This window comes from Physella acuta, unplaced genomic scaffold (genome assembly GCF_028476545.2).
Source record: "Physella acuta isolate Inbredline_101_S28 unplaced genomic scaffold, ASM2847654v3 ptg000048l, whole genome shotgun sequence".
Classification (NCBI taxonomy): Eukaryota; Metazoa; Mollusca; class Gastropoda; family Physidae; genus Physella; species Physella acuta.
The window spans coordinates 412891-473838 of NW_026731568.1; the positions used below are offsets into that span (position 1 = coordinate 412891).

Below are 60948 nucleotides of genomic sequence, written 5' to 3' on the forward strand. Positions count from 1 at the left end.
TGAATTTACGTATGTAGCGTTACAAAAATACAAGCCAGCATCTGTACATTTAGCATCATAGACCACCATTTCTATTTTCATTGTATTCCTGTTGGCTGGTGTATCTGATGTTCCTATCTGGCTTCCAGTAAAACTAAAAGCCCAATTTCTGGCGGGTAATGTAAGGGGTGGAAACTGTAGAAAAAAAATTAAATATATCATAAGCATTAAAAGGAACACACCCATATATATATATATATATATATATATATATATATATATATATATATATATATATATATATTGTAATAATGTAACACCAGATTTAATTTTTATATCCTATAATGCATGTTTACATATGATAATAAGAAGGGAGAGGCTCCGGTAAAAAAGAAACTTTGTTAATACTCGTTAAAAAAAACAATTATTTTTTACAGCTTTATTAAGATACAACCGCATATGCATTTCCACATTAAAAAAATTAGAGGAAAAATCTTGGTAACTATGACAACGGCCGCCATCTTGAAAAATTAACCCCTTCGTAGGTTTTCCACCATTTATAACTATTATATTTTAAGCCCAATAAACAATGAATTCTTAATCTTCCATATGTTGGGGTACTCAGCTAAAGATTTTAAGTGCATATCTTCAAATTTATTTTTTTATTAATTTTCAAACTGTGGGTACATTAAAAACACTCATTTTAATGCCCCAAAATTCCCCAAAATTTTTGAACGGACACACATTTTGAATATTTATAATAAATTAGTTTCAAGATATGCACTTAAAATTTAGAAATAACTGTTTTCTAAAGAGTATTTAAAAAGTTTTTTTTACCAGAGCCTCCCCCCATAATTATGTAATAATGCAACACCAAATTTATTTTAATATCATATTATGCATGTTTACAATTAATGATAATAATAGAGTCTAGCTCTCACAGTAGAATTATAAGGAGGTGGAAACAGCCTGTATCTCGCATATATTGTCGGCACTGCTGTCCCGGCTGTCCATCCTATGACTAAAGACACAACACTTGTGGCAGATGTTGGAACACCAGCACGTGACGCGTCACATGTCACAGTAAAAAATACTCCATCTTCAATGAGTCTTGTGTTTACTATTTCTTGACCTAATGCTGTAAGAGATTAACAGCGCGAAGTTGTCGCACATTATAAATTTAGTGCTGTAAAGTTAACACGTCATGTATATAAAATTTAAATTAAAAATAAAATAGTTTCTGGAAGAAAAAAAAATTATTTTATAAATATATCTTTAAAAAAAATCATTTCATGTATAAACATTTCAGTGATTTAAAAATGTATTTTTCAATTTTGTAAAATGTTGAGTTGTATTTTAAAAGTTTTATAACTTTGACTTTAAAACAACATTTAACTCCTCGGTATACTAAGCGAGAATGCAACTGTGTCGGGACATATATCCGAAAGTTGGTTTTAACCAGTGGCGTAGCCCGGGGGGGGGGGGCGTTAGGGGAGGGGTTATAAACATCCCCCCCCTATGTACCCCCAATATGACTACCTTTTTATGTTAAGCTACAGCTATCGACTTGTGTCGATATTATTTAGGGCTTAAACACTAAACACTTAAGCCTGGCAGCCTCTAGAACAACAATGTATATCATTGTGATGAGAATTGCCTGTAGAATTTAGTAACGCTTTTTATTATCGTGCCAAAGTAATGTATAATAAGCTGGAACGCAGTAGGCCAAGGGAAAGTTGGCCAAGGTTAGATCAGTTAAGGAGTGTCGAATGAGGATAGGTGGGCTACGTGGGTAGGCCGTTGTTGTCTAATATGCTTGTAGTGCAACCCGAGAGCGTCTAGAAAAAAAAGGAATTGATTATTATTCGCATCGAGGTTCTATAATGTGTATGATTTTTCTACCTACTTTAAAACATTGGAAATTCATTTCACTAATGGCGGATGAAACAGGGAAACTGAAAACTATTTAATTTTTAAAAAGATAAGAAAACTGAAAATGATAAAGATGGCAGAGGACACAATGTTATCAGAAAAAAAATTGTACCTATTAACATTTCCTTGAACTCATCATTAAGTCAACAAATTCTAGCAAATCGTTTAAGGTTAGCGCCCGTAATAGAAACTATAATTTTTTGCGGCCGACAGGGTCTTGCACTTAGGAGGCACAGGGATTTCGGAAATTTTCAGTTTGAGGATCCTGATGGAAAAATGATGGAAATTTTCGAGCTCTTTTGAGATACAAAGCCATGAGTGGAGATGACACACTTAAACATCATCTAGAAAATTCTTTAAAAAATGCAAGATATTAAGCCCCACCATTCAGAATGAAGTGATAAATGTGTGCAATAAATTAATTATTCAAAAGATTGTTGCGAAAATTTTCTGTTAAATTGTTTTCTGTCTTAGCCGATGAAACTAGTGATATAGTTGGTATGGAGCAATTTTCGTTATGTGTTCGCTAATATGATAACGACATAAAGAAAATAAGGGAGGATTTCCTACAGTTTGTATGTGTAACTGATCTAACAGGCAAAGGACTTGCAAATGTTTTAATGGACACTAGCAAATTTACACATAGACGGTAATTTTATGATTGGTCAAGGATATGATGGAGCCGCTGCAATGAGTGATGGACTACATGGGGTGCAACAATATGTTGCTGAGAAATTTGATTTGGCTATTTACGTGCATTGCGCATCTTACAGTCTAAATTAAGCACTTTCTGACGCCTGCGAACTACCAGCTGTGAGAAACAGTATAGGAATCCTTAATAGCACATACAACTTTTTTAGCACACCAAAATGACAATCTTTGCTTGCAAATTAGATAGAGAAATTATCACCTAAAGCATCAGCATCTCGACTTAAACGATTGTGCGCAACAAGATGGATTGAACGTCATGATTCTGTCAACATTTTTATACAACTTCAAAAAGCAACTGTTGATGCACTGGAAATTATGTCATCCTGGCACGATACAACAACTTCTTCAACAGCGGTTCAACTTTTAGGAGCAATTAGGAGTCTTGAGTTTCAAGTTTCTCTTAGAGTTATCTCAAAAATCTTTGCAATAACACTTCCTGTCAGCAGAATACTCCAAACAGAAAACTTTGATCTATCTGCGGCTCTAAAATTTACAGAAGATTCAAGTAGCCTACTGGTGAATATGCGGAAGGATGCTGAATCAGAATTTGCTACCGTATTAATGAAGTCAAAGACATTTGTGAGGACTTCGACATAGATATACTTATTCCACGTCGAGCTGGAAAACAAATTCAACGCTGCAATGTGATAGCAAATACGCCTGAAGAGTATTACAGAATAGCTGTATTTATTCCTTTCCTTGATTCGGTTATATGTCAAATAGGAGACAGATTGCTAAAACATAATTCTGTTTTGGGGGGTTTTATGTGTCTTTTGCCCAGAGACTCGGGTTTTACCAAAGAACAAGAAAAGAATGTCATAACACTTATGCAAAAATATGAACGTTTGATTAACAGCAGTGTCATCGATGAAAGCATTGGAGAACTGAAACTGGTGGCGCCACATTATTACAAGTGGAAATGTAGCGCAAAACTCTCATCAAGCTTTTTTGTGTGACGTAAAAATATTTCCAACAGTACACAAACTACTGCAATTATTTGTAACATTGCCTGTAACAACTGCCGTTAGCGAACGCTCTTTTTCCACTCTGAGACTACATGCTTCCAGTGGCGTAGCGAGGTCGGGTGTCACCCGGTGCGGCACTTAATGGTGTCACCCCCCCTGAAGGGTAGCGACCCTTCCCGGGGACAAATTTTCGATTTGCACCCCCCCCCCCTCAAACTTTCGATTTGCATCCCCCCTCAAGTTTTTCTCTATATATTTTGCTATTTTTTGCCTTGGTGTCACCCCCCTAAATGGTGTCACCCGGTCCGTTCCGCACCCCCGCCCCCCCTCGCTACGCCCCTGCATGCTTCTAAGGCTGACGTTCCATTGTCCTAATTTATTCTCCCGGCAGAAGCTTCACCTTCAGGACCTTAACACCTGCTTCACCCTGGCAGTCCTGCGAAGGGGAGGGGGATGCGGGCGCCCTAGCGCATAGCTAGGTGGGACGGGGATGCATTCGTATCAGGTTACGGCTGTCTCAGTTCAGGTGTAGGACAGGAGGGGGGTGGGGGAGGGGGACTCAGTTATAACAGACGGACACAAGTTAAAGTTTATATTTTGTATATGAATCTCATTTCGTCTGAGCCGTGGTGAAGGGTGCTTGGCTTGTGTGGTGGTACCCCAGAGATAGGCATGAAAGAAACTAAGCTTAACAACACATTCTTAAAATAATTTCTATGTTAGTATTTCTCTGTTTAACAATAAATATATTGTTGAAGTAGTGGGCCCGTTACTGTAAGACAGTTATTATTACAAGTTTTAATTTTTTTTTTTTTTTTTTTTTTTTTTTTTTTTTTTTAGATTTGTTCATTTGTGATTTATTTTCACAACTAGTGATGTACTGTACATTTTAAAATGGTAAATTGTGGAAATAAAGGGAGCAGGGCATTACAGCCCAGTCAATTACTTATTGACCCTAAACCCAATGGGAATAAGGTAGGCATAAGTTAGTAAAATTTCAGGATGGAGTAAGCTTATTCTGCACATTGCTGGTTTTTGTTTAGTATTCGACATATGAAATACAATGTATTTAGTCAGAGGCATTTTCAATTTTAAGCACAATGTATTTATAACTTGAAAATGTTGCATATTTTTTAAACTCAAATATATTTCTTATGTTTTCTGTTGTATCATTTGTTCTTCATTTTATTACACGTAAAATAGCTAATTCTACAAATTTAGACCACAAAGAAATGGAAATACCATCCAACACCTGATAACATTTTCTATCAGCAACTGTATAGGTCCTGATGTGTATTATAACAGTTTAGATCAACTATATTTCCATGGTATACTAGGAGAGCTAAGAAAAAATCTTAACATGTGTAGGACATCAAAATGATGCTTTGAGGTAATCAATATATTTTTAGTAGGGGCTTTCCATAAATAATTAGCAGATTTTATGCCTATTCCCCTCCCCCAATCTTTATAAAATATCCAGGCATTTTCTTACTACCCAATAGGCTTGAAAAGTCTATGTAATCATACTAATTTTTAAAAAAATATTTTAGAAAATATGGCAAGCGATAAAATTTTAAAAATTAAATCTAAAATTTAAACTGTTGGTGAACCATTGATTACAACCTTTTTAAGTTTTTGTATTGAATATAAGTTGTTGAAAAGCCATTAAGAATTAATTTGTCAATTAAAATATTTTTTAAAAACGCAGTCAACATCATGTTTAAGTCAGCCGAATGACCAGGAGCGTAAAACAATAAGTCAGAATGATTATTTTCCCCATGATAAAATACACAATAGTGGTCTATGCTATAAAGCATAGTTTTGTATTTATATAAAACAATATAACATCTCCTATCACCACAATACCATTACTCTACTAATCCAAATTAAAAAAAAAGTGTTTGCTAAATTACAATAATATAACTAGTAATTATTTATTTGTCTATTTCTAGCCTTTAATAAAAACAGGTAGTCATTTTCCACTTATTACACAAATGTTATTAAATATTCAATTTTGGTTGAAAAATATGCTTTCTAGCAGCAAAAATTTGGAATCAGCTTTTCAAGTCTCTATTGTCATATACTATGATATAGTTCACAATGCCTTATACAAAGTTACAATTTATTTACCCAACCCAATCCATAGTTAAATCAATTATGTAGGTCCAGAAAAAAATCTATTAGCTGTATTTAATTAAGTATGATAATTTTCTAATCAGTCAGTAAGAATTGCCTGTTCAATATTATTTATCATGAATGATAAAGATGTTGTCTTTCAAATTGTGAGTTACTACAGTGTCCCTAAGTCAACACTGTTATTAACAACTTACATTATAACCTTCTAAATGTATATTTATCATTATATTACTGCTAACCACTCAACAAAAATGAATGCATTTGCTTTAACAATAAAATATAAAAACAACAATAAAATGAGGAAATATTTATTAAAATCTAAGATTGTCCATGCAGAATACAGATTAAAAAGTTAATAAAAATTGTCCTTAGCATATTTTTATAGAACAAATCACACTTAAAGCAAAATGGTGAAGTTTATTTTTGCCAAGATTAATTGGAATTAAATCTCTCTGAAAGATGGAAAACATCAACGATAAGTTGTAAATATTATAAACATTTTTTCAGACAACCAAGCATGCTCACAAGTTAGCTACAATATTTGGTTTAATGCAGTTTAAATAAAGCTAAAAGTTTATGTACACAGTATAAGTAGAGATTAAAAGAAAATAAAACATTAAAGCGACTTAGAGGCTTGACTTAGAGAATACATCACAAGTATCTTGATAGCTTTGAGATAAGAATTTTGTCATCTTTTTTAAAAAAATATATAATTGATTATGAGATGTTCACAGACTTATACTCAGAAAGATTAAAGAATACACAATTTTTAAACAAAATGTTTCAAAAAGAAACAATTAACTAAATATAGTTTGTAAACTGGAGCAATAAAAAAAACGTATTAAAAAATTTTAAAAATCACTTTTAAGGATTAAGTACATTCATCTCTTTAAAATCATGAGTTTTCCATTCCTACTTATCAAAGGGAAAATTCAACCTTTAGATTCAACTGGAAGCTTGACAAACATGTGATGAATCCTCTGTTGCTACTATTAGCTTTGTTCATCTTGTTGTATGACTATGAGAAGAAACTCCCTATCAGGCGCGCACATGATCTCATTCCTACGGGAACGAATGCGCAAGAACTTGAGGTCATTAGAAGGGTCAATATCTCTTACAGTGTCCCTTTTCAAAAACAGTAATTTATAACATACAAATATACCTATATCTCAAAATATAAAATACAAAGTTCAAATATAAAACTGTAGGCTATACATGTTATGACGTATTTGTATATTGGAAATGTTATAGTTTTTACTTAAAAGTTATTTGAAAAATATTTATGGAACACCCAGGAAAAATAATTATTGACCCCAAAATGGGAACCTCTCTAACAACAGTCATTCTTTCTCAGTCAGGCACAGTAGCGAAGTAAAGCTGTTAAAATTTTGTATGCACACACACACACACACACACACATATATATATATATATATATATATATATATATATATATATATATATATATATAAATATATATATATATATATATATATATATATATATATAATTATAACAAATTCTGAAGACGCAATAACAAGCAGACTATTTTTGTGGTTATTAATAATTAAACCCTGCCTGACGGTAGAAAAAGTCATACGCGGTAAAAATGTTTTGGTGGCATAGTCCAACATGTTAAAGGTTAAAGGTTACAAGTGAAGGGGTCTTACACTGCGATAATTTTAGGATACAGCATACTATTAAAACGTGTGATAATAACTGTCTTACATTAATGGGCCCACTATTTCAACAAATCTATTTATTGTAAAATAGAGAAATACTAACATAGAAATAATTGTAACAATGTGTTATTAAGCTTAATAGGTAAGTGGTACTAGTTTCTTTCATGCATCTCTCTGGGGTACCACCACACAAGCCAAGCACCCTTCACCACGGCTCAGACAAAATGAGATTCATATACAAAATATAAACTTTAACTTGTGTCCGTCTGTTATAACTGAGTCCCCCTCCCCACCCCCCTCCTGTCCTACACCTGAACTGAGACAGCCGTAACCTGATACGAATGCATCCCCGTCCCACCTAGCTATGCACAGTGCGCAGGCTAAGGCGCCTGCCCCCCCCCCCCCCCCCCACTCGCAGGACTGCCAGGGTGAAGCAGGTGTTGAGGTCCTGAAGGTGAAGCTTGTGCAGTGTGAATAAATTAGGACAGTTGAACGTTAGCCTTAGAAGCATGGAGCATGTAGTCCTGTTTTGTTTTGTAAAGTGTGGTAGAGCTGGCCCCTATGGCTGGCCGTTATTGATGTTCAAGATTATTTCCTATTTCATCCAAGACTAAAGTATCAACTGTTAACATTAAGGAGCTAAAATTGCGTTTGTTTTTTCTTGAACCTCTCACTGCAGTGATCAGTACCAACCATACTGATGACGTCGTAACACCGTCCCCTCCCCGTGGAAATTTAAGTACACCACACAGTCACCCCCTCCCCCCACCCACCCCCGAACGTTTCAAGTGCCTCCCTCGGAAAAAAAATGTCTCAAAGAAACACTGAGTGGTGTGTTAAGAGGTTATGATAGGGAGCTCTTGTGTAAAGAAGGAGTGGAATACGGTTGGGTAGACATGTGGCTGCTCATGTAAGAATTGGCTAAGCTTGCCATCTGTCTGTATGAATCTCGACATAAATAAGCTACTATGATAAATCAACGGGTTTTCAATAATACAATTTGCAGCTAGTTTATCTAAAATGTCGAATATATGAAAATTTGTAGACATTTCAAATTTGCAATAATTTGTTTGATAGAGATTTAAAATGTAACACTAATATTAATTTAAAAAATCAATAGGTACAATATTTAAACACAATAATGATAATGGTTCATGATTAAGTAATACTTTCAGGATGTGTTTTATTCTTCTTTACCTATCCATAACATTAACTGTATGTGTAATCATATCCAAAATATAGTTTAAAAAACACAGAGTTATCGTTCATCCTGTTGGTTCTCGCTCACCTTAAATAAATTGCTGGTAGAATAAATAAGTATCAAGAGAATTATTTTTTGCTAATTAACAAAAATGATTAGGTCTATAACATCAATATAATGTATATCAATGTTTTATAACACTACACTTATCTAAACGTTTTCAAAACCTCTTACCAGTATGGAATTTCCACATCAAGAAACAGCTTAATGCTAAATGAAATAACATGACTATGTAAGTTAATAAATTATTACAATTATGAACACACTGTGGTTTATTTAAACAAACAACCCTTAATACACTGATGGAATTGTCCGTATATTGAAATACATGAGCCAGCTGCTAGCTGATTTAGAAACGGACTAGAAATGTAAGTGGTAGCATATTCAATGACAGGCTTAGGTCGCGTCTACATAAACAGCACCGCGGCGCAAGCGAGGTTTAAATACACTTGACAAGCGTTATTAAAAGGATGGCAAAAAGCTGCAGACATACTATAAATAACCTCTCTCCCAGAACTAAAGGCGTAGCTGGGGGGCGTTGAGGGGGCTCCGGGCGCTGACACTATGGGGCGCCAAAAGGAGTAGAAAAAAAATAATTAAAAAATAATTTTAAGCTGTAGTTTTGAATTATAACCAGTCAAAGTTAAGAAATGTAACTGCTACAAGTTTTTACATACTGATTTAACTGTTTTTCTACCTTGAATTAAACAAATACCCTTAAGAAAAAGCAAACGTAAAAAAAACGCTGTCCAAGTTTCATGCCTATTATCTTCAAAACGTGTTTGACATAAGGCTTTATATATTTCACGAATCTCAATTTCTATGGCTTTAAATGTTGTTAAGAGTTAAAACTGCGTTGGGACAAGGCTGTATACAAAGGTATTTTGTGTCCGACTTGGATCTAAATAATCCATCCATCAATGGTAAAGTTCATGGGCTTCTGAACTTTTTCTTTATGGCTCAAGGCAGATCTAATTCAAATCAAACTAATGTAGGGATAGTGGGAAATGTGTATTTTGTAGATTGTGGGGTAAACGTCTCTAGGTTGTGTATTGGTGAGAATATGTGGTGTTTATTTATCTGAGATAATTTTTGAGCACTCTAATCGCTATTGCCGTAATATACATTTACGCTTAATTGAATTTTTTTATTTTGTTGCACATTAATTCTTTCAGGCGAACGGACTGGAGTAAACAGCGTTATCATTCATCTGTGCACAAACCATAGGAAAAACCAGTTAACATAATTGAGGTCTATTCTAAGCATATGTATCCAGGAAGTAAATAGCTTGAACAAAAACGTCTAGAACTATAAATATTTTTGTTCGTGTGTTAGCTTGTTCATCTACAAAGAGTTTTAAAATACATAAATCCCGGACACAGTTCATGGGTCACGATTTTAAACCTACACGTTTTTTTTTTAATTTGTTCCTGTAAATGTGTTTTTGTTTCCTAAACTATTCCCAGTTTTTATTCATAAAACCCTACGTTGTGTTATGTCAAGCGGGAGTCAATAATCGAGTCACTAAAACTGCTATGTCTTATACAGTGGTCAAGGGTAGGGTTATGGTAGGTATATTAGCTTTTACAACAATTCAATTTCGACTTTTTCGCAAAGGTGTCGAAAGTCTCATAAAATATGAGCACTTTCAGATAGGTCTACTAAAATGTCCGAAAGATGTTTCATTATCTTACGTAAATGCTATTTCCAACATTGATGATTAAACCTAATGAGCCGATTACCCGGATATACAATATCGCGGAAATAAATATATTAAATTGTTTTAATAAAGCGGGAGTTGTCTCCCGTAATCTTTCTAGAAAATTCTTATATAGATGTAAGTAGCAAGACACTTCCGAAGCAATTGTGCAATAAATCGTGCAAAAAAATAAAATCGAGATTTTTTGCAAATCTCGACGTTTTACAGCTCCTGGGGTCGGAAAAACATAGTTTTGCAATCTTGTACGTATGTCTGTGTGTGTGGATGTGTATGTGGATGTGTAGATGTGTGGATGTGTGTGTGTGTGTGTGTGTGTGTGTCTGTAAACACGATAACTTGAGTACCGTTAAAGCTAGGTTGATGAAATTTCATATATAAGTATTATTATCAAAATCGTAGATCTGTATCATTTTTTGAGCAATTTCCGATAAACGAAAGTGGAACTTTTTCTACTTTGTATGTTATAAAAGCCTATAACATAACTACTATTTCAGATAGATAAATGAAATTTCACACGTAAATAAAAGATCTAATTTTCCGCCTTCTTTCAAATTTTGAGTAATTTCTGTTTGAACGAAAGTAGTAATTTTTGCTATTTCAGATTTCTCCAAAAAGCACAAGTAAATTTATAAAGTACTAATAATATTTCGCACTATTAATCACATTTTATTTGGGGTTCACTTGGTGTACAATTCTTTTTTTTCTTTTTAAAAAGTTTAAGTATTTAAAATGGATGAAAATTCATGTCTATATCCCGAGTTACCATCCCCTGTTTTTTTATATAAGAATATTCGAGAAAGTTTAGGGGAGATCACTCCCGGTTTATTTATTAATAACATATTTCACGAAACAACTCCTTCATACTTATCAGAACTATTTTCTTTTTACACAAAATTTAATTGTCGTCTTGGTTTACCCATCGAGTATACATTTTCTAAAAACATAGCTTCGTCTACTCTGGTTCTAATTTATGAAACAATCTTTCTAATAAAATAAAACTACCTATAGCAGAAACTATATTAAAATTAAACTTAAATAAAAACAATTTCGTGAACTCCTTAACGTACTCATTGCAACATTTTGTATTCACCTATTGTATTTTCATTCTATCCCATTGTGTATTATAACTTTAAAATATTTATTTTTTCCAAAAATGTTAAATGCTCTGTTACTACTATGTCTTTACTTCTTAACCGCTTAAAGGCAAGTTTTCAATAACAAATTATGAAATAAAATGTGTAGCCTACAAATCCAAGTGCACAAAGCTTAATTTGCTATACAAATTCAGACTTAATTTGAAAAACGGTGCCTCTTTGAACGGTTACTTTGATGGTTGTCTAGAGAGGAACTATGTAGTAACCCATATTTTGCTATAATGGTATTTTTATGTTTGTTTGCCTTCTGGTCTGTCGGCCTTTTGAGTGTCTGTCTTTTAGCTGTCGGCTTTATAGTCTGTCCATTTGACCTTTTTTATGTCAGTTATTGTCCACATCAGACTTTTGGGTGTTAGCCTTTTGTCCTACACCATTATTCAACTCGACGTTAAATAAAATAATAAAATTAATGAAGTTATATTTGCAGTCTTTATTACTTTCTCGTATATAGAGTTTAGAGGAAGTATTGCAATCGTGCACAAAAATCACATGAAATTTTGACATATTTCACCTGTTTTAATCCTTAGTACTTCATCATATACGGAGTATAGGGGATTTATTTTAATTGGGCAGAAATTCTAAATCCAGATTTTTAAAAGTCTCGGTATTATTACATATCATCGAGTCGGAAAAACTGGACTTTGCAATTTCGTCTATGTGTCAGTGTGTGTGGGTTGTTACGGGTCATCTTAACATATGGCTATCTGTGAACACGATAATTTGAGTTCCGTTACAGTTATGTTGACGAAATTAATATGTAGGTATTTTATCGATTTTGTCGTTCTGTATCAACTTTTGAACGATGTCCTTGGTTCTATTAAATTTTAAAAGATTTGTGGTGAACGAAAGTATTACTTTACGCTATTTCCGATTTCTGAAAAAAAAGATTACTTTTACCGGACCAATTTCTTCAAAACATTTCATGTAGGTCAAGACTGTTGATAATGCCCTGTGACACAAAATGTGACTATGAAAGTTAAGGGGAGATTACTCCCGTTTATTTTTGTATCGAGTCTGTTGCGTGTACAATTAGCTCAGGAGCTAAATAGCTAGGATATATCAGAGAGTAATAAAGTAGTGATCTGTGGGTCACTCTAATTAAATCATTGTCAATTGTAAAATAAAATTTGAATAGAATCACCCACCACTGTAAACTTGAAATAAATTGAATAGAATATGATTCCGAGTGCATTTTTCTTCTTAAAAATTCGATCATAAATTATAAGTAAAACAAAAACGTGTATGATAGTTTTAGTTATGTAAATTGCCTTGATAGCGGTTTGCAGGCTCACAATGTCTGTGTTTTTACAAGCTTTTATTTAACTCACTTCCTTTGTCGTCAGTCGTCAGTCGTTCTGTCTAGATCGAAACGCCTGAGTGAAAATTCGGACACTTCTTCTTGACCGATATTGTTCACAGTTGGCACGTGGGTCAAGACATGAAGACAATGCAATCTGAAATTAAATTTGACTTTATTGGATGCCTAATTAATTTTTTATGAATTAATTAAAATTTTGACCGAATTAGTGTCATGCCTATCCAACCACACCACATACGTCATCACGTTCAATCAGGTTTAATAGCTGCGCTATCACGTTCAATAGACTCACAATGGTTTTTAGTCATGTAACTCTATTGTAAATAAAACATGTAAAGTACTGAAAACAAAATTCATAAAAAACGTTTTAATAACAAGCTTTTATGTAATAATGCACTAAAAAGGAGAAAATAAATTATACACTACTATTTAAATAACTATAAAGAAAAGCGTGGGTGTCTTCCTTAACATTAGTAAAGGTATTCAATAGATACTAAAGTGACCTACGCTTTTCTTTATAGTTATTTAAATAGTAGTCTATAATCTATTTTCTACTTTTTAGTGCATTATTACATAAAAGCTTGTTATTAAAACATTTTTCTATGAATTTTTTTTTAATAAATTTTTTACAAGCTTTTATTTAACTCACTTTTTACAAGCTTTTATGTAACTCGCTTCCTCTGTCTGTCTAGATCGAAACGCTGGAGTGAAAATTCGGACAGTTCTACTTGACCGATACGATTCACATTTGACACGTGGGTCAAGACATGAAGACAATGCAATCTGAAATTAAATTTGACTTAATTGGATGCCTAATTATTTTTTATGAATTAATTTAAATTTGGACCGAATTAATAGGCATTTCTATCCAACCACACCACACGCGTCATCATGTACAATAGCGCGTCATCACGTTCAATCGGTGCGCAATGGTTTTTAGTCATGAAACTCTATTGTAAATAAAAACATGTAAAGTACTAAAAAAATGTAATAAAAAACGTTTTAATAACAAGCTTTTATGTACTAATGCACTAAAAAGTAGAAAATAAATTATACACTACTATTAAAATAACTATAAAGTAACTATAAAGAAAAGCGTGGGTCTCTTCCTAAACATTAGTAAAGGTATCCAATAGATACTAAAGTGACCCACGCTTTTTTATAGTTATTTAAATAGTAGTCAATAATTTATTTTCTACTTTTTAGTGCATTAGTACATAAAAGCTTGTTATTAAAACATTTTTTATGATTTTTTTTTATTTTACGGTTTGTGGCACTTCTTGTCAGTCAGTTTTGACAGAAACGTTCTTCGTCTAAAACCATACAAGAATATCTAATTTTTAAATCGTATTAGGTAAGTTACTAACATTAAATTAAAATATTACTAATTTTTTTAAAGCATTTAAAAACTTATTAGTGTGAAGATTTTTTTTATTCTTCGTTTATTAAAATTATGTAGCACTAAAAGAGAAACAAAGACAGCTCGGACCAGGGGAAGAATGGATCTCCCGATGGAGAATTTTTGAAGCCGGGTGGTGAAAGCCAATATGTATTGGAAACTACCAGGTCGGCCACCATTACGTGATCTGGAAAAAGATATCAAGAAGATTGGATACACCTGGGAACAGTTGGAGAGACTAGCCCTGGACAGAGACGCTGGAAAGCTCTTTTCAGCGGCCTATGTACCAGTAGGGATGACAGACAAACCTTACCTAACTAACCTCAGTGAGGATATTATCTAATGATCTTCCACTGATGTGTAGTTTATTAACGGTCTGAGACAACAAGAAACAACGACGCTTGTTTCTGGATCAACTTATTTATTGCATACAGAGAGATGCAATCTCCTGTTCAATTGCAAGTACATAGATAGATAGCTCTAAAATAATGTAAAAAAAATAGATTACATTTTTGAATATACAAGCACGTGTAGTCTATATCAAATACAAGGGTTCCGAGAAAGCTTCGCAGCTACTTTTGACACACAATAAATGTAAGCCTATATTGTGTTTCTTCCATGAACTGTGCGAACATCTATTGACACCCAGGACCTGGATAGCCACATAAGATTTTACTTCCTGAAAACATAAAAAAAATCTTGAAACAGGCAGCAATGCGGTAAAAACTTTAATTATGTTTCTGATTTTGCCACGGTGTAGGTTACACGTTATGCTCCAGTGACCACTTTCATGAACGGTGGTTGCGGTATCATACAATTGGGCTTGCCTGAAAGAATCTTTGAATGAATGAAAACATCTGCCTCAGCACTGCAGGAAGTCTTATAGAACTCAGTGGATTAAAATTATGGTGGTGGTAGGTGGGATGCGTGAATAGGAGATTCTGTGGGCTGGATAAATGGGCCCTTCAACATGAGGCTATGTGGGCGGAATGAATGGACCCTTAATAGGAGGCTATGTGGGCTGAATGGGCCCTCAATAGGAGGCTTTGTGGGCTGAATGGGCCCTCAATAGGACGTAATAAGACCCGTGCACTGCAGATTAGTCCATGTATGTTAGGAAAAAATGTATTTGTTTTACCTTGCATTGTGTTCCTGTTGAGTGGTCTGTCTGAGGTGCCTTGCAGACTTCTTGTGAACTCAAATGTCCAGTTCCTTGATGGCGGCTGATTCTGGTCAGTTAATACATGTAAGGTAGATTAAATGTGATGACTAATATCGAGTAGAGACCAGTAAAAGGAAATGCAATAAAAACATACGTGTCAATATCCTGCACTTGAGAGAACCCTCAGTGCACACACACACACGCATACATACACAAGAACTCACAACCACACGCACACGTCACCACATACACACTCACAGGAAAATTACAGTGGGCGCACACACACACGCACTAACACACACACACACCCGCGAAACACACACACTGACCGTAAAGTTGTACGGCGGTAAAATGCCGTATCCAGAATATTCTGTGGGCGGTGACCTCCCGTCCGTCCAACCCAAGGTCAGGCTAGAAACGGTTGAAGCTATTTCTGGAACCCCGGCAGGTGATGCGTCACATGACACGGTGAAATGTCCACCAACAGCAACCAGTTGTGGAGTGACAATCACGTGACTGACACCTTGGCCATCAACTGGCAAAAATAAAAACCTGACACAAATACTACAGTAACCGAGAAGCTTCTGCTAAATAAGTAGAAAGTAAATTATCTGAACTTAAGTTAAGCCGTTTTCAACAAAACATAATTTATTTAAATATATATATATAGATTGTTTTCTGTAGATTTTAAATACTACATGGAATTACACCGTACTTAATTGAAACGCCCAAATGAAGAATACAGTTAACACTGGAACACTAGGCATGTTTCTGCATGCAGTTTCCACCATTAGCACCTCTACACTTCTACACTAAAACAAAACGTTTGTCTCCCCTTTGTCAGGCCACCCAATTGGGTGTATAGTTCTGAGAATAAAAATTTCGTTTTATTCTTATCACCGGATGTTGAAGGCCGATAAGAAGTGGATAACTGGATAGCGTATGATTTACTGCGGGCATTCAAAGGCCCGGAACTTATATGTTGGGTACAGAGTTTCTTTCAGGTATATCTTTGGTGGGGTTAGAGCAGTGTCACTCCCCCCCCCCCTCTACCGGAACACGACCACCGCCCCAGCGCCTAAATTAACAGAAAATATATAATTGATATGGAGAATACATGATTAACAAGTGTCCACCCTTCCCTCCCCCTCCCCTCCTTGGTCTGAGAAAAATATTTGATAGCAACACGTGTACCTCTCACAAACCGGTGGTGGAGACGGGAGTTTGTGTGGTTTTTATTTTCTTAAAGTGAAACTTTTGTTCTCGTTTTTTTTAGTTTGGTGATTCCCCAAGTTTACGACATTACAAGATGTCTGATTTGTGCTGAGAGATCGCTATTCTTAAAACTAAAAAACTTCAATGAGAAAGTCTGCTTTTTCCAGTTGATTTAAGAGCTTATCAAAGTTTTGGCACAAAATCTTTTGGCACAGGATGACATCATCGGAGATGGATGTGACACCAAATTGTCTTTAAATTTAGTTAAGCATGCATGTAGCTGTTGGAGTAGGGGGAGTGGCACCATGGGTTACCGCTCCGGGTGTCAACCGGCATAGTGACGTCATTATAGCTGATGTGCATTTGACTTAGATAGAAGCTCTTCATAGTCTGTTAGCAAACAAATTGACAATTTTTTTTTTAAAGTTTACAATAAATTATACTCAAAACAAAACAACGTAATATACATTTGTAAAGAGAAACAGCTTACTTGTTAAATTATTTAAGAAATTAGGCATTTAATTACCTTGGCATCAAATTATTCATTAACTTCTTTCTTTACTTTACAAATCCGTGTAATTAGCTTTATAACTTATGTTTTTTATTTTTTTTTTATTTTATGAATGAACAATCTCATCAACAAAATATACTTTAAAGATATTCAAACAAAATTGTTAGAGAACTATTGTATTTGGTAGCCAACTAAAACTGCCAAACTGCATCTTAAAAATCATAAATTGAACTGTCCTGGTTGATAGTTTTTACAAAAAAAAAGGTTTATGAAACTCTTATTATGGAAAGGGGAATAACTCATAATCAACAAATTGTATGTTCTAAATGGGTTATGGTTTATAACTTACCTCCCCCCCACCAACCCCCACTCTCCCTTACACACACACACACACACACACATATATACACACACTTGAGTCTAAAAACCCTCGGGGATTTAAAGGGCGAGTCAATGCTTAATTAAGTTTTAAAAAGTTTAAAATATTATTTCTTTTCCCTGATCATGTTTTGATACTATAATGTTGATAGGAATTGGTTGTAAGCCCACGTGGTTGTTAACAATAGCTTTTGGAAATTAACATCACAGTTAAATACAAGGTTATTTTATCACTGTCTGGCTTGGGTTCACAGAAAGTGGAAGCTTATCTCATTGTCATTTCTTTCTCATTGACCATCTCTCTGTCCATATGTAGGTCTGTCTGTCTGTTCTTCCGTATCGACGCGTTTTTTAATGAGAAGTTACTCACGTTAGAGATGCTTTCATCAGTCTGTCAGGCAAAACCACATATCGACAGAATATATTTAAATAAAACAACAGGGGCTGTGAACTCGGGATATAGACATGATTTTTAATCCATTTTAAATACTTAAACTTTTTAAATTAGAATAACATCTCGTGGAAAAAGAATTGCACACCAAGTGAACGCCAAATAAAATGTGCATAATAGTGCGCATTATTATTAGTACTTTATAAATTTACGTTAGTTTTTTGAGAAATAGGAAATAGCGTAAATTACTACTTCCGGTCAACGTAAATTATTCAAAATTTGACAAAAGGTAGAGAATTAGATATTTTACTTACATGTGGAAGTTCATTTATCTATCTGAAATAGTACTCAAGTTATAGGCTTTTGAAAAATTCAAAGTAGAAAAAGTACCACCTTTTGTTGATACGGATTTACGATTTTGATAAAATACTTATGTATGAAATTTCATCAACTTAGCTGTAACGGTACTCAAATTATCGTGTTTACATACACACACAGACACACATACACACACAGACATACGGACAAGATTGCAAAAATAGGTTTTTCCGACTCAGGGAAGACAAAGCCTCCATTTCTGTCTCCTGAACTCTGCTCTCATTAGGTTTAACCTCGACAGTCAAAGCTTTAGAGCAGCAGGCAACTTCCTGATCTTCAGATTGTTTTTTTTTTTTGTTGCCTTTTTCTGGATGCCTTAACAGCTTTCTCTGCTGCCTCTGCCTCCAATCTGTCTACACATTCTTGTGCAGTAAGGCTCTCCCCATACGCTCTTTTGATAGCCTTACCAAGGCCAGCATTAGTGTTTTTGTCCCTGACCAGTAGGGGCGAAAGCTTTTTAATAAAGAAATCCTATTTGAATTCCTTATTGGCTGCTGGTGTTTCAGCAGGTGGCAGTTCAGGCTGTGGTGATAGCTCTGGAGTAAGTGGCCGATCACTGTTATCATTTGAGTCAGGCTGTTTTTCTGGCACATAGAGTCTGTCCAAAAATTCAGCTGATTCATATATTGAAGAGGGAATTTGCCTAGGGTCAAAAGGCGTGATGCCACACTTTCGAAAGTCAGCCTGGATATTTTGGGCAGACAAGCTTTCGTCTTCCCAAAGCTGCTTCAGAAACATTGGAAAAAGTTCTTTAGTTAGAGCCATCCCCAAGTTCTGCCGTGCAAATTTTATGATAATTTTTTTCCCATGATGTCTTGGCAGGCCCATAGACACCAACATCTAGTGGTTGCAACACATGTGTGGAGTTAGATGGCAATTTGAGAAGAATGACACCATTGTCTACAGCACATCTGATGGTGGCAATGCTCAAATGGCCATTCATAATAAGCACACCTGGTCGTCCCTCTGGCAGTGTAGCCACAAAAAAAATTTCAAACCAGTCATGGAAGCTGGTGGTGTCCATCCACCCCTTGTCGCTGACATTATATTTGGCACCAGTTGGTCCATTCAGTGTCCAGTTAACCCTAAGTTTTTAGCTGCGTACAGAACATATGGTGGCAGCATCAGTCCATCTGATCTGGCACTTTCCTGTACAGTAATGGAGTTCTTACCGGAAACACCAATGAGCCGAAACAGGTGACTTATCCCTTTTTCACATACGACCTTAATACGTTTAGGGTCCAGTGGAAACCCACTTTCGTCAACATTGTAAATCCTCTCAGGCTTGTCAAAGAGGTTATTCACTGCAAGTGTATCGTGCAAAAGCTTGAACCATTCTTCATAAATGGTTTTGTTTGCTGATGATTTTGCACGCGATTTTTTCAGCTGTTCAGGTATGCGGCATGTTAGCAGTGGATGCCTTTTGAAGAAGCCAGACAGCCATTCATATCCTGGTAGGTCAGCAGTGAAAGGGTTTTCACGCCCAAGGCATTGAACGAATTCACCTACTATCTCCTGGGTCTCACAACGCTAGAGGCCGAATCCCCATCTTCCCAGGATTGTTAAGTATTAAGTAGCTGACCAATTCAGTTTCTTCATCGACTGTTAGTGCTGTATTTCTGCTAGCTCCCATCTTACTGTAGCGTCCTCTGGCTTGGTCCCTAATGGTTGCTCTTTTTAGGCCATAGTGGTTTGCAGCTTTCATGTAGCCCTTTTCACCACTGATAACCTTTTCAACCGCAGCTTTCAATGTATCCTTGTCATAGGCTGAAGTTTTTCTTTTATAATTGCGGACCATTCTGAAATGAGAACAAAATGAGAACAACATTAAATGTTAGAAAGTATAATTACTAATGTGTGTATGGGGGATGTTTAGCTAAAAAAAATATTGCATTAATTATAATAAATATTATAGGTATAGGTACAGTAAAAATAACAATATATACAGAAATAAAAGAAGTCTGTGGCAATTTTACTTAATTTTAAAAGCAAAGTTTTTAAAAAAATAAATAGTACTAGATCTAGTACTATTTAAGTACTTTTTAAAAATTAAATCATGAGTTGTGAATTACAGAATTAGCCACAACAAGTTTAAATGGTTTAAAACAATAGCTAAACCCTCTCAAGAGTATAAATAGCAACATAGGACATTCGAAACTATAGTGTATGGAATTGCCCCACAACATGGGTGTGGAATTGCCCCACACATACTATTGAGAAAGATATGCTTTCCTGTTCTAAATTAACGGCTAAATCTAGCATCATTAATTGTTACCATTATCAAAAATGATTAAGCTTTCATAAAATCAATAAATAATTGACAACAATTAAAAATAAGACAAAATAAACTGTTTTTAAAAAGTGCAGGGGTTGTACTTACGTAAGGATGTTTTCAGATTGATGCAGATAACATTAAAATTCTTGCTCTGATTGGAGATCAACGCTTCTCTAACAATAGCAGAAAGTACAGGAAATAACCTCTTAGAAACAGGAAATAGTAACTTTTAATTAAACTTTACTCCTTTTAAAAATAGAGAGTATTTAGTATATAGTGTGTGGAATGGCCCCATGTGTGGAATTACCCCACCTTACCTACTTTGTATATACGAGAAAGTAAAAAACAAGGTAATTAAAACGTCTAGTGACAATTTTAGCGCAATTTCCTTATGTTATCTAAAAATAGCTCGTCGTAGCGTAAATCAAGAGCAGGGTTAGTAAAACCATTGGTTAGTTATTAAAACCTTTTTTTATTAATTTTTTTTCAGTATTTTACATGTTTTATTTACAATAGTGTTACATGACTAAAAACCATTGCGCGCCTAGCTACTGAACGTGATGACGCAGCCATTGAACGTGATGGCGCAGGTATTGAACGTGATGACGCGTGTGGTGTGGTTGGATAAACATGACTACTAATTCGGTCCAAATTTTAATTAATTAAAAAAAAATTTGTGACCGAAAGAAAGGATATTTTTGAAAACTTTCTTCTGCAATATTGTTCTACATTATGGCAAGAATCGATTGGTAAATGTTTCAAGTCGCTAAGTGGTCTGGTTGCCGATATATGGGCCAAAAGCTGCATTTTTTCGAGGCTTTTTGGCTTTTCCGGGAAATCCATGAAAGGAACCCGGAATTTTTATGGCCTATGTTCATCCTCGTAACTTGCTTAACATAATTGCTTTTGGAACTAGTTGCGATAGATTAGAATCACTGACGAGAAGCCACATTGGTTGTTAACAGTAGTTTATTCACACCATGAGGAGAGAGAGAGCGGAAGTGACGAGACACTTATATACATAACATGTAAGGGACATCACTCAAGATAACAATATAAATATAATACTAATACAGAAGAGTGAGTTCCCTTGACCTCACAATTATCTCAATCTATTACATCCCTTTACCCTTAGAACACAATAACACATCTCTCAATAGAACAATTGATAGTATCCTAAAATCACCAATTATATTGTAACATGAACACTATGGTAGATTACATCCTTACAAACAATGCACAATATGTTACAACCAATTAAAATACAAACAATGATGTCAAAGTCCTTTTGACCTTTAAAATCATAGGTCTAACTTATTTGGGACTTTGATTGTCCTGTTTGACCTTCTCAGTGGCTTTTGATTTGGTGACTCAATATTCTGACCATTTGGATTCTCTATCTCAGGAGGTCTAGGATTTAAGTCATTAACTCCAGAATTTACATTTTCTGACTCCATACTACTTGGTTCACTCATATCAACAGAACTTGGTTGTGGAACAAACTGAGTTGGTGTGAACTGATCAGATTTGGTGGGATTGACAGACTCACACTTATTATCTGCACAAGTTATTTTTAACTGGTCTGCATGTCTACGGACAATAAGTCCATCATTTGTTTTTACTTTATAAGACACAGGTCCTATACATTGAACAATTTGACCTGGTATCCATTTTTCCTTTCTCCCATAATTTCTTAGATACACATTCTCATTAACACCAAATTCTCTTTCAATGGATGTCTTGTCATGATTTAATGGAACTATTTTTGAATTGGCATCTGGAAGTATTATGCTGTTATTCAGATCCTTGACTGACATAGATTTCTTTGATTGATCAATTTTCTCAGGTAATCTGATAGTGCTTTCCTGGTAACCCAAAAACACTGTTTAAAAGTAATATCCTGGACCATATCACTTTGCAACTGTGATCCAGTATTTGAAGTGGGTGTATTAAATGGCAAAAATCTTTTTTCTTTTGATGTAACCCTTTTAGTTTCTGTAAGTGCTAATGATGTTAGCAAAGTTGTTTGATGATCACATTCCTTCTTTTTTAAAGCATTTGAAATTGCCATATCACCATAATCATTTATTAAGTTACTAATACTTTGTTTAGGCAACTCTGACTGATAATGGACTGCATCTTCTCCATCTTTTAGACTTAATTCCATTTTTCTTATTTTATATGGCCTTAAGTCATCATTCACAGACTCTTCAGGCCAACCATTCTTACAGTACTCATATACTTTTATTAAGCACTCATCTTTTTGTGTTTCTCTCTTAATATCATTCACATTTATATTGGCGTTATCCATGATAGTGAAAAGAACAAATACTTCTTCTGGTACATAGCTAAGGCTTTGGTTTTTTAAAGGTAATCTACTAAGACTATCTGCACTATTCTCAGATCCCAGTTTGTATTTCAATTCATAATTGTATGCAGTTAGTGTGATAGCCCATCTTTGAATTCTTGGTGAGGCATGCTCAGGTAGGGTTTTGTTTTCTCCAAATAAACCTAGCAATGGTTTATGATCTGTAAAGATGGTGAACTTCCTACCAAACAGAAACTTATGAATTTCTTAACACCAAAAATGATGCCTAAGCCTTCCCTATCTAACTGAGAATAATTTTTCTCAGCCTGGTTCAAAGATCTACTGGCAAAAGCAATGGGTCTGTCACCCTTCTCATTCATGTGGGACAAGACTGCTCCTACACCATCTGGTGAAGCATCACATGTTAATATAAGTCTTTTCCCTGGGTCATAGTGAGTTAGTAAGGTGTCAGCAGACAAAGCTTCTTTTGCTGTATTAAAAGCAGTATCTTGTTGTTTACCCCAGTGCCAAGTTGCATTTTTCTGTAGCAGCTTGTACAGTGGTGATAGTTTACCAGACAGATTCCTTATGAACTTTGCATAGTAATTTATCAAGCCCAAAAAAGCTCTTAGTTGTTGGGTATTTTCAGGTTTGGGTGCTTCTTTAATGGCTTTTGTTTTCTCAGGTTGAGGTCTGATGCCTTGTTTGCTCAATATATAACCAAGAAAACTAATTTCTGTCAACATGAATTGACATTTATCTTTGTTTATCTTTAAACCTTTTTCACCAACAATTTTCAAGACTTTATCTAGTGTTTTAAGATGTTCAGTGTCATTCTTACCAGTTATGTACACATTGTCAAAGTAAACACAAACATTTGGAATATCCTTAAAAATACTGTCCATGACAGCTTGGAAAATTCCAGGACTAGATGATATGCCAAAACATAGTCTTTCATATTGGTAGAGTCCTTTATGTGTGTTTATTGTCGTATAGACTTTTGAATCTGGATGCAGTTCTAGTTGAGTGTAAGCATGACTAAAGTCTAATTCAGTGAATTGTCTCCTCCTGCCAAATTCAAAGAAATTTCCTCAATGTTAGGAATAGGGTACCTATTTAGCTCTATTTGCTTATTCAGTGTAGTTTTATAGTCTCCACAAATTCTTACAGAACCATCCTTCTTTAACACTGGCACAATGGGCGTTGCCCAATCGGAATAGTCTACCTTCTTTATGATGCCATTAGATTCCAATCTACTTAGCTCATTTTCAATTTTATTCCTCATTGCATAAGGTGGAACTCTAGCTTTGCAGTATCTTGGATTTGTGTCTTTAATGCTTATCTTCACTGTTCTATCATTTAGTAATCCAGGATTACCAAAAACACATTTATTTTCAGATATAACTTTATCTAGTGAAGTAAGACTAGATTCTTTTACATTCTTCAATGAACATATACTCTCCCAATTTAACTTAAGATCACTTAACCAGTTCCTACCTAGTAATGGTGGTCCATTTCCTTCAACCACAAGAAGAGGAAGTTTAACACTTTGACCATTATAGCTTACATGAACCATACACTCTCCTATTATTGGAACATTGTCACCAGTGTATGTTGTTAGACACTTGTGACATGGTTGTAGAGGCACTGATCCTCCTGTGACAGCGTCAAAATCTTTCTTTGTTATGACTGTTAGAGATGCTCCAGTGTCAAGTTGGAAGCTGATGCTCTTACCGTTGATATTAACTAGTACATTGATGGGAGCATGACTTATTGATTTCACAGAGAACAGGTTGAAATCCGGCTGCGAATCAGTTTGAGCATTTTCACAGGTAGAGTGGTTTATTGGTTGGGTTAGGTAGTCTTGGTGAGAGTTAACATAGTGCTGCCTTTGGTTGCGGTACTGTCTTGACTGGCTAGATTTAGCAACAGACGAAGACTTTGCAAAGCAGGCCTTGGCAATGTGACCTTGCTTACTGCACTTATAACAAGTTGCAGACTTGAACTTGCACCGATGAGATGCATGGGGACCTTTGCATCGATGACATTTTTGATAATTATTACTAGATTTAGATCTAGGATTTGAAAGAGCAGGCTGTTTAGCATAAGTTGGAATGCTCTGATAGGGTTGATGTTTATTGACTAACCTGCTGTTTACTGCATGGATCTCTGAAGGCGTTAGAGATTTCGCCGCCTCGGATGACTGCTGGAATGAAGTTGCTAGTTGTATTGCTTTTTCCAATGTTAGATCTGACTCGAGCAGCAACTATCTTTGAATATCAGGGCTGTTTACACCTGTCACAAACTTTTCACATAGTCTGTCAGACAGCGTATCGCCGAATTCACAAAATTCACTTAAATGACGTAAAGCAGCAACATATTCTGATATTGACTCGTTTGGTTGACGAGTCCTACTGTCAAATCTAGCTCTACATAGAAACTTTGATGGTACAGGCGCATGGTGGTCTGTTAGCAATTTGCTCAGCTCGTTAAAGCTCTTGGTAGTTAGACTAGCTGGTGCGCATAAGTCCTTTAATAGCCTAAATTGTTGAGGCCCTATAACTGTTAACAAAACAGCTCTCTTTTTGGCTTCTATCGTCACGTTGTTTGCTTCAAGGTAAAAGCTTAACCTATCTAGATAATCCTGAATGATTTCATCATTCGAATCAAATTCTTTTATTTGGCCATACAGCGCCATTATTCTAGAAATACTTAGCTAATATGCTCTAGCAAACCTCTTTTTTGCGTAAGTAGGTGCTCTTTCTAGTGGATTATTTATCCTTCGTCGCCAATGTGATGGATTGGAATCACTGACGAGAAGCCACATTGGTTGTTAACAGTAGTTTATTCACACCATGAGGAAAGAGAGAGAGAGCGGAAGTGACGAGACACTTATATACATAACATGTAAGGGACATCACTCAAGATAACAATATAAATATAATACTAATACAGAAGAGTGAGTTCCCTTGACCTCACAATTATCTCAATCTATTACACTAGTCCTCGATATTGCTTCGTTGAGGAGGAGATACGACTTAAAGCTGCGGACACACATCCATTCATACATCCAGAAATGACGGGTTAATAAACGCTATTCTCCAGAATGGAAATTGCGCTAGAAACCAACAAAGTACTGCTTTATTTAATTAGTGAAAGATAAAAAGCGTGAGTTTTAGATATGCTTTATTACACCAGGTTTTGTATGTAACATACACACAGGCCTATTCATTGAATTATCGGCCACAGCCGAGACTCTTGGCGTCATAGTAGCCACGTAATATTAAATTTAAAAGACCAAAAATAAATGTAAACTTTATTAATTCCATTTTATATAGCAAATGCAAACTTCTCGTTAATTAAATGACAAACTTCACAGTCTTCCTCTTTTCTACTGTAGTTTTTATATTATCTAAAATAGTATTTGGTAAACATTAAACAATATTTGGCGTATATACTGTATGCTGAAGCAGTTAACATAAATGCATTAAGCAATGGATAATATAAAAAATAGACTGCATCTTGTTTTTTAACATAATGAACAAAGGTTGCACATTGTTATCGATTAACTGTAACATATTGTTTCGACACTTTCACAAAGCAGAATTATAAAATTCATGGTTTACAGGCAATAAAGTGTGACAATGGCTAAGATTATTTTAACACCAATTTAATATAAATATTAATATTGCTCTATTTAAGTTGCGCTAATACATTTGTAATTTTTTGCATTGTTTTGATTCTTATTATGCTATACAGACACTAAGAGAGAAATAAAAAGTTTACATACTAGATTGTTAACGATATTAATATTCTATATTAAATATTTACAAGTATTAGTGTACATTTGAATATTAGAAATTACAGACAAACTATAATGATGATCCCGACACAGTCCACGTAAAAAAATACAGAACATTTTAATTTTTTTCATCCAAGTTATTGGCAAGCATTTTCTCCGCAGAAATGTTTGGTTTTAAGTTTTCTGTAAAATTGGTAGTATCTCCAGTAGTATCATATATTTTCAGGTAATCATTTTCGTCATGAGTTGGTGCAGAATTGTAAACTTTGTTTTTATTTTTTTCAAATTTTCCGTTTTTATCAAGTTTTCCCTCAAAAGTAATCGCTGGTTCTAAATAGTCTGTCGAATTAACAGAAACTGCAGTTGTGTCATACAGTTTCAGATAACCATTCATGTCTTGAGTTGGGACAGTACAGTAAACTTTGTCTGTATTTTTGTCAAAGTTTACGTCTAAGTTTTTATCAAGTTTTCCCTCAAAAGTAATCGCTGGTTCTGAATAGTATGTCGAATTAACAGAAACTGCAGTTGTGTCATACAGTTTCAGATAACCATTCATGTCTTGAGTTGGGACAGTACTGTTAACTTTGTCTGTATTTTTGTCAAGTTTTTCATCCAAGTTTGTTGTAAGATCTGTCTCCGAAGAAATGTTTGGTTCTATGTAATCTGTCGCAATATCTGTAGAAGTGTCATATAGTTTGTTATAACCAGTAATTTCATGAGTTGGGACTAAATTGTTACCTCCCTTTGTGTTTTCGTCTTTTATTTCATCCATGTTTTCGTCACGTTTTCTCTCAGAAGAAATAATGGGTTCTAAATATTCTGTCGAATTAACTGTATCGCCAGGTTCTTTCAAAAGGCTTTTAGAATTATCAATTTCGTAAGTTTGAACAGAATTGTATTCTCCGTTGGTTTTGTCGTCAAGCTTTCCGTCCAAAGTAGTGTCAAGTTTTCTATTCGAGCTAATTTCATGCTGTCCATCCATGTCCAAGTTTCGCTGGCTAACGTTCTCAATGTTAAGTTGTATGTTTATATTATTTTCACTTTCCGAATATTCAGACACATTAGTGTCCATTTGTTGGTTCCTTTCATGTTCGTTTGTGCCGTGTGATAGTTCGTCACTAGAAGCATTTTCTTTGATAAAATCAGGGTCGCCTATTGTACTATAAGGATTTTCTATATCTTCATTATCCTGTTCGTACACAGAAGTCTGATTCAAAGCGCCATTCTGCAAGTCGTTTCTAGAAATTTCTTTTATTACTGCATACCCTTCATCTTCATAGAAAGGTACCAGATATCCATCACTGTCAACTGATCGAGATGATTCATTGTTTGGTGGAGCAAACGTAACTTTCCTTATTTTTCCCTTTCGATACACTGAGGGAAATAAAATGGAAAAGTTATGATCAATATTTCCTAAATTAATATTAATGCATATTAACAATATACGTTTGTTAAATTACTAATATTTTGCTAATATAGTATTCAAACATTAAAGTATTAGTTACATGTATATTTATTAATGTTTAAAAATTATTTTCTAATATTAATATTTAATTGTTACTCTATTGGAAAATACACACATGGAACATAGCTTACTGCAATTAATGATTTTGTATTGTTTTGCCTGCTGCTCTATTTATGTCTTTTCAAAAAAAGTAATTCACCACAAAATAATTTCTTATAGCCTTTTTTTGTTGTAGCAAATGAGATTATCGATGGTTAATCACCACTAATACTGGTTTGATAGCATGAACACTCAGAATACATTTGCTCTGCAATCCCTACTGTCTTTTAAATATGTATTTGTCACCTAATCACAATAGCAATTTTTGGGAAATAATTAAGTAAAATAAGCAAAAATTCTAAGTGAGGATTAACCCAATTAATAGAAGTGAAATATTTGCGCCTATTATGTGGTAAACATATGTACAGCTTGTTCTTTAATAAAGGCAATTATCTTCTAGGCGTTTGTGCCTCACAATGAGGCAAATGAAAGCGCCCATCTTGAGGTCGGCGTGTGTATTAAACGTCTGATGTATGACATGACTGACACACTATATAATATTTTTATATGTTGCTGGATGTGTGATTTAAGTGAAGAGTGTCAGCTGAAAATACATTTTCTCCGTGAACTGCATAAAAGGCGAGAAAGAAAACTAACCGAATGACAAAATTTGTTTTTGTATTCTTTTGAACGGTAGATCCTTTAGCAAACAATTTTAAATTTATGATATACTGTGATAGGAACATTAAAATGTAAAGTTTACATTTTTTTCAAAAACGTCCATTTTTTAGGCTATTTCAAATGTTTCATATCTGCTCATGTGTGAAAGTCTGTGCAAAATGTGGCTGGCATCGTTTAACCATTTGTGTAAGTTGTCATAACTGGTGTCTGGTTTATATATATATATATATATATATATATATATATATATATATATATATATATATATATATATATATATATACCGTCAAATCTATTACGTATATTATATATTTAAGTACAGATATAAATTGCTTAATTTGAAAAATATATTACATTTTCTTGTTTTTTTTAAAATCATCTTCAATTCTTTTTTGCCTTGAGATTTTTGGTCTGAGTATTTTTGTCAGAGATATTTGCTTCAATTCTGAAATCTTTTATCAGTGAAATAATTTGTCCTGAGACATTTTGTCCAGAGATATTTTGTCGTTGACATTTTCGTCTGAGATATTCTATCCTGCAATAATTGGACCTGTAATCATTGATATGTAGGCCTATATACGTGTCGAAACAAAGAGACGAACCTTTAACAAAGCAAACGGCTACCCCAACAACTCCTGCAACAACCACAACAGCGACAGGGACGACGTAGTACAGAAAGTTGTAGTCGTCTGTTGCAGAATCTAGCTTGGATGCTTTAAGATAAAAAGTTATGTTATAATACACATGAAAACGGTAAAATACAGGTAAATGTATTGTACACTTTAAATAATTAATGAAGGAATTGAAATAATAAATGCAATAAAAGGTAACAATGTTACGGTTTCAGATCCATTGTTAAAGAAAAATTTCACAAATCGCTATCTCTAGTACATATATAACAACAATTCCAAATGCATTTTTTTAAAAATAATTTATGATATTCTAACAAATAATGTGACTAACAAATATTAGTTATCTGTTTATGAACTTTCTTTGTCATTCCCTAATTCAAAATTAGTTCGTGTATGTTTGTAAAGTAAAATAAAAATAAAACGAAAAGTTTAAGATACTAATTTTCAATGCATTGGCATATTCTCGACATCTTGATTATGGTAATGCTTAACTGCATTGTAGGATTACAGATATATTAAAGCCCATTTTGTTTATAATGTAACTGATCCAACGGCCGTGAAATGTTTTCAAACACAAAGAAAGTGTAAAAAAAATATTTACCTCAATTAGTAAATATTAATTAGTAGTAGCATTAATTTCAAGAGACGAGGTTGTAGAGGGGTAGAGATTAATAACATTATTGTTCAATAATTTTATTACTAAAACCAATATCCTTACAAATTATCTAATTTTTTCGGTAAGCAAGATTTCGATTTACCTTGTTCAATCTTTATCGTTATGTTCCCAACCATTGTTTCATCATTGTTCGCTGTCACCATACATACATACATGTAGCCATCATACATGTCTTCTGTTTGAAACTTGAGTGTTGACGTATGACGGTACTGGATACAGGTTGTCTCAGAACTAACCCGCACAGGTTCAGCAAGTGATATATCGTTTTGTACAGGATATATCAAAAAATTGCTAAGATTTGCACTAGATTTGCCGTACTTCCATTTAAAGAATAGATCTTCAGGACCCTAGTATCAGGATTAATATTTTCGTAAAATATTTGTTTCAATGGCAATTAAAGAAAACAAATTTAGCTTAAAATTGTGTACACACACACACACACACACACACACATATATATATATATGTATATATATATATATATATACATATATATATATATATATATATATATATATATATATATATATATATATATATATATATATATATATATATATATATATATATATATATATATATATATATATATATTGAAATAGACTACTTACTGTAACATTACATGTCAATGTAACATTAGATCCAGCAGGATTGGACGACACAAAATGACCCAGTCCTACGTCATGTTGGGGAAATAGAGTCAAAGAGATGGGAACTAATCGCGCTGAAAAAAAGTATTTTATTTTATTTTTATTAATTCCTCTTCCAGATAACCTTTGACTGTACTGTATACAGATTATAGTGTTGTAATCGTGCAAACATTAAAAAATCGAGATTATTGTCAATCTGAACATTTTAAAATACCACGAGTAGAAGTTTTACAATTTGCTTTCTTTGTCTGGTTTTTCTGTGTGCGGCTGTGAAGACTTAAGAACTGTATCAGGCTGACTAAACGTAGATCTGTAAATGTTAGACCCTATTTATATTTATTATTTTAAGCTATTTTAAAAATATATGTGGTTAGAGGTAGGCAATCCTTATCAGTATGTATTTAGTAAGACCCTCGTCTCTATTTGTTTGACATATAGAAAATCGCGGAAACTTGATGAAATCTTTCTATATGATGGCATCTATTTGCCAAAATACTTCTTTCCCGTTGATTTAGTACACTCAAGCTTGTGCTTCTCCAACAACTTAATCTAATCTGGGATATGTTCGGATACTGGCTGAGTGCGCATGTTCAGGAATTATTTTAAAGTTATGAAGATGTTGGCGGCAATAACTTCGAATAGCAATTGAGTTTGATTAGATTTTAAAGTATCCTCTTAACATGTTGCGATGGCTACACCACAATAATTACGAATAGAAGGCGATTTGTTAAAACACTTAGCTTTTGGTTTTCTGCGGACTATTGAACATTCTAGATACTGAGATTTTAAGAACTATCATTAGGGCAAGTGAGGGTCGGTCGATAACCCAATATAATGAGATGAGCTAATAAATACAAACAAATTTTACAAACTTGCTCCATTATATAGATTTTTCTACAAGTTCATGTTGATTTTTTTTCTTTTGAATATACTAGTCAACTTATTATACTCAGATAACTGGGCTTCAGAGGGTTAACCATAAATAACTTCATGTTTTTCTCACGATTTTCATCTTTTTCCTCCCCCTCCCTACTGTCTAACATCTTTCCAAAAAATCACATCCTACATTTAAAAAGATGTCACACCTCAGCGTGTGTCTGACCACACAATCCCTTTAAATGCTGAGCTAACTGAAACAGATGTACTCTACTTCACCTGCCTCGTGTCCGATTAAGTCGCAAAAGGCAACTTTAACTCTTGAAATGAATTCACACCTCAGCGTACATGTTTTTATCTTTTAAAAACATCGATTACTTTCTATATTATTTCTTTAGTTAGAACATCATTTGAGTACTACATTATTATACTTGTTACATTTTTAAGCTAACGTGCAATATCTATGAGAGACAAATTAAAAACAACTATCAATAATAAGTCACTCAAACCCGTACCACCCACAGTGGGAACTATTACACTATCATCACGGCCAGTTGGGCACATACCACAGGATGAAAATTTATTACACTATATTTTACTTTCAACCAGCATAAGAAAGTTAAGTTACGTGAATATTATATTAGATTAAGTAATATCCTAGTTTCATATAATAATTAAGGCATGAAATAGTTTTGTAAAGAAACTCTTTATTGGCCTAGATCTAGAATCCAGAAAGAGATAGATATGGCCCTAAGTCTAGTTTATTCGTGGTTCTAGATCTACACATATTCCTTTTATTCTCGAATCAGATGATTCGAGAAAATTTTTGATTGGAGAAAATAAAAAGTAAAGATATATTTCAAATATTTAAGGACTATTAAACTAGCCATGGGTACCCGTTTCACGTGAATTATAGGCACATATATTTTGAATGTTATATTTGTAAAAAGTAATTTATAAAATAGTCATTGTCGTAACGCAATATGTTTTACTACACGTTCGTCTTGATCAGTAGATTTATAGATCTAAATCAAATTTAAATGCAATAGCTAATTTCTTCATATTATAAAATTGGAAGATTACGCCATTAGTGTTGCGTATATTCCTTAGTTTAAACATGTGACATGTTTATGCGTTCTTGTCATAATTATAAACACTTTTCCGGTTACATAACTAATAATGTATTCCTACATTCGAATGTGTGTTTTTGTTTTCTTTTTTTTTAATAAAATTTAGTTTATATATTTAATACATTCAACATATTATTTTCAACGAAGACCGTATCATTAAATTCTCCATGTATCGCTGACGATACTGATATCTTAGCCTCGGGAAATATTTTGAGAGAGAGATAAGTGAGTAGTCTATCGGGTCCCCTTTGAGTCGCATGGTGTTGGCTGTGGCGGAGGAAACATGTTATAGAGTGAAATACTCCAGGGGGTGGCGGTGGTGCAGGTGGTGGCGGAGAGTGAGGGTTAGACATGTTATATAGTAAAATACCCCACCACCAGGTGGTGGAGGGGGTGGGGGAGAGGGACAATGATATATAGTAAAATACGAAGGGGGAGGGTGACGGTTAAAATAAGGCCCCGCCATTTGTTGCTTCAAAATCTCATTACTGTCGATTTTTTCGCTTGTTTTTTAATTAGATTGTTTTTAATTAGTTTGTTTTTAATTAGTTTGTTTTTAATTAGTTTGTTTTTAATTAGTTTTGTGATAAAAATAGCAAACCGACGTATCGTTAAAGTCATAGCCGACAGAACATTAGAAAATTAGCTTTAGAACGCATTAAACTTTTGAATAGGAAACACAATCTTCGATGGAGGTCGCCATCATTGTTGTAAAAAGTAAATAAATTATGTGAAGTAACTATTCACTCTTAGTAGTCATTTTTCTACACTTTTATAATTAATGTGGTTAATTTACCAATGAATAAATCAATAAATGAAGTAACGTCTTTAAATATATATATATATATATATATATATATATATATATATATATATATATATATATATATATATATATATATATATATAAAATCACAAAATACGAACATAGGATACTCATTGCTGGCCTGTTCGGGATTTGAAAAACATCAATTAAAAATGATTTCAACATCATGTCATGTGTGTAAGTCAGGGGTCGGCAACCTACTGATACGCAAGAGCCAAAAGTTACAATTTACAAACTTTCCAAGTTTTTAAAGAGCCACAACATATTTAGTTCAGTATTCGGTATTTGATTAGGATTAGGTTAATAGAGTTGATTTTTTATTTAAAATAAATAGCTTTAAATATCATATTAATATTTATTCAAACAAAAACATAGACATGTTGCGCCAGAATAGTAAAATTTAATAATCAAATAATATTATTCTCAATTTACTTTAGAAGCTGTTAATTTTTATTTTATTTTTTCTTTACGGATATCACCTGCTCAAGAGGTGTCTCCCATTAGCTACTCAGGCCTCAAAACGGCAAACGCCTCCTAACTGGCTTGGATATCGGTTTGAATTGCTTGCATCGTTCGCATCTATCCTTTGGTTCTCACCAGGCTTATCTTCTATCCCACTGAACACAGGGTAAAGTCGTACCACACCGTCCAGTAAAAATGAAATTATATAACTATAAATAATTGTGCAAGGAGGTGGAGAGCCGCATGTGGATGTCATAGGAGCCGCATGCAGTTCGCAAGCCGCAGGTTGCCGACCCCTTGTGTAAGTTCATTATTATGTTTTGTGAAAGTCAGTTTAAATTAATGTCTGATAGAAGCCCTCTTAACATCTAGTCGGTATAAATAATATAAAACATGAAAGCTTTGTATAAATAATAGTGTCTCGTGTTATGTTTATTTTTATGTGCTTTTTTTTATTTGAATTATTAATTTTTAAATATTATTGATTTAATACATTTCCTTTTTATACAATGTCATTCTTTAGTAATTGCTTATAAACAAATAATTAAGAGAAGTAATTGCTTTTTAATTTATTAAGTACATATCTATTAAAAGGAGCTTATGATCACCCCTATTTCACTATTTAAAAAAAAGGAAATAAGTCACGGAAGTGGTTTGAACAATTGCTTATCTTTGATAAGTGTAATTGTAGGAGAAAGACTCGGCTTTCACAGTGATTTAAAAACAAAGGGAAAAAGAATATACAAGAGCGTGGGGTGGTGTCTATAGAATAAAGATAATACAAAACAACCATCAAGTCAAAAATGAAAGAAAATTTACTTATTTTCACTATAATTTTTTTTATTATGAGCCCCCTAAATGGAGTGCCCCCCCCCCCCCCACCCGCATTGCGGGATCTGGCGGCACTGTAATTCCGCCCCTGCTGCAATGTAGTAATTAAAACAAAGGTATTTTAAATACCTTTATTTAATTAATACAATAAATGTACTGTTTACTAATTATTATTTTTAACAGTTTAGATACCATTCTTCAATGTCCTCTAATTTTACGTGTGTCGTTCTGTTTCCGCTATTGTTTCCGCTTATGTTTGCATTTGCATTTATTTTTGCGTTTAAGCTTGTGTTCCTTATTTGCATTTATTCTAGATCTAGATCTAGAAAGAGCTAGATCCAGATCTAGAACCTACTACTGGCTTAATTCGTTTTTCCGTAACTTTAGTTTTAGAATCTAGATAGATAAATCGCTTGTATTCTCGAATAACATGATCACTGAAGCTAAAAAGCAAAGATCTATATCAAATATCTAATGACTAAAATAGTTTAATTAAAAAAAACGCAATTATTTATCGTGTTTTTTTTATCTAACTGATTAATTTAGGTTTGGGCTGTCGGTAAATCTAGAATCTAGAGATTCTAGATCTAGCTAAAGTCTAGGCTAGATACATTTATTGTATAGATCTAGTCTAATTCGATGAACTTGCCAGCGTACTGAAAATTTATAATAAAAATAGCAAACAGACGTATCTTTAAAACTATAGACGACAGAAAATTCGGCCTTACAATGCGTGAAACTTTTGAATAAGGCAACATGATCTTCCATGGAAGCCGCCATATTATTGTAAAAAAAGTAAATGAATCGTGTGACATCACTATAAATAAAGTAATTGTTCTGAACTTTTATAATTAAAGTGGTGTTTCTACCAAAGAATATATATATACAAATTAATGTTCGTCTTTCAATAAATCTGTGATTAAAAGTTAGGTAACAAAGAACAATATTCACTACATAAATACGCATTTTACATATTTACACAAATGCAGGTTCTCTCATGTAACCAAACAGATAAAAAAAACAAATAATTATACAAACTTGTAAACAAACTTGAGTTTTTGTAGTATATATAAGATAGATAAATTATATCGCTGTAATTACCATTGCCGTTTTCGAAAAGAAAAGAAATAGGTTTTTTTATAGCTTACCTATGTACATCCTTCAAGCAAACCGTATATTAAATATATATTTAGTCATTTAAAAAACACACCAACAGGTTAATACAAACCTACTAGGTATTTAAGCATTTGTGCTACAAAAAGAAGTAAGACTCAACTTAAGTTTAATATTTTCATATTTTAAGACCATATTTACTACAAGATTTCTACAGATTTAATGACATCTTACTCAAACTTATGACGCTTTGATTCCGTGATAGTGAAAAACTATTATTGTATGTATAATATTTGTTCGCGGTACACAAATACAAGCCAGCATCTGAACATTTAGCTTCTTCTACCAGGATTTTTATTTTCATCGTATTCCAGTTTGATGTGTCATTTAGACCTCTAAAGAATGCAAAACTCCAGTTCTTTTTTTCTGGCAAAAACTAAAAGTAATAGAAAAACAAAAAACAAAATTAGTGACTTGTCTATACTACTTACCGTGAAAAAAACAACATTTTTATACGACTCAATAGAGTTGCTTTATAAAAATCAGAATCTCCCTTAATTTAATTTTAACTTCTAGTAATGCTTGTGTGTATTTTAAAATCAAGCAAATTTAAATATACTATTACGAGTGCTTTACACATCTAAGGTTTACAATAAAATATTCAAATCAATAGTAAAAATTCCTGTATCATTTGGTTACCTTTACTAATATTTAGGAAGATATCCACGCTTTTCTTTAAAGTTATCTAAATAGTAGTGTATAATTTATTTTTTTACTTTTTAGTGCAGTATTACATAAAAGCTGTTATTAAAACATTTTTTACAACAACAAAAAAATTCAGTACTTTAAATGTTTTATATTTACAATAGAATTGCATGACTAAAAACGATTGCGCACCAAATGAACGTGATGATGCGTGTATAATAAGTCTACTAATTTGGACAAAATTTTAATTAATTCATGAAAAATTATTTAGTTACCCAATAAAGTCAAATTTAAAGTCATGTTGTATTGTCTTCATGTTTTGACCCAAGTGTCAACTATGAACCGTATCTGTCAATTAGAAGTGCCAGTAGTTTCGCTCGGGCGTTTCGATCTAGACTGACGATTGACGACAGAGGCAGTGAGTTAAAAAAAAGCTTGTAAAAAGGGCGCTAGAGTTGCTAACTAAATTGAATCAGGTGAGTTCGTTGGCGCCCCGTAAGGTTCCATTTTGGCGCTATCACGTGAGCACTATGGAGCCTACGTTCGTTATAAACAGTGCGATAGCCAATGGATACAATGGGGCGATATAGCCGTTCACTAAACGGAATGTGGCGTATTCGCCGCTGCCACGGCTGGGTGCAATTATACACCCAGGGCTATCTCTTGAACCCTTTGAGCGCTTGTGAATTCGTAGGTCAATATCTTTGGATGCCAGAAAACGCGTGTGATATATAGGAAACATTGGTAAATATGGGTAAAGCGGTCAAGGCTGACCAGTCGTATTTAAAGAGTGCGATAGAATATGGATAAGATGTAGTATTATAGCCAAATTTGAATCAAATGCCGATCGACTACAAAGTCCTTGAAAAGGAGGTCACTATTTATCTCCACTTACCAGCGCCTTATGAGTTATATTTAAAAAAAAAAAAAAACGTACTCGCGTACAAAACGCACCATAACTTCTGAGAACGACCAGCGGGGTAACAGCAAATAATGTAAAAAACAGTAGGTAATTTTAAAAAAATATCATATATATATATACGAGCCGACCCGCAGCGTATCATACGCCGCTATTTAGTTGTTTTATTTTCTACTTTTCAGTAATTCATAATTTGTGAATTCGACAGTACCAATGCTGCCACTTAAAAATATTTGCTTTAAAACACTAAAACTCTCCTCCCCCCCCCCACCCGTAAAAGTAGCCTTCTCTTAGTTTAGAATAGTTTCAAAATAAATTATCTGCCCCTAATAGCCGTCACTAAACCCGATTGTAAAATGTAAACATTTAGAGTGAACTACAGCTCATCAGACCATGCGGGGGTGGGGGAGGTTGATTTATGCCTAGTGAGGAAGAGAGGGGATTGCAAGGCGCGTTTGCAGCTTGTTTTAAAACGGCTCGAAGAAGAGAATTATATATATAGATATATATATATATGTATGTATATATATATATATATATATATATATATATATATATATATATATATATATATATATATATATATATATATATATATGTGTGTGTGTGTGTGTGTGTGTGTGTGTGGGTGTGAGTGTACATTAATCAGTCATCAAAATAATGAGGTAGAACACACTTGGGTGACCGCCCATGCGTCATCGATGTAGAGGGGCGCTCACGGATTACACTACCGCTGAGGTGCCATAATGCTCGCAGGGGAACCCTTGGCGCTTCGGGTCGTACAATCTCCGGGGCGCCAGCGCCTGTTATAGTTTTAACGCTGAATAGAGTAGTATACCTTACCCGCTATGCAGGACGCACGATTAACTGATGCCAAGTGCTAACATAGCTGCTATGGAACTCTGGGCGCCAAATTGTGTATGGACGAAAATTGCACACTCCATGTTAACAGAAACCTTTTTGGGAGTATTCTCAGCAACTCCTTAAAATTTTATAGCACTCAGATGAAAGGTATCGAACCGCACATGACTTCCGTAGCGTTACCCTTGCGAAATTAAGAAAAGATTGTTTTACAGCAATCTCCCCTGAGTGTTCCAATCAACTCCCCAAAGTTTTATGGCGATCAGATGAGCGTTGTCAAACCACATTCGACTTTTACGTTTTATATACAGTATATAGAGAAACATTGCACCCTACCGTGACGCCGCCCCTTGCAAAATTAAAAAAAAAGATTTTTTGCCCAACCTTCCCCTGCAGTGGTCTAATCAACTCACCAAAGTTTCATGGCGATTGGATGAATGGTGTCAAACTGCAATCGACGTTCATTTTTATATACCGTACCAAGAGAAAAAACAAAAACAAATCGCGCCCTGCCGTGGCGCCACCCCTTCGAATTTGAAAATAATTTTTACGCAGAAACCTCTCCAGTTTTATGCTCAACACCTTCCCAAAGTTTCATGCCGATCGTGTGAACAGCGTCACTGCAATTCTCTTTTATTAATTTTATATATCGCATGTAGAGAAATATCGCAACCTCCCGAGACGCCACCCTTGCGAAATTATAAAAGATTTTTTTACGAAAATCTCACCTGGAGTGTTTTAATGAACTCACCAAAGTTTAATAGCGCTCGGATGAACGGTGTGAAACCACAATCGATTTTTATTTTTTTATACCGTATATAGAGAAAAAAGAAATCGCGCCCTGCCGGGGCGCCGACCCTATGAATTTGATTTTTTTTTTCGCAGAAGCTTCCCCAGAAATATTCTCAACAACCTCCCAAAGTTTCACGGCGATGTGATTAGAGGTGTATTTATGTATAAAAGACAGACAGACAAACAAACAAACAGACACACACATACATTGCTTTTTATAAATATACTAGCGTACCGGTCCCCGCGCGTTGCCGCGGGAACAGTAGAAAGTCCGACGAAATATATAAGAAGGGTTTCATCCATGCGTTACTAATCCTATATTCTTAGACGCGTGACCTTGTTTTCTAAAAGTGAGTTATTTAAATATAAACAATGCCTGCGCTTGGATCATAAATATAGGGACACAGGTTTACCTACACTACCGCATGTAAATGTTAATCGCTCACCGAAATAATGAGGTAGAACACACTTCGGTTACCGCCAATGTGTCAGGGATTTGAAGGGGCGCTCTCGGGCGCCCCCGATTACACTACCGAAGAGGCGCCGTAGTGTTCGCAAGGGAACCCGGGGCGCCGGCGATTGCGCCTTTTGAAGTTTTAAAGCTGAATATAGTAGTATCCCTTACACTCTATGCAGGACGAACGATTAATGGTTGCCAAGTGCTCTGAAAATCTGGGCGTCAAATAGTGTGTTGACGAAAATCGCACCCTCTGTCATAGAGTAGATATATAGCATTAGACTATACTAGTAGAGGTTGCTAAGGACGGTGCGAACTTGACGGTAGACGATTTGGCTCGAGAGTATTGTGCGCGTGTTCAATAAAATATTTGAGGCGCGAGTGTGACGTGAGCATGACGCGACAATGTACCGATGACGTAAGACGCAGCAGTGAAGTTAGTTGGGGGTTAGATATAGTAGAAGACGGACGTATTCTTTGATATTGTGCAAATGATCAATAAGTGTGTGTTAATAAAGTTCATGTTATTTCGTAAACGAAGTTGTTGGCATTGTCAATTAGTGTCTGCGGAACATAAGAGTGATTCCCGTCCTCCTCAAAAGTATAATAGTTGCCGTATGAATAGTAGTAGATTTGAATATAGAGAATAGTTATATATAAAAAAACCATCACACCCTCCTCATATCAAATGTTTATTAGTAACAGAAACCTTCCCGCAACTATTCTGATCAACTCTTTAAAGTCTTAGAGAACTCGGTTGATAGGTGTCGAACAGCATCTGACTTTCATTTGTTTTTAATATACCGTATGTAGAGCAGCATCGCACCCTCTCGGGTAGCCACCCTTGCGAAATTTAAAAAAAAAAATGTTTTACAGAAACCTACCCTGGAGTGTTCTAATCAGCTTCTCTAAGTTTCATACATCAAAATGAATGATGCAACTTGTTAGCGTTACTAGTGGTGTATTATTAGATGCTCGATCTCAATTTCTGATTGGATCTTCTAAAGGATAGATACTAATTGCATCATTCGTAAAGTGACGAAACTCTTTCGATGGTTCCTCGACTTACAAAAAGTTATTTTTTTTAACATTCACAAGATGACGAAACTGTACAGAATGATTTCCTCGCCTAACAAAGTTATTTTTAGAAGTGTGACTTTACTTTTAGATTTGAGTTCTCCATATAAACTGTGCGTGTGTATAGTGAAAAATCGCACCCTCTCGTGGCGCCGCCCTTTCGAAATTTAAAAAAATATTTAATAATGCGTATTAACATTCTAAACCAATGTGGAAGTCAAACGCATTGTCAAAAATTTCAAGCAGCATCTACGGCTAAATATGAAGTCTCTATTACTGTATGGCTCGGAGTTAAGCTACAGACAGTGGAGATTGAAAAGGTGGTGGTTAGGACACAATATGAGAAAGACAAAAAATAACATCACTATGTAGGTGCTTGTACCAAGAGGCGGAGTCTTCTTGAAGAACTGACGCCAACAGGGATGTCTTGGGAGATGACAAAATTAATAGCCGGGGATAGGAAAAAATGGAAAGAAATGGTGGAGGCCCTATGTTCCATAAGGAGCAAAGAGGACTAAGTCAAAGTCAAAGTAGGTGCTTGTAGGAAGTCCACTGGGAAAGAGGAAGAGAAAAAGACCAAACAAGTCATGAAGGAAATAGTTTGAAATAGAGAAGGGGGAGGCTGAATTACTAGGGTTCTATCTTCATAAAAATCAAGTGAGTTGACAAAGTGTTGCCTACCCCTATGCTCCTTAGGAAGACGAAACAAATAAAAAGTAGAAAATCAAACGATTGTGGAACAGTGGGTTTCATCGAACCCAAGAGGTTTGGTAAGCCAGTCTCCCGGCTTTAGCCGACGTCCAAACACACACTCGACTCTTGAAAAACCGCCTAAACACTGAAACGCGACTAATACTTACATTTGTCACCCGGGCTCTCGATGGTTTGAATGAACATGTATCTTTCACCTAACCACCCCCCTCCTCCATACACCACGCTCCCAACCCCACCTCTATACGGTGTCCAAGCGTCCCTTTTCACGCGTCTTTTCTTTTGGATATCGTGGCATTTAGACAAGGCGTGTTTTCACTATCGAGCTAAGTCCCAAAATGTGTTACTGTTTCTCTTTTCTGTCTAATCTGTGACCACAATGTTGTGTGCTGACGAAGACCTTGGATCGAAACGTCCATAGTATTTGTAACTGTCTTAAACTTGTGAGGTAACTATCTGTTTTATCACTCCCGGTTTATTTATTATACTAGGTATAAAAAGTATCTTATTTAGATTACTTGTTTGTATTATTCCTGCTAGTTAGGATAAGTATTTATCATTATAATACTTGTTGGTAATATTGTGTACTGGCTGTAATCTATTTTATGACACCCGTATATTTATGATAGCCTACACGTGGTAGTATCTTCAGAGATGTAATCTATTGTTGTTACATTTGTTTTAGCGCTATTAGCCGTATATGTTCATGACTAGCCGTATACGTAATTACAATAAAGCCAGGATCTAACAACAAAAGCGTCATTTTGTTGTGTGTTATATCTCAAGGCCAGCCCTTATACACTACACCTTAATCAGTAATATCTATATATATAATTCTCTTCTGGAATCAGTTAGAAAACAAGCTGCAAGCGCGCCTTTGCAGTCCCCTCTCTTCCTCTCTATCACTATCACTACCACCCCCACCCCACCCCCACATGATCTGGTGAGCGGTGTTCACTATGTTTACATTTTACAATCATAGGGACGGGTTTGGTGACGGCTATTAGGGGCAGATAATTTAGTTTGAAACTATTTTAAACTTAGAGGAGGTAACTAAGAGGAGGCTGCTTTCACGTGGGGGGGGGGGGGGGGGTAGTGTTTTTAAGCAAATATTTTCAATGGCATCATTGGTACTGTCGAATTCACAAATTATAAATGACTGAAAAGTAGAAAAAAAAAACAACTAAATAGCGGCGTATGATACGCAGCGGGTCGGCTCGTCATCCATACTGAGCCTGTGTTACATTAGATTAAACAATATTAAAATATTTGCAGATATTCTTAATTTCTTAAATATTAAAAGGTAGAGCAACAACCTTTCGAATGCAAGTTGAATAAAATAACTAATTAACACTTATGTATGTGTCACCGGTTCGATAACCATATATAATTAGTACTTATTTATACGTGCATTTTAAAATTAAATATCCTCTTACGTTCGTTTATAATTCTTACCGAAACATCGTAAGGCAGTGAATGGATTTGGTTACTAGCAAACGTTACTGGATCTCCTGTCCCGTTTGACCAATCAATCGACAACGAATCAATAGAGGAAACAGTTGTTGGTACACCAGCTCGTGATGCATCACATATCACAGTAAATTTTTTTCCTTCCTGGATCACAGTTGGATTAACAATAGCTGAAACAGTTTTAAAAAACTAGTGTTTGATAATAGGGTCTATGTAATCGAACTATTGCTTAAACGCAATTTGACATTGTGCTGTACATTGTGCTGTAACAAATTGTGTCCTCAGTGCATTGGACCGCATCACTTATTTTCTACAATCTTAAAGGAAATATTATCTATATACTAGACTAACTGTTATCTAGTTAGATAACTGTGGGTTTCGGGGGTCATCCATAAATGACATCACGTCTGTCAATTATCATCACAAAATAACCAGACCCCACATTCAAAAAGAGTTTTTTATCTTTTAAAAACACCGATTTCGGCTGAGCATGGGTCTGACCACACACTTTATATACTGACGTCACAAGTTACCAACTCAACTCTACTTCACCTGCCCAGTTTCCCGCCAAGTCTCAGACAAAATGTTTTTATCGTTTAAAAAAACTATTCTGGCCGAGCATGTCTCTGACCACACAATCCCTTCATATGCTGAGGACGAAATTAGCCTGTATCCCGCCAAGTCCCGATAGGCAACTTTATCATTCACATCTAAAAAAACATTAATTATTTTTTTTAACTTTGACATGATGTGTCTAGAACCCGTGCAACCCGCATGGAAACCTAATACACTATCAACTTAGCTGTCTAGACTCGTGACGTCGTTGGTATTTTTTTTTTGTATTTTATATTAATAGTTTGAGCTTGCTTAAGAAACATGATTTACGCGAACAGGCCCTAGATCTAGTGTCTTTCAAATTGAATTTTGTTCTTAAATTAGCCATTCCATAGCTAAACAAACAAAGATTTAAATATAATAATATTAAATATTTAAGGACTAAAATAGTTTAATAAAGAGGCTCAAAAATGTATTCTGATTTTAAAATGGTTTTTATTTTTAACTAATTAAATTTGGTTTCACCTAGATTCTAGGTCTAGATCTATAAATAATTTCCTTTGACAGCTGATCTTTAGATACTTTGTATTGTATACTTAAATGAAAAGAACTGTTGAAAAATGATATTAGCGTTGGAATGTAATAGAAATAGCAAACGGACGTATCGTTAAAGCTATAGCCGACAGAAAATTAGCTATATAATGCGTTGTATTTTTGAATGGGAAACAAAATCTTCGATGGAAGCCACCATTATTGTTGTAAAATGTAAATAACTCATGTAACGTCACTATTCACTTTAAGTAAAGTCATTTTTCTGAACTTTTATAATTAATGTGGTTAATCTACCAAAGAATAAATCTATACATTAAAAAACGTCTTTAAATAAATGTGTGATTAACAGTCTGTCTAAAAACAAAAATTGTGCAGATTCTCTGCTATAACCTTGCGGACAAAAAAAAAATCAAATAAAAATTAATATTCAAACATGTAGACAAACTTGAGTTTTAGTAGTATATAGATATATATAAATCTGTTTCCCAACCATGCAGGACACCTAGTACGCACGCCTACTCTCTGATCCTCCTCCCGCCTCCTCCCTCTTTCTCCAGGCATGCGCAACAGTGTGTACCCACCCACCGCATTCCGACAACAGTGTCTTTCAGGAAGTCTTCACCTGTCACTAAATATCGGCGTATGCTACGCCGCGGGTCAGCTCGAATTGAATATTTTAGATAGTTCTAATGATTCTTTATACACAATAAAAAAATAAAAATTCCCATTCCTCTTTGACACAACAAGTGCTAAATATAGGTTGTTATTTGTATTTATTAGGAGAATTATTGTAATAAGAATATTGTATTATGTTTTATAATCAGTGTCTGTAACACAACCTTAAAAAAAATTAGCATACTAAAAAATTTAAAGTTATAGTACTTACCCTTTGTCGTATATATCGTCATGTTTCCAACAGTTAACTCTTTGTTGTTCGTTGTCACAACACACACATACATATAGCCGTCATATCGATATTCTGTTTGAAACGTGATTTCCGACCTATACATGTACAACATACATGAAGGATCAGTTTCACCAAACATCAAAGCATCAGTGCCATTCAATGGTGTAAAATGTCTAATATCGTAATCAGCGTTGCCGAATTTCCAATTGATACTCAATTCTTTAGGACCCTGTTATTCAATGAACAGATAATAAAAGAATAAAGACAAAAAGGATCAATAAATTGATGGATGGATGGATGGATGGATGGATGGATGGATGGATGGATGGATGGATGGATGGATGGATGGATGGATGGATGGATGGATGGATGGATGGATGGATGGATGGATGGATGGATGGATGGATGGATGGATGGATGGATGGATGGATGGATGGATGGATGGATGGATGGATGGATGGATGGATGGATGGATGGATGGATGGATGGATGGATGGATGGATGGATGGATGGATGGATGGATGGATGGATGGATGGATGGATGGATGGATGGATGGATGGATGGATGGATGGATGGATGGATGGATGGATGGATGGATGGATGGATGGATGGATGGATGGATGGATGGATGGATGGATGGATGGATGGATGGATGGATGGATGGATGGATGGATGGATGGATGGATGGATGGATGGATGGATGGATGGATGGATGGATGGATGGATGGATGGATGGATGGATGGATGGATGGATGGATGGATGGATGGATGGATGGATGGATGGATGGATGGATGGATGGATGGATGGATGGATGGATGGATGGATGGATGGATGGATGGATGGATGGATGGATGGATGGATGGATGGATGGATGGATGGATGGATGGATGGATGGATGGATGGATGGATGGATGGATGGATGGATGGATGGATGGATGGATGGATGGATGGATGGATGGATGGATGGATGGGTGGATGGGTGGATGGGTGGATGGGTGGATGGATGGATGGATGGATGGATGGTTTTAAGCATGTATTTAGCTAATTAGTAAATACAATTTTATCATAGCGAGTGTCACAGTAATTGCGGCAACGCTCCACTTGTTTAACAGATATTTACGTTAGATTCTGAACCACCACAGCTCAGCAATATACTACACCAATTCATAGAGATTGAAATAATTTTTGGGCGCAAAATATTTTATACTTTGCCCCACCTATAATATGACGTCACAATCATAGGGGGGAGGGGGGTGCGTAATTTTATGACGGTGTGTGATGAGGGGGAGGGGGGGTTCAGATGGTGCGACGTCACACTTTTACATTATAAAAAGAAATGTTAGAATACGAATTTTAGACGTTATTTTACGTTTTAGAAAAAAGTTTTAATAAATTGTAATAACAATTGATTAAATAACTCTATTTTAACAGTATTCTGACAAGATTTCGGAAAAATATAGCTGTTTAAAAAAATTCCAACTGCAATTTTGAGGGGGGGGGGGGGTTGTAGCCTGTGGTGTGACGTCATTTTACGGGGAGGTTCTGTCTTTTTGTGACGACGTCTGACTGAGGGGAGGGGGGGGGGGGTAAAAATCGTCAAAAAAATCGTCATTTTTGGATGACCCCTTAGGCTTAACTGGAAATTATTACATTTATTACTAATGTAGATGTTTTTCGCGTGTGTAGATTTACATTTATTAGTTACTAATGATTAACACTTGTAATAACAGTGTTACCTTCTTTGGTTGTGAATTAGGTTAGTTAAACTATAAAAAAACACTTGCTGAAGTGCTGTATCTATTGTTTGGTAGTTTCAAAAACGATTCATAAATATATTCGCTAATTATGATGCTGTGGGTTGAGGCGTAGGAAATGGATGGGGAGGGGGGGAGCTGTGAAATGAGCTCAGAATAGAAAACAAAACGCCGAAATACTTAACATCGGTCATTACTTTTTCCTTCATAGTAGTAAAGTTGGAAGTGATTTCCTACAACACAATTCAGTATTAAGTGTCAATATTTTATCGCCATAAAGGCCGTTGAAACTAATTTTTGCCTTTTTGCGTTTCATGATTTTTTCTCCTATATGGTATGCATTCGTGGGTTTTCGATTCAGCAACCCTGAGCTTTACCGGCCCTACCATGCTAACCCTACGTAATCACCATTAATGCCGATTATGGGATGTTGACCACTACATTTCTCACCGAAACGTTCTATGGACATAGGTTAAAGTGTACACGTTTACTGTCACATTTGGAGTCTAAGCGTAAACAGGTAAGCGTACATAAAATCGATATTACTGGTTAAATATAATGTTTAAATTCTAGTAAAATACAGCAAAGTAGTTCAAACAATATGGTAAACAAAAATTTTACAATTTAATTTTCCCGCTTTTGTTTGATTGTAGGAAAAAAGTCGCCACATTGTTGTTTTGTTTTTTTTTAAAGAAGAAAAAATTATAACATCTTCAAAATTAATACGATTGACAACAGTATTTGGGCTCAGTAATTTGTTTGCCAGACCATTTCCCACCTTTTCGAGGTACGGGCGAACTATTATTACACCACTGGGAAAAATTGGCAGGGATTACTATTCGGTTTATTGCGAAAGTCTTATGAAAGTTTGCCTATCTTTTACACTACTCAGGTCATTTAATCGCTTTTTTTTTATACTTTCTCATATATGGAGTATAGAGGAAGTATTGTATACGTGTAAATCTCGACGTTTTAGACCTCCCTTTGTTGGAAGAAAGATATTGAAATCTTGTCTGTGTCTTTGTGTTTGTCTGTGTGTCTATGTGTCTGTGACCACAATAACTTAAGCACCTTTACAACTAGGTCGACGAAATTTCAGCTTTATATTCTTTTTATCAAATTTACACAGTTATAACAACAATCCAGTACAAATTATTGCGATTTATGTTTTCACCCAATTTTTTCTACTTTTGCATTTTCAAAAGCCTATATCTTGAGTACTATTTCTGATAGAAGATTTTTTACATATAAGTAATAGATCTAATTGTCTGTTTACCAGCAAATTTTGAGTATTTTTCTTCGACTGGAAGTAGTACTTTCCCCTATTTCCGATTTTACATAAAGCGCATGTGAATTTATTTTTAATGTGATTACTCTGTCATTGTAAATAAAAACTAATGTTCCGCACTATTATACACAGAATATTTGCTGTCCATTTGATTCAGAGGCGTAATGACCCCTCCCGGCAACCGCAGCGAAATTTCAATTTTAAAAAAAAGGCTATATCCCGACTGCTCTAGAGTTGTCATTGCCATTAGTATTATCTAAGAATATTCGAGAACGTTTAGGCGACATCATTCTCGCTTTGTTTTGTATGTTTTACTCAAGAAAAAGGAATACTGACTGTAAAAAAAGAAATGTTTTTTTTAGCGCAATTTCCATTCTGGAGAATTGCGTTTATTAACCCGTCATTTCTGGATGTATGAATGTATGAATGAATGGATGGATGGATGGATGGATGAATGTATGTCCGCAGCTTTAAGTCGTATCTCCTCCTCAACGAAGCAATATCGATGACTGGTTCCAAAAGCAATTATGTTAAGCAAGTTGCGAGGATGAACATAGGCTAAAAAAATTCCGGGTTTCTTTCATGGATTTCCCGGAAAAGCCAAAACAACTCGAAAAAAATGCAGTTTTTTCTCATATCTCGGCAACCAGACCACTTAGCGACTTGAAAAATTTACCAATCGATTTCTGCTATAATTTAGAACAATATTGCCGAAGAAAGTTTTCAAAAATATCCTTTCGTTTGGTCACAAACAGTTTTTTTTAATTAATTAAAATTTGGACCGAATTAGTAGGCATTTTTTCCAACCACATCACACGCGTCATCACGTTCAATAGCTGCGCCATCACGTTCAATGGCTCCGTCATCACGTTCAGTAGCTAGGCGCGCATTGCTTATTAGTCATGTAACTCTATTGTAAATAAAATATGTAAAATACTGGGAAAAAAATTAATAAAAAAACGTTTTAATAACTAACCAATGGTTTTACTAACCCTGCTCTTGATTTACGCTACGACAGAGCTATTTTTAGATAACATAAGGAAATTGCGCTAAAATTGTCACTAGACTTTTTAATTAACTTGTTTTACAAAAACAAAAAAAAAAACATGGCAAAAAAATGCATAAAAAATAAGGTTTGATTTTTTTAAATAATTTTAATATAAACTCTGTGGGTTCCCTAAACGGCCGGCGCCTCCCTTCCTTCCTGTATGGTGGTTCCTTTTATATTTAAAATTAAATGATGAAGTAAAAATAGAAAATATGAGGTTAGTGCAGATTATAAAAATACTCACCCATACTGTACATTTTAGTGTAACATAAGATCCTACAGGATTGAATGACTCATATATACCGTATCCCTCCTGGTTCTGCGGATTTAAACTCATGTACGCCAAGCCTATTTTATTTGCTTAAAAAATAAAGAACCTATAAATTAAATATGCATCATTTACTGTACTTTAAATTGTAACTAAACTCGTTTTTTTTTCTAATTAACAAAAGTATCAACGAATTTGGACATAGTTTTATACTTTAATTTTAATTAAAATACTAAACAAATTTCTTTGGACGGTTGCAATGAGAAACTTTAAATATCAAATATTCTATAATTAACAATCATGATCAACCTCAGCCCATTATGTTTTCAATCTAAACAAAAATATTGGAGAAACCATGTATTGAAATCTTGTAAAATATATATAATCTTTAAGATCTTACTGCGTATGGAAAGATATTGTTGCTGATATTTTGACGTTTCGATATTATTATTTAGATCCATGTATGTAGCATTACAAGAATAATAGCCAAAATCTGTACATGCAGCATCGTAGACCATGATTTCTATTTTCATTGTGTTCCTGTTGTTTGGTATATCTGATGTTCCTTGTTGGCTTCCAGAGAAATTAAAAGTCCAGTTCCTTGGAGGAGATGTATCTGGCGGATACTGTAGAAATATGTTTACACAAACTATAATGTGGCAACTTTTAGGAAGAGCGCAAAATGTTTTAAGAAGCCATTTTGTAACATACTGGTTTTTTTTTCATAAACGTACATCGCTAAATTTCTTAAGAGATCCGGCCAATACATAAATCACTGTTAGCTATAGGAAAGAGTGACTAATGTTGGAAAGATACTGATCAAAAGTTGACTTTTACCTGGGATATGAAAGACAAACACACACACACACACACACATTATGTGCATATACACACTTAGTTCAATTTTGGTAATAACTGTCGGTATTTTGTTTATCTGTGGTTCAGATTTTCTGCCATAATGAGGAGGGAAAAGAGGATAATTTATATCCTCTAAGGAAAAATAAATTAATGTCGAAAACATTTTTTTACTTTAAAGCAATCAATTTTGTAAACCAGACACAAAATGCAATGATTAATGTGTAATTACCAAAAAAAAAGACAAAATATTACCAAATAATACGTATTACCCGCACCTGGGTCTAAATGGGTCTACGACAAATTCCCGAAAGACACTTGCCCGAATGCCGTTTGCCCGAAGGCCGATTTCCCGAATGGACACTTGCCCGAATTTGACAAATGCACGAATGGACATTTGCCCGAATGCGACAAATGCCCGAATATATGCCACTTGCCCGAATGCGACAAATGTCCTAATGCCTCTTGCCCGAAGGTCGTTTGCCCGAAAAATGTTCGGGCAAGTGTCTTTCGGGAAAACGTCCGGCTCCCGGTCTAAATAATGCCACTGGCGAATCAATAGAGTACTGAAGGGTATAAAATAAACTGTTACGCGCTATTGATTTGTACACAGCTGTTGGTCATTGTATAACATTGATGGCTGCAAAATCTCAGACAAAATATCCAACAATATTCTTATATCTTTTGTCTGTGAGATCATAAGTCCTTCACATCAGCTGTCCTGAGATCAAATGTCGTGAGATCATTTGTCCCTGAGAAATTTAGTCTAGGATATTTTGTCTGAGATCATTTGTCTCGTTACCCTGCCGACATAGTGGTCGAGTTAAATGTGACCTCCGCACGTTCAAATGTCAAATTAAAGACATATGGCGCTCTCTTTACAAGCTTTTATTTAACTTACGCCGGAGCGAAATTTTGAACACTTCTAACTGACAGATACGACTCGTAATTGGTACATGTGTCAAGACATGAAGACAATGCATCGTGACATTCTATTTTACTTGATTGGTCGCCTGATTATTTTTTTATAAATTAATTAAAAATTTGACCAAATTAGTAGGTAGTTCTATCAACACGCGTCATCGCGGCAAAAGCGCGTAATCACCTTCAATAGCTGCGCAATATAACTCTATTGTAAATAAAAACTTGTAAAGTACAAAAACAATTTCATAAAAACGAAAAACATTTTAATTACAAGCATTGATTAGTCACGTAACTCTATTGTAAATAAAAACATGTAAACTACTAAAAAAAAATTTTTCATAAAAAACGTTTTAATAAAAAGCTTTTATGTAATGAATAATGCACTAAAAAGTACAAAATGAATTATTTACTACTATTTGAAATCACTATAAAGATCAGTAAAGGTATCCAATAGATACTAAAGTGGCCTTCGCTTTTCTTTATAGTGATTTAAACAGTAGTGTATAATTTATTTTCTACTTTTTAGTGCATTATTAATTACATAAAAGCTTGTTATTAAAACGGTTTTTTTTTTTAAATTTTTCTGTCTAGAGACAGAAAAGCCAGGATATGTCAGGTAAATAAATATAGATATAAATGCTGTCTTTATTTTTTGTAAAACCGAAAGAGTTAACAAATCTGAAAGGGGTCGGCGTAGTCGAATCTTACCATTATGTCTATCTTTGCTTAAAGTATTTTATAAAATATTTATCCCACACATAACCACTATACTAATAATGGACAATTCTAAATTTAACACAGTTTTTAATTAAACACTAACTGTATCGATTTAACATTAATACTGTAACAAACTTAATACTTCTGTTGTGCGATCGGATATTTAATGTGTTCATGCGGCTTTTGCTTCATCTTTAAAACAGCTAAATTCATAACAGTCCTGCTGTTACTAATTTTTACTTCAAAAATTAAAAAAACCAAATAATAATTATTTACTATATAGTTTTTTACATTTTCAAAGACTTGAATATCAAGTATATATATATATATATATATATATATATATATATATATATATATATATAAGCGGGCTGGTAGTGTGTCAGTCCTCCCTTCCTTCCGTCATCGCTATAGAATTTGGAACCATAAAGGTAAACAGCACCATGGAGTAGGGTTTGTTTATATAATGACATAAAGTGATGTTATAGATGCCACTGTTTTAACTCTTTTGCATAACGTAAAGAAAATATTAAATACACGCACATTCCTAAAACATATTAATAGGAACAATGTCAAATATCATTTTCGTTTATATTTCTAGAAAAAGTGGTTCATAATTAAAATTTTAAAATGTTTAGATTATTTATATTATTTTCTAATTAGTCTAAGCTCTCTCAACACAATTTTTTGTTTTTGTTTTTTGGTGTTATTAAAACAGATGGTGAAATTAGAATTATAGAGAATGCTGGAAAGGCTCTCTTTGGTGCTGATTCTAATTACATTGCCAATGTGTTTTCTTAGAACCATAAAAGTAAACATCACTTGACGTACATTTATTTGCATCGCATTGTTTTATTGTAAGTTATGGAGTATGATCTATTTGTTTGATTTTTTTTTGGGTGAATTTTTAATGCTGGAAAGGCTCTCTTTGGGCGCGCACGCCTAATAATATTAGCCAAAATGCAGGGATCATAAAGTAATATCCATATCCACACGAAGCACGGGTTTAAACTAGGTTGGGGGAGGAGAGAAGTCCGGTCGAACGTTTTTGAGAGCGTTGGCTCTTAATTTTTATTTTTATTTATGTGAATATCAAAGTGTATAACATTTAAACACTTGAAAAAATTATGTTTAAATTCTGTAAAAATAAAGTTCTAGGACCAGACGGACCATACACTGAATCTTAAATAGTTTATAATAAATAATTTATTACTATGACGTCGACAAGGGCATAGAGTCTGACCGAAAGATTTGCCATTTGTCTAATTTACTGAGGTGCATGCAAAAAATTAGCCAGAAGTACGGAGCTTAAGTACCGTAAAATCTTTTTGAAAATTATCCTGTTTTCACATAAATTACAGTGACAGGTCAGCTTTGATCTCTTTAACGAAATCTCACAGATATTACACGTTCCTTTCGAATATATGGGGCGATATAGTCAAGCAAAAACTGTTTATAAAAACTGGTATAAGCCGCCGGTCAGTCGCGGTCAGTCATTTTTTAGTCATCGATGAAAGCCTGGAGCCGGACCGCTATTTTCCTCCGTGTCCAAAGTGCCAGATGCGGAAGCCTGTATAATTTGAAGCGACTGCGGCGCCGACAAATGCCCAAACTGACATCCGACCACTTTTCTTTAAATACATAAATTTCGGAAGTTGTTTTTCTAACTATGCCAGATCCTGTCTTTATTATGACTACAAATTAGCCATCTTTGAATGCCTTTACTTCGTTGAAAACAAGATGCACGTATCATCTTCAGTATAACGCACTTCAAAAGACAGCCTTAAAATTATATTGAGTAGTAAAAATACACAAAATTTGACTAACCGCGTCTCTTTAAAGTTGGATTTAACTATTTTTGTCAGCACATCGATTTAATCATCCAGGAAAATTTCAACGTGCTTGCGCGATATTCTATCAGTCTATTAAAATTAATATAGCCCACCTCTACAGAGGCGTATCCAGGTTTTCGTTGTAGGAAGAGCGAAAAGAGCAAAAAAAGGCGCCGAATTTTAACACGTACTATATCGTGTATTATATATATATATATATATATATATATATATATATATATATATATATATATATATATAATTACTAGCTCTATGTCATTACTTCGCTATGATGTAAAATAAATTGAAAGTAGCACTCTGAAGAAATAAGAAAAAACACACAATGTAGGCCGACAAAACAAAAATTGTATCAATAATCTAAACAATATATATATATATATATATATATATATATATATATATATATATATATATATATGTATATATATATATATAGATTAAAATATATATTACTACAATCCAAAACAATGAACGTAACACAATCTGTTTTGTAATTCTTGTAAAAAAAAATTCTTACATAATAATGAAATTGTTTAACATTTTTCATATTTACAAAATGATTTTGTCTATAATGAAAATTTAATATATCTTCATCATAAATGCTAAAGTAGTACAACATAATGAAAGTTTTTAAAATCAGAGTTGGTATAAAACCACGCTTTTCAATGTAATAGAAAAACATTCGGAATAACAGCCTACATTTAACTATATCGGTCTTTTAGTTCAGATCATATATTTTTTATAATTAACTACTGCTTCTTTGTGTTCTTTAAAGATCATTTTTAACATAGTGATAGGTATGGGTTAGATCACTGTATTGATCACACACCTTTTTACTGGTAATTGCAAAAACAATATTCACAGAGTTTTACGTTTCAAAAGCTAATTTTCTGGCGGCATGGTACTTTGGTACATCATTACGCGTTTTTTCTACATGTACTTAACAGATCAGTTCGGGGTGGGTTGGGGGGAGGGGGGTGGGTTCAACTTCATTCACCACTGTTCGTTCACTTTAGGTCAATTATCCAACCCAGTGTATACCTAGGTGTGACATTAATGTCGCTCTACACAATTGTGGTGGTGAGGTGTGTGTGTGTGGAGGGGGGGGGGGAAGATAACCAACTCAGAGTGAACATAGTGTCAGTTTTGATATGACTGTTTTAAACATACATATATATTACACAAATATATGTTACACAAATATATATTACAGAAATAGATTTAAATAAGTAGCAGTGGTATTATGACAATATTTTTTACAGAGGGGTCCATGGGGAAGGGGGTAAGGGGGTTGTAACTGTTTCATATAATTTGTAATCGTAATCACTATCGCCCAAACTGTAAGAATACTACTACTTCATCGTGATGACGTAGTTGACCTTGTCAAAATTTCCCCACCATAAATTGAGGTGTCACCATCAGTTGTATTTGTTTCTGTATTGTAATGTTTTTTAAATTAATCAAACAATTCAAACTGTATATATAAAGTAATTATGTGTAAAGTTTTATGTATAACATTTTCTAATTCAATTATTCGTAAGCAAATACATTATACAGTTGCCTTAAACTTAACACCCCTCTTGCAAAGTGGTACTACCGTAGAGGTTTTTTAAACATTGCAATGCATCGTAATGGTTATTTTTAGAATGGCAAACTGATGCAGCTGTTAGTAAGTGTTGTAAACTTAGACACTACTAGACTAGTACAATAATGCTTAATTGCTGCATGAAAAGAAATCTTGTGATTTACATAGATGTGCCGACCAAAAATATTTTTTTAGCAAATATCATTGTTTAAAATTTTCCAAAAAGGCGCTACTTTGCTGAAAATGGCTCCCCCCTGCGTACGCTACTGCATCTCTACCTTATTATTCAATCAAAGGAAAAAACAGAAAATAAAAATAAAATAATGAATTCATTTGATTTACAATGTTTTAATCATATCTTTTTACAAACTTTTATTTTACTTGATTGCTCATGTTTAAAATGTTTCTATATAATTACTTCGTCCGTCATCGGTGTGAAAATTACGAGCGAAATTTCGATCACTCTTACCGGAATTAAACGAATTAACGAATTAAACGAATAGTCGAGCAAAATTTTATTTAAACTTAAACTTAAGTTGTAAAATGATTTTCCCGCCAAATCATGTTAGTATCAATTTTTGAAATGTCTTGAATAATTGAGTGGAGAGAAATGTTCGATAATAGGCCTACAAGATTTGGTGACCCCATGAAGTTTCCAATTTTGAATTAAAAACAGTTGAATAGTTAATAAAAGTTGCATTAAAGAAGTTTAACTGCAGTCGGTTGCTCATACTGGAGCTTCAATAGATTAATTAAATAAAAGTAAATTTCATCAGTTGATTTGTATTACATTTTGACATTAAATTTCAGACTGCCTTTTCGATTAGTGATTATTGTGTAAATCTACCATACAATGAAACATAAAACAATCTGCATAATTATGTAAACTAAAACCCACTTATTAATGTAAGGGGTATTCACATTTGTCAACAATACGTTATTGGTATTTTTCGACAACAGTATATTTTCTTTTACTAAAGGTAACAAATTTAACTAGTACTAGATGATACACTAAAGATAAAAATTCTCACCGAATTATTGTTAGGGTTTTTATAAGTGTAATATGTTGCATAACTTGAATGATCGTCATAAAATCTATGCTTCCACGAAATACATAGTTGTGTTATAGTAGTGACAGTTGTTGGAACACCAGCACGTGACGCGTCACATGTCACAGTAAAAGTTCCTCCATCCTGTACGTTGCTTGGGCTTACAATCAGCTCATCAGATGTTTCAGAACCAGCTTTTAAATAAAAAACAATTTTACTAGCAACAAATTAATTAACCGTATAATTAACTGTATAGAAACAAAAAAAATGGGTTACAACTTTGTCCTATCGTTTATAATAAACAGGAGACTTCTTTAAGTAAACTTCAGTATTTTATTATTCATACAAGACTACTCCAACGACAGGTCTTCTCTCTTACTCATTCCGTGTTTACTACTTGATAACATTCAGGGTCGGGATAAAAGAGTCATTGATATTACTCTTTTGTCAATTATTAAAGATACCTATGTGTCTGGCGCATAAGAGAGAGAGAGAGAGAGAGTGAGAGAGAGAGAGAGAGAGAGAGAGAGAGAGAGAGAGAGAGAGAGAGAGATGTATGTGTGTTTTTCCAAAAACATTTGACAGAAACCAGTGAATAAGATCTTATACCTATGCACTTAATCACCTAAAACGGAATTCATCTTATCAATATTTTATAAACCAGAAATACAGTAAAATACCTATTGCGGATATCGAAGTACAGTCAAAAAAAGCAAGTAATTCAAGTTTAAGATCTTATACTAATATATGAAAATCTGTTTACCTAAATGATAAAACACGTAAGTAGACGTGCTCCCACAAAAAAAAGAGTAACGTTTATAGGTAATCACTCAAAACTTGATATAATCAATATATTATTTACAAAAAACATTTCGTCTACCTCACTTACGTGTTAGCTTTTGAGAAACCAAAAGAAATTACCACTTCTGTTTACCGTATCATCGATAAATATTTCTTCTACATAACTAACACGGTACTCATATTATTGTGTTCACGTACAGACAGACAAACAGACAGACAGACAGACAGACAGACGGACAGTCAGACAGACAGACAGACAGACAGACAGACAGACAGACAGACAGACAGACAGACAGACAGACAGACAGACAGACAGACAGACAGACAGACAGACAGACAGACAGACAGACAGACAGACAGACAGACAGACAGACAGACAGACAGACAGACAGACAGACAGACAGACAGACAGACAGACAGACAGACAGACAGACAGACAGACAGACAGACAGACAGACAGCCAGACAGACGGACGGACGGACGGACAGACGGACAGACGGACAGACGGACAGACGGACAGACGGACAGACGGACAGACGGACAGACGGACAGACGGACAGACGGACAGACGGACAGACGGACAGACAGACAGACAGACAGACAGACAGACAGACAGACAGACAGACAGACAGACAGACAGACAGACGGACAGACTGACAGACAGACAGACAGACAGACAGACAGACAGACAGACAGACAGACAGACAGACGGACAGACTGACGGACAGACGGACGGACGGACGGACGGACGGAGAGACAGACAGACAGACAGAAAGACAGACAGACAGACAGACTGACTGACTGACAGACAGACAGACAGACAGACAGACAGACAGACAGACAGACAGACAGACAGACTGACGGACAGACGGACGGACGGACGGACGGAGAGACAGACAGACAGACAGAAAGACAGACAGACAGACAGACTGACTGACTGACTGACTGACAGACAGACAGACAGACAGACAGACAGACAGACCAGACCAGACCAGACCAACCAAACAGACAGACAAGAAAACGTTTATGCGTTAGGCGTCATATCACAGCGCGCAGGAGTCTTATGATCATTAAAGCAAAGAGAGAAGTAATGAGAATCAATAATAACCAATAGGTCCAAGTAATAACAGACTGAAAGTCATAGAGGAAGACATACGATCAAAAGTTAATAGAGCCCGCTACGCTTTCACGTTTCTGATTTCACGGTTCATATTTTGCCATATGGAAAAATTCTATCTCCAACACGACAAAATTAGGATACTAAATTAAAATGTCAATTCAGTTTTGCTGTATGGAGCAGAGACATGGAGCAGAGGCTCCAAAGCAAGCACAGAGAAGATACAGACCTTCATTAATAAATGTCTTTTTATATATCTCATCTAAAAACTTTAAACCTATTAAGTAAATAATAAAGTGTATGCAAAGGTATAAAAGAACCTTGGATGAAATGTCTATTTTGCCTACATTTACATTTTACCTACATTTACATTAACCTACATTTTACATTAACCGAATAGCGTTGTCTTTGTTTAACTTTTTTAAAAAAAATGCTATGTTTATAAAGAAAATACGGCGTCTTGTCAGATCTATGGGACCTAATTTGTGTGTGTGTGTGTGTTAACACCCGGGTCGGTTTACGACCACATAACACATATGAGAAGAATTTCACTCGCGGTCACTATTTAGCCCTCCGAGAGGGCCTTACGTCTAACCGACAGTTCTCCAATTTAACAAGGTGCATGCACAAAATTAGCCAAATGTACAGAGCCTAAGTACCCTAAAATCCTTATCCAAATCTTTATTTTTTGTCACATAAATTGCTTAGATTATACATTGAAATAGAGTCTCTTTTTTTTGTAACATATTTTTTGAGGTTTTTCCCAATGGGAAGACTTTTTTTTCTGTTAGTCTACGATCTCAAGATACAGCTCAAGGGGTCGTCCAGCTTTTTAAAAATATATATATAAATGTTTAGCCCGTGCGAGGGCCTTGAATCTAACCGACAGCTTTCCCATGTGTCCGAGTGTTTTGCTAAGATGTGACTGCTTAAGCATAGCCAGGTATACCGATGGTATGTACCATAAAATTCTTTTGAAAATTATCATCTGTTTTTCATATAAATTACAATGATTATATAGAGAAAAAATACTACTAGTCATCTTTGACCGATGAAACTATTTCCCCCAGATATGCTGTTTTTTCTGGTATCCATCAGCTAGGGCCTTGATTCTGACCAATATTTTTTCCAGTGTTCTTTTTGCCGGATGCGAGTGCCTACCAAATTTTAAGCGTCAGTGGTGCTGGCAAGTGCCCCAACCAGCACCCGACGATATTGACTTCATTTCGCCAACAAATTATAGCGTAGTTGTTATTAGTTATCTAGATTTTCTAGATAGTATGAGTTTTACGAATTAAAACAATTTAAACACCCTATACAAATCACAGTAATATTTTTTTTTAAATTTCATTATACAACTACTTGAAAGTTTGGGAAGAATAAGTATTCCAATATAGTTAACAGTAGAAGACTTATGGTCGAAACTGTTAACATTTTTTTTTTTTTTTCTAATTTATGCTATGTATATAATAAACTCTTTAACGTTGCAATGCTATTAAAATGTAAATACCAGTATGCCTTCAAAATAAGAAACAAACGTACTAATTAAGGTATTGTTTATCTGTGACGTAGTTGCTTCTTTCCATCTTCGATTAATGAAATATTAATTATGAGTTATTATTTATGTCTTCAGTATAAATTTAAACGACTTTTTATTTTATCCAAAGGACACATTGACGTTTCTTTAATATGTATAAATGAGCAGTTAAGCAGGTCAATTTCAACCCCTTATCTTGAAATTCTGAGAATATGGTATTTTCCAAGTGCCTACAGCACCAGAGCTATCTTCTTACCAAATAAGAAGTTTCTGACGCATATGCAAGAGGTCGATCTAATTCAACCACTAAAAAACGTATAGTTTATATAGGGTCGAGGTCAGCCTAGGTCAGTTTTCTGTCATGTTATTTTTTACGCGATTATTAATATGTCTCTATTTATCCCGTTAGAATGAGAGTGGAAAGCACATGTTGTCAAGAGCAATCATTCTGCATCTTAAAGTTTTGAGTAACACATAAAAACGACATCCACTTTGCTTTTATACATATATATTACAATAGAGTTTTAAATCGGATTGATTTAATACGATCAATACTTACAGATGTGTATGTCCCATATGAATAAAAACCACGCCACTCTATGAATCAACATGATAGAAATTACTTAAACTGTCTTCTGTATGTCTTATAGCTTGCAGAGATTTCAACTGTTTAGTTCGTCAGTTAATGGTCGTGCCTTCTCGACACGGAGGTTAGTTGTTAAACAGCTTTTAGTAAGGCAACAGCCAATCCTTAATCTCGGAATCTTTATTTGCCGCGGTAATGTCACTGGCTTAACTCGGTTGAAGGGGTGGCGGGGGGGGGGGGGGAGGTGGAGGGCACGCTTTATGAAGGCGCCATAAGGGTAGAAAAAATGCGAAAGCTAATCTAAAACTAAAATATTGCATTATACGCAGTAAAAGATGAGAACATAAATGGCTAAAATAATTACACAATAATATGTAACTGTTAATTATGTAGCGGCAAACTAAATACCATTAAAAGTCATTGACCGGTAAAAACCTCTCACCAACTTTTTTCAGGGTTATAGGGCTTATTTTTGCCATCGCAAATCAGAAGGAATTAGA

General features: G+C 34.6%; 1 protein-coding gene across 1 annotated transcript; it reads right to left on the reverse strand.

Moving 5' to 3' along the window:
• Window positions 1-36269: 36269 nt before the first annotated feature.
• On the reverse strand, window positions 36270-60525 carry LOC131944629 (uncharacterized). The gene is made up of 7 exons (XM_059305348.1): window positions 60422-60525; window positions 56390-56601; window positions 49825-50050; window positions 49401-49516; window positions 45044-45293; window positions 43036-43220; window positions 36270-36494 (listed from the first exon to the last, which is right to left on the reverse strand). Exons 1-7 carry the CDS (start codon window positions 60471-60473, stop codon window positions 36270-36272), a joined length of 1266 nt encoding a protein of 421 aa, XP_059161331.1. The 5' UTR covers window positions 60474-60525.
• Window positions 60526-60948: the final 423 nt, after the last annotated feature.

What these genes read in the sequence shown, in the direction of transcription:
- LOC131944629 (XM_059305348.1), bottom strand. Translation starts at nt 60,473, where the DNA reads ATGTTGATTCATAGAGTGGCGTGGTTTTTATTCATATGGGACATACAC. An exon ending in CATATGGGACATACACATCT is followed by an intron (nt 56,602 to 60,421) that starts GTAAGTATTGAT and finishes TTTATTTAAAAG; the next exon opens with CTGGTTCTGAAACATCTGAT. An exon ending in GACGATATATACGACAAAGG is followed by an intron (nt 43,221 to 45,043) that starts GTAAGTACTATA and finishes AAACTGTTTCAG; the next exon opens with CTATTGTTAATCCAACTGTG.